Source organism: Haemaphysalis longicornis, unplaced genomic scaffold (genome assembly GCF_048455015.1).
Source record: "Haemaphysalis longicornis isolate Haplotype H1 unplaced genomic scaffold, Haemaphysalis longicornis Haplotype H1 scaffold_5, whole genome shotgun sequence".
Taxonomy (NCBI): Eukaryota; Metazoa; Arthropoda; class Arachnida; order Ixodida; family Ixodidae; genus Haemaphysalis; species Haemaphysalis longicornis.
The window spans coordinates 93799961-93872049 of record NW_027526385.1 but is presented as its reverse complement, the minus strand read 5'-3'; the positions used below and the strand labels follow the sequence as shown (position 1 = coordinate 93872049).

The following is a 72089-nucleotide window of genomic DNA, read 5'->3' as shown; positions in this document are numbered from 1 at the left end:
AATCAGCTGAATTACTACTCGAAAGTTCTCTTTGTTTCCTTGTGCAATTTCTTACTGGAATAAGTTAACTGAACGAACAGTGAACTCGGTATCGTTAGAAGAATTTTCCCCACGTATTGTAAATGTGTGTTCTGGTTGAATCGTCGTGTTTTAAAATAGGAATACATTACGTATGCATATCTTTGTTCGGACCCCCTTTCGTTTGGACCTCTTTGCGTCTATTACATATTTATGTCTTTAACTTATTTGTGTTGGGCGTTTTTAAACTACGCCAACCAATTGTGATGTGTTTTTATGTTCACTCCTGCATGAGCCCGACTACGCCGTAAAATATCGGTAAATAAATAAAAAATCTGCCCATTACTCATGTAGGAAAAGCATTAGTAGCCCATTCTCAGATTTCTGCACATGTTTTTGCCTTTTTAAAGACTCTTTTACGGACATCTTTGATCTATAGATCTCTCGAACCCGAAGGCAAAGCTACGCTCCAAAAAATGAGCATACGAGTGGCTGATAAATAAATTTCTGCCGCACGTACGAACACCAACTGCAGAAAAATCCAATGCCTGCATTACTAAGTGTTTGAAAGATATTAGGTATATTTCTAGTACACTTTCGCCGCTACAAATTTTGTGTCAAAAGGGCAGTATCGGCCTAAGGCATTCAGAAACTTTTATCAGCCGAAAATATCGGTCGATTCCGGAAAATTTGGTGCATACAAGTTTTTAGTGCATGACCCGTTGCTTGTAAGCACATTTTGGGGAACAGTTTCGAAGACGGTAACGCAAATTATCAGAAATTCACATAGATGGAACGATGCGGGTTCAAATGAGAAGGGCGCTTTAGGAGGGGGTTGTAACGGGAAGGGCGTTTTGGGAACGGGCTGAAACAGGAAGCGCCCAAGCGGGAAGGTCGTTTCGGGAACGGGCGCACACGGGACGGGTCAAGCGGGAAGGGCGTTTCGGGAATGGGTTAAAACGGGAAGGGGTCAAACGGGAATGGGCTCTTTCGGGCTACACCCATCAAAACTTAGCAAAGCCAGAAAAAGCTAGGTTGACCTCCAGCTACACTGTTTCTTTAACCTTGCCCCACTTGTGCAAGCAGCGCAATTTTTTTTGCAAAACCTTGGACACTCTATTCTTGGCGCTTTTTGGAGACATGAAGACAGAATACAAGTCTGGTAAAATAGAAAAATTGCTTTGTACCCATAGCAACGATTGTTTTGCCCCAACAACAGCGAAAAGAATTGTGGCAGAACTCAAACAAAAGTTCTAGGAAATAAAGACGAAGGGTGGAAGAGTGGCTACTCTGCAGGCAATTTCTTGCGGCGTCTTTCTGACGTCACCGGAATCTTGTTTTCGCGATTGGCGGCTGCCGTACTGAAGCAACGCCAAGAAACTTGACTTGAAGATCGTAGCCGGGCATATACAGCGTAATCTCCTTTTGTAGGATTCGGCATAATAGGTTTTTCGGCTCACTACGTTTTTTTTGTTCCCGGCCAGCGTCCCATTAAAAAATTGCACCTTTTTGCGTTTAATATGATCACATTTTTGCCAAAAAGTGGATAATACGATCGCGAAATTGCATCTTGGTCGACATTTCTAGAAATCTTACGTTTACTCTTCGTTATACTAGCGCAAACTGCTTTACAAAAGGCACGATCTGTACGTATCGGAGCCGCTGAGGTCGTGGTAGTGCCGGTTTTGCGGCGAAAACGTCACTGCAAGGCGTGGCCGCTCCGTCCATTGATGACGATACACGTCAGGCGATACACTGCGCTATCTTGCGAAACGTATTATAATCGCAACGGATGACATATTCCTTACATACTTCGAGGAAGTTATAGCGGCAGGAGTAAATGCCGAAGGGTCAGTTCTACGCCAAAAAGTGGACATATCCGCGCTCTCCTTCCACACTGAACACTTCCAAGGGGCCGGCGGCTAAATTCTCCTATTTGTGGCAGGAAACGAATTTCCGTACAAAGCTGCGCCCGGAGAAGCGAAAAACACGGACAGCTACCTTTTTGAGTTGCACAAGAAAGTAACCTGGACGTTGCAAAGAAGAATGTGCCGCAAACATTTACCAGCAACATCAAGGTTGCTCAATTAAACTAAGTTGCTGACGTAGTATGCATTATTTCTTCTTGTTTTTAACCTCTCCGGAGAATACGATTTTCGCATACTGCGTTTTATTTTCCGGTTTCCGTAAAAAAACGTATCAGCGATATTTCACTGCAGTCCTTTTAGATTGTATCACTTGAGTGATAACGTGCACTTAAACGCTGCTAACTCTGCTTTCAGTGTGTCTTTCTACTGCACCGCTGCTCACGTAGTATAGCGTACATTCAAACATTTTCCTATACTTGCGTTTTTACCTAAAAAACGCCTTTCCTAGAAAAAATATGGTCGGGAGTTTTTCGAAAGCCAATTTTCATAGTACTCAGGTCGTATTTTGTCTTTATGGCTTCTTTTGGGCAGGAACAGTTGAATATGGTTTCTTGCTGCTTCTATATTTGTCATTCGGGGATTTTGTCAGCCTGCGTAATGAGAGTGGGAAGATACGCACCGATTTGGTAAAACCACGAGTTTGACCCGCCATTACCAACACAGTAGGTGAAGCTGCAAAGTAGCTCAGCAGAAATCGTGACATCGAGTATTTACATGTTATTAGTAGGAGCTGGTGTTTGGTTCAGCTCTTCAGTTTTGGATAATTTCAGTTTTTGAAAACTATCGTTTTAGAAAATTTGGTCATTCGTCTGGCGTTCAGTTTGGATTAAACTGGAAATCCTGCTCAGCGACAAGCTTGCTTTCCCTTTTGTTCCTTATTCAACCGAAAATGAAAGATGCAAATAAACATTTTCATTTGGTTAATGTAGACAAAATATAAATTATGTCAATTTGTCCTAACATGGAATCAAGTTGCCACAATTACAAGACCTTTTAACTGATAGCTTGGCATTGCACTGACGGTATCTCTTCTTTACGTGCGCCTCAAACCGATAAGGCTTGTGGCAGGAATTTTCGAGGTAGGGTGCAAGACAGTGATGTGAAGAAAACCATAACCACTGTCAAGAAATTCAGCTGGCGTCTAGAAATGGGGCAATTTACTGTCGACAAGTTTTTACCAAACAAAAATCTGTTTTTTTCCAGATAACGCCTATAAAAAACTGCCGTGTCAAGAGGTCCGCCTGCTGTCTTAAGTAAGAAAACATAACTCACACACGCTGTTGATAAAACACCTGAATACCGTAAAGGTTTCAGTCTTTTAAGGTATATATTTCGTAGTCATTTTTGCCGCTATAGGTTCCTGAGTGTAATATCTACATTATTTATCTGAGTGCATGTGATAGGTCACCCGCATGTAGTCCTAACATCGCTACCAGCTTCTGTGAAGTTGGTACTTTGTAAGGGGAGTAAGGGGAAGTGCCACAGCGCATTTTAGAGGTTAGAAAGATGATCGTGGGAACTCTCTTGTTCTCGTGTATTATCTTCTTGAGCAAGCCGTTCCTACGCGCATTTGTCTTGCTCTTTGAATTCAACTGTTGTAGCGTTATAACAGGAGAAACGGAAAGTTGGGCACCCTTTCCTCACCAGTGTACGTCCGTATTTGATATTGGACGGATGAATGTTTTGCGGGATCGAGCGCGCGAGCCACGTCGGTGGCAGGATGCGGCAGTCGGGAAATTCCCTGTTGTCGTAGGAGACGTGGCCGACGGCGATGAAGAGGGAAGGCACAAAAATGTCACTGCAAAGGAAGAGCTGACCGTAAGAGACACAAACACGCAGGAGACAGGAAAAAGAGATCGCACATGAATAAGGCGTGCATCACGCATAAGCACACCGAACCAAGCAGGAGACGAGATTCAACTTTGGATTCATTTAAGCGCACTACAGGAAGAGCCTTATATGATTTTAATAAAGTCGGCACGAAAAGGTGGAGCTCACTTGTTCTCATAGAAAGCTATCTTAAATGTCGCAGCGGGTTGCGTTTTTGCGATCCATGTCGGCAAAGAGTGAAGAAGGTTGTTCTGAGAAGAGTGATCACCTAAGCGCACAAACTTCAACTTCACAAAAGAATTCTGAGGCACATTTAGGGTTGCTCACGTGCGGGAATGTGAGCAAAGTAGATACTGTAGGATACCCTGCACATTCTCACGCAGGCGTTGCAATGCTAAGAAGTCAAGAGACAGTACGCCTTTATTTATAAAATTGTTGACACAAAATGTTAGTGGTACTTTTTAACTTGTTTTTTAAGTGCACGCGGTAGAGCTAGTGAGCGGTACCAGAGCGAAACTGAGCACACGGCCCTGAAAGCATGATTTCAAACCCAAATCAGCAGCTAGTGTTTTGGCTAATTCACGGGATCTCTAACGTTGGCAGTTCGGGGTGCGGCACACTGCGAGTCAGTATGTGGAAAGGGTATCCGATCTGAGCTTCGTATTGCGTTTAAAGATTAAAAAAGATTCAAAACGCCTTATAGTGAACCGTTGCTGTTGAGCCTTTCTGAAGATATCTCCACATACAAGTAAAGCTTTTGGCAGTGTTATCTCTGCTTTGAAATTTCCTGTTACTACTCCACAAATGCGAGCTGTGTTTGTCCGCAATCTTCGTTTCTGTGGCTGGAGTCAACCTCTTCTCAGCTTCGCTGTCACTGGCACGTCACGTCACATCCGTTTATTATGACGTCATCGCCACACCCACAAGGCTCTCTTTATCCGCTGCGGGCGCCGTTCTGAGGAACAACAGGGCTAGCGCACTCGGCTGCATTTCCGCAGGCTCCGGTTCGTTCCGCATGCGAACTTCAATGAACGGATTGATAATACAGCAAATACTCCTTCACCAGGACCAAGACAGAGATCGGAGTGTAACAGGACGAATGGTGATATTAGGCTAGTCCTTTTACCTTTCCATTTTGACTTTCTCTGTTCGAGCAGTATTTGTTATTTCTGAAATCGCGGCCCAACAAGCCAGCTACAAGCCCTTACAGCGCACTTATTTTTCATGCACACGATCTTACTGTGCTTGATCTTACTGTTTGCAGTTGTACGTTTTTTTAAAGGGACAGCCATTATTTCGTTTTTTCACACAATGAGGCACGTTACGCTTTCCTATCGATAACAGCCAGAACCAATACACAGGGGGCAAACTCTATAAGTTTAAAAGTTATTCCTCAAACCAACAAACCAGGCTACGCCTTCTTAACCTAATCAGGCGCTAGCCTTGACCCTCAATTCAATGTACAAATACCAAACTCTCCAATGAACGTTTGGGTTAATGAAGTTAAAAAACAAAACCCCCTCGTAGTCAGTGAACTCATGCGTGAAGCAATACGAACTTGAAATCCTTTTAGCAGGCCTTATCAAAGTTTCAAAGGATTAAAAAAACCGTATCACTGGGGTGGGATTGACAAAAGTGTGGGTATCGCGTGGTGACCTCATGTCACCACATCACAAACAAAACGCATTAATTTGACCCAATCTTCGCTACACCGGGTGAGGGCACTTTTTTTTGCTGTTTAGGCAGCAAAACCGCCACGTCGCATACAGAACGCAAAGAATAATAGAAGCCTCTCTCCAGTCATGTACACGAGGTTACTCCTAATTTTCTTCTGCGATCAACAGTGCCTACGCGAAAGTGTTGTCGCCTATTATGTCTTCGAGTTGGGCTCAATATAGGGCCCGGCAGTAAGAGACCCATGATGCATGTATGCACAGCGCTTCAGCTGTTCGAAAAAAGTACGGTCAATGCAGAATGCTGTTTGGCTGAGTCACGTTCGCGACAGCCCGTAAAGAAACAGTGGGACTCGTTTCAGGATGTAAGGCTGATTTAGGTGCTGTGCGGACGCGACTGAAACGCTGTCTATTCTAGTTCACGCATGGTTTCCTTAAACAGCGAGGCTGCAGCTGCAGACTTCTTTCACCATACTTCCCGTTGGGTGTGTCGAACTTCCTCAGACGTCTCAAGAGAAGCGCGCGAAAATATATCTACCACAAAAACCTGAATAATCTCACACCCCGTCTCCCGTGGCCACATCTACCGCTCCCCCCCCCCCCCAACATCGTTGCGTCACGGCGTCCTGCAAGAAAAACGTGAACAGGCTAGCTGATGATGCATCCAAAATTTGGATAACGGCGTCTTATGAACAGGGCTACAATGAAGGATCAACACATGTCCTGTCTTCTTCATTCTATGCGTGTCCATTAGCCGCAGTTGTAGTTGAAAAGGGCACACAAGCTACTTGTGGCCAAAAATGCTCCCAAGTGAATAAAAATAGGTTTTCATGGCATCCGCGCAGATTAATGGCGCATTATTCAAGGGAAAGAATCACGCACAGATGCTTACTTCATTAGCTCCACCAATCGGTACTTAGACGGATCATCGATGGCAGCACCCAGGACAACGTAGAAGAACTGATTTTTATGAAGCTGCAACAACAAAATGTATAATGCCTGAAAAGAAAAAAAACTTTTTTGCGAACGCCAGCAAATGCCCGCTGTGGTCTAGTCTAAAAGGCTGTTTAGAAACAAGGCGGTAAATTTAATTGTAATCAAGGGCCCACCATCGCAGTACGTGTCGTCGTTCGGCATTACGACACGTTAAACAGAAAAGCGTGAGTTGACGTGAGTTTGTACTAGTAGGCCCGAGAAGACAAGATAAACTTTCGAGAATATTCGCAGGAGGCTGTGCTCGTTCAGCAACACCTAAATATGCTTCCTGATTATCAGCTTTAAGATATTGTCACGAACACAAAGATGAGGCAGTCGTCTTAAAGAAAAAGCACGTTTATTGGAGGGAACTTGTGCTCCTCTAACAACAGAAAAATACAGAGGCGGCAAAGAAGCAGTCAACAATTTGACGTTCGTCGGTGAGCGTCAGAAAGTGGAATAGAATGCCGAGGCGTCTGCTCTGCAGGCTTTTATCTTTTGGCGCGAGTGTTTCTCGAACAGTCGATTTAAATCCACAACAAAGAAGATTATTCTAGGCTGCTCCCGTGAGATCGGAGCGCTCTCCCAGAAGAGATAACACATGCGGTAGAAAGAAAATTCCCCCGCATTTCCCCGAGGGGGAGAATGTGAAAGTGCGAATGCACGGTTGTCGGCCCGCTTGCGGCGCTTGCGCTCGGCCCCCGCAGCCCACCGCCTCGCCGCCTTCTCTTCCATCTCTTCCATCGGGTTTGTAGTATCACGTGTACACAACGCAGTTATCAAGCCGCTATAACGCCGCTGAGTCGCCAACGCACGCCGCTGACGACGTAGTTTGAATGCGTTAAAGATATAAGGCGCCTTACTCACACTGATATCAGCGTGGCTTCCGTGGCTTAGTCGGTAGCGCGTCGCGCTGCGGCCGCAAAGTCCTCGGATCGAAACCTGGCGCCGGATGCTGTTTCTTTTTTAAATATAGAGGAGCACTGCGGACGCCGCCGACGCCGCCGCCGCCGCCGCCGCCGCCGGCGGTGGATGGTTTGGGGTCGCTTATAAAGTGCATTCGCACTTAAAAAAATGGAGCACGCGCTTCCCTCGGCACACAGATAACACAGACCAGCACAGCCGTGCGGTGAACATAAAACATAAATAAACAAACCCAATGCACGGTTCATGGCCTTACCCCCACTCTAAGAGTGCATCGACCTGATGCCAGCATAAGCGACGGTCCGAAAAAAAATAAACGTCCGTCATCGTGCGTAGAAACCTTCTAAATGAAACACGTGGACGACTTCGGGTCGCGTGCGTCGTCGGGATGAGCTGGAATCACCATCGGGGATAACTTCGTAGGTAAGTTGTCCAACACGTCGTAGAATCTGGTATGGTCTGAAATGCCGTCGTAGAAGCTTCTGGTTCAGTTCGCGTCGTCGGATGGGAGTCCAAACCCACACACGATTCCCTGAGTGGTACTCGGCGTCTCGGCGTCAGATTTGTAGCGGCTGGTATGCACCATCTGCTGGTCCGTTCTACAAACTCGAGTGAGCTGGTGGGACTCCACCGCACGCTGAAGGTATCCTCGGACGTCGGGGTCGAGGTCGTCGTCTTCTACGTGCGGAAACATGGCGTAGAGAATCGTATTCGGCCGCCTTCCGTATACAAGGTCGAACAGTATCATCGGCGTAGTTTCTTGGATAGCAGTGTTGTACGCAAATGTAATATATGAAAGCACTTCTTCCTACGTTTAATGTTCAACATCGACGTACATGGACAGCATATCCGCAATCATCTTCTTCAAACGTTCCCTTAGTCGGTTCGTTTGGGGGTGGTAGGCCGTTGTTCTTCCGTGATCCGTATCACTGTAGCGTAAGATTCCTTGCATCAGCTCGGCAGTAAAGGCCATTCTGAGGTCTGTGATTAGAACCTGAGGCGCTCTTTGTCGCAGCACAACTTGACTTATAAATAACTTTGCGACTTCTTGGGCAGTCCCCCTCGGAAGAGCGGCGGTCTTTGCGTAGCGCGTCATGTAGTCTGTAGTTACGACAATCCACTTGTTCTCAGATCATGACGTAGGGAACGGGCCCAAAAGGTCCATTCCAATCTGCTGGAAAGGCCTCTATGGGACGGCCATTGGCTGCAGAAGTCCGTCGGGTCTCGTCGGGGGCGTTTTTCGTTGTTTGCAGTCACGGAAGCTCCGGACGTAGTGGTTGACGTCGGATTTAAGGCGGGGCCAGTAGTACTTCGCCTTGATTTTTCCAATTGTGCGAGCTGTGCCGAGATATCCGGAAGAGGGGTCGTCGTGGCACGCTATCAAAATGTCGTCACGAAGATCTGCTGGAATAACAAAAAGGCAATTCTTTCTCGTTCCTAGGGTGAAATTTTTCTTCGTGAGGACGGAGTTTTTGAGGCTGAATGCTGGTAAGTTTTGTCGAAACGCCCTATGCATGGCGACGTTGTGTCCTTAGAGGTAGTCGATCATGACGCAGAAGTCGGGGTCGGAACGCTTGCTGGGCGGCTAGGTCACTCTCCGTAACGCCTCAAAATTTCCGTGCTGGGTGAACGCGGGCGCGGGTCAGGCAGTCGGCGTCGGATTGTTTCCTGCCGGATTTGTAGACGATTGCAACGTCGAATTCCTGCAGGCGCAAGCTCCATCGCCTAAGGCGGCCAGAGGGGTCCTTCAAATTGGCGGACCAACACACCGCATGGTGGTCTGTCTCAACCTTGAACGGTCTACCATAAACGTAAGGTCGAAATTTTGAAATGGCCCATATGATAGCCAGGCACTCCTTCTCACAGGCAGAGTAGTTTTTCTCCTCCTGCGACAGACCACGGCTGGCATAGGCACCGGGCTCTGCAGTTTGCGCGCGACTCCACCGCCGCCTCTTGTCGCTGCTTGGCAACTCTGGGTCGGTGGATGTCGCGACCGGCCGTTAAGCGCACTTAAAAACATACGCGCTTCGTGCGGTTCGACGTTGTGGCAGACGTTTTTTAAGAAATATAGTTATAATTGCAAGTTTCAGGGTCCGAAAGAATCCAAAGGCTGCAGGAAAAGATTAGTGGTAGCGCCGCTACTGCTGCGCGAAGGATAGCCACAATCGCGAAAGGCAGCCTGCCATCGTTCTGTACAGGTTTCTCGCTCGGGCAGCCGTGGGAGAATAAGCGGCGCAAGAAATGATTTTAGCAGTAACAAAATTAAAGGAAGTAAGAAAGTCATGACAGTTTTTGTCAGTGGAAGGAGTAAACTTATGAGTATGATTACTGTTTATGCGCAGCGCAGACACGAAGAGACGCAAAACAAAAACGTTTGCTTTCAGTGTTCATACACATCACGCGCTAGGATGAAGCGCATGCCGCCGTAGTAGTTGCAAAACACTAGGTATTACCGCTTCCGCACTATTGTTTTATCAGCAGTAACCTTTTTTAGCGTAATTCACGGCACCGAATGGATACCAAAAGGCGGCACAAGAATATGCATTCAAAGAACTTGGAGGGTGATTCCAAAAGGAATATCAAGACGGTCAATGCGCATCCCGCTTACTGCCGTACTTTGTTCCCCGAAGTGTACATAGTTTGGCAAGCATTCCAAGCGAGAGCGTGGAGAGCTATCAAAGGCTAGGTTGTATTCACTCGCGATGACTTCTTTAATGCGTTTTGCGTACTCTGAAAGTTGAGGTTATTATTGTATAAGCAGAGGATGTGGAGGAGAATTCTTTAATGCATTTTTGCGTACTCTCAATGTTAAGGTTATTATTGTTAAAGCAGAGGATGGCGAGCAGGAGGAAATAATTTTTTGGAGAATTCCAAACGGCCTGAACAAACTGTATAACAATAAGCCGCTAAGATGACTCTAACATTACTCACAAGATAGAAGTCAACACTAAACGAAATCTTCGTAAAGACATCCGCCACTCCGCAGCAGATTTCGAACTGTGTGGAACTGCGTTTACATTGTCAACAGCTAATAACGTTTGGAATGCGTTGTTAATTAGTGACAACACCAACCGAGCTGAAGAAGGGCAAGCGAAAAAGTAACTGTGGTGTGGTTGCGCGAACAGAGGAAACAACACAAATACGCTTCTGTCATGAAGCGCCGTTTTATACGCTGGCTACTGATCTGAATTGGCTTTGTAAAGAACCTTCCCTTGCTGGGAATAGGACATCGCAACGATGTCTCTCCCGTCAATTTCTTTCATGGCGCACACGCGCGCGGGAACGTACAATCGTCTTTATTAAAAAAAACCTTACAGGCCCCAGAACAGGGCATTGGGTAAGGGGGGAAATGGGGAGAGTACAGGACAGATAACATACAGTTTACAGGCACGGTCAGTGCGCAACAACAAAAAATATGAATGAAGTCACATATATCGTGGTACAGGGTGAGGTAAATCTGAAGATACACCATTTGCTGACTTGAACAATGCGAAAGAGGGATACATTTTCAACAAATAAGAGACAAGGAAAATATAAATCGCCGTAATACGCAATGCCCTAAGAATTCAGGAACATGGTCACATGGTGAAGAGAGTGAGGAGCTGACGGCGAAATGTATCGGGATTAGATATGGAGGCTACGCAATCAGGGAGGTCATTCCAAAGACGAATCTCTGTAACTTCTTGCGCACAGGAGGCCGACAGTCGTAGTTTGCGCCGTAATTGTCCGAAAATCGCACCGAAGCACTGTAGACACGGGGAAACTATTTGCCAAAACAGTTTTCAAGTTCGAGACACCTTTCAAAAACAATTGCAGAATCGCAAAAACAAACCGAGAGGTGCCGAATATATAAGCGCGCGGCCGCCGTCTGCCTCTCACCGATCCAAAGTTACCTCAAGCTTCCGCGCGGCGGCGCTGGGTGTACTTATTCATCGCGCCCTCTGAGCAGTGACCGGTGCCTAAAGGCGATTACCTTTCGGAACCGCTTTGCTTTTGGACGAGGATGGCACCCAAACCTATATCAATGGCGTCCGTGTAAACTTCCGTTTCGGCGTTTTCGTCGAAATGAGGGAGCATGAGCGGGCTTTGCAGGCATTCTTGCAGTTCGCAGCATGCTTTTTCTTTTATGTTTTCCTAGCTAAAAGGCGTGCTATCTTTTGTCAAGCGTGTGAGTGGCACTGTAATGCGGGCGAAGTTTGCGACGCAGCGCTGGTAGTATACGGACAGTACGACAAATCTTCGCACGCCCTTCTTGTCTTTCGGCCTTGGGAAGTTCGCAAAGCCTGAAGTTTTGGCCGGGTCAGGTAAGACTCCCGCGGTGTTGACGACGAGGCCCAAGAACTTCAGTTCCTAATACGCGAAACGGCACTTTTCAGGATTCAGCGTTAACCCCGACGTAAGAATGGTCTCCAGTACAGACTCCAACCTTGCAAGGTGTTCGTCGAAAGTTCGGGCGAATACCACTACGTCGTCAAGGTATACGAGGCAGGTGAGCCACTTCAGGCCAGCTAGCACCATGTCCATGACTCGTTGAAACGTTGCTGGTGCCATGCACAACCCAAACGGCATCACCTTGAACTCGTATAGGCCATCCGGGCTTGTATATGCAGTCTTCTCTTTGTCTCTCTCGTCCACTTCAATTTTCCAGTAGCCGGTCTTCATATCTATCGATGAGAAGTACTTCGCGTGGCAGAGGTGGTCGAGGTGGTCGTCCATTCTGTGGCAGGGGGTGCACGTCCTTTTTGGTGATTTTGTTGAGTCGCCGGTAGCCAACGCAGAACTATATTGTGCCGTCTTTTTTATTTACGAGTACGACCGGCGCAGCCCAGGAGCTTTTCGATGGCTGTATAATGTCGTCGCTGAGCATGTCGTCGACTTGAGTACGGATGGCTTCCTGCTCGTTTAGAGAGGCGCGGTACGGTGACTGTGCGGTAGATCGGGCTCCATCTTCGGTTATATTTCGGTGCTTCGTTAGGGGTGTCTGATGTAATTTTGAGTTTGACGACAGAGAGACAGACAGACAGAACAACTTTATTTGGCCACAGCTGGGGCGATTAGGCCGACGGCGTCTTCTCCGTCGTCCGTCGGGCGGCAGGGCCCCTTTTGGGCAGGGGTCCAGTGCCTTCGGCCAAGCGAGCCAGGTCTTCTTGAATTTGGAGGTTTGGGTCACGCAGGGCGGCTGCCCAGCGTGCCTCGCTGGTGATGGTAAGGAGAATGGGATGGGGTCGGTGCCTGGTTAATGGGATGCTATCACAGGCCCATTAGATATGGGATAACGATGCGTGAGGGACCGAACAATATGAACGTGCGCCTACGTAGGTGTCGGGAAAGATCGCAGACATCATGGCAGGGGTGGGGAAGGAGCGGGTCTGGAGCTGCCGATAGATGACCGCCAAGCATCGGGATAAAGATGGGTGAGGAGGACGAAACATGGCACGCTCCAAGCGCTAATGGGCGAGAATGTCACCATATGTGTGCAGCCTGTCCCGTAGAGTGAATATCTCACTATCATTGGCGGCGCCATCGAGCCCTCGGAAGACCAAAGCTCGAGTAGCTTCGTGGGCCGCTGAGTTTCCAGGTAGCGCGGTATGGGCGGGAGCCCAGACGAGAGTGAAAGAGCGGGATCGAATGTTCTGTGCCTTCAAAAGGACTGATAAAGTTGCTGGGGAAACTCTTGCGTAAAGAAAATTTAGGATGGCTGATTTGGAGTCACTGATAATAGTTGTCTGAAGGTGGGGACTGTGGGTCATAGCCAACGCGATGGCGATGTCTTGTTCCGCCGTGGGGGCTGTCGTAAGTAAGGAGGCGGAAACGAGCTGGACTTGTTTCGAGTCAATCACCGTGGCTACAGCAGCCGCTCTGGTAGGATAGGTTGCTGCATTTCTGTAAAGCGTGGGGGAGCCTGGAGGGTACGCCTTTTCAAGGGCTTTCGCGCGAGCCAGTCTCCGATCTCAATTGTGTACGGGATGCATATTTCGCGGAAGAGGTTTGATTTGGCGCGTCTGCGGATGGAAGGGGGGATGTCTACAAATTGCTGATAGTTGGAGGTGGGTGGTGAAAGGCCTAAGAAAGAAAGCCAGTGCCGACCGGTGTGACTCCTAGTGAGCCTTTCTAATTGGGCAGTGCGTTGAGCCTCAACTATCATTGAAGGGAGTTGTGGACACCCAGTGCAAGGAGGCGGTCATTGGAGGTTTTTGGAGGGCGTCCGAGGGCTACCCTGAAACATTTACGTATTAGGCCGTCAATTTTGATTCGTTCGCTTAGCTTCATGGTTAGAAAGGGGGTCGATTATGCTATTTCATCGACTCCCCCCTGCGACGCCGTTGGCGTGTCGGGACAAGCAAGACCCGGTTCCTCCCGACGACTATGGACGCCGTCACAGTGCAAGGTGAGGACATCTCGCCTACGGACATTACTCCAGAAAAGGGCGGGTTGGAATGCTACCGGCGCCGTGGCAATCGGGCCCTGCAATCCTTTCGTGAATCTGCCCCGTCTAACAACCAGGTCAACACCCCTGCTAGTCGCTCTCTCTCACGCACACTCCCACGCCTTCCTTCTCTTCCCCGAGAGCACATCAAGATTATTTTTCGGCCCCATGGTGGCGTGAACGTTGCCCGAACGTGCTCCGCCGACTTTTGAGACGCCATTCTTACCGCTGCTAATATCTCGGTAGCCGAAGTATCAGCAGACATCTTCAGCCTCAACTCCGAAAAGAACATTCTCGTGCTGAGTACGCGCAGTAAAACCAAGGCAGGCCAATACAATGCTATCACGGCAATTCACATCGACTCGCAGGACTTCCATCTGTCTCCTTATGTCGCCACCCCCGAAGGTCCTTCTAAAGGAGTCATACATGGCATACCCGCCTACGATACGCCGGAATGCGATCACAGCCAGTATGGTCTCCGACGGCTACAAGGTGCCTCCATACATTTATTACTGTGGTGCTGAATGCAGATGCTACATCCATCGTCAGAAGGAGAAGGCATGCCTCGCCTGTGGTAACAAGGGACACCGCGCCGACGTTTGCCCACGTCCCAACCCCACGCGCTGCAGGAGATGTGGGGACCATCTCGTATAAACCTCCTCCCACACGTGTGAACCCAAATGCACCGGCGGCGCACATCCTCTGGCGGCGCACATCCTCTGGCGGCGTTTGGCGGCGCACATCCTCTGGGATATCGTTCGTGCAAGCAATGATTCAAGGCGACCCCTTCCCGTGGAAAGAACACCCGGCTCCGCAAACAATGAGGAGAAGATAGCGCTGCTCTGTCACCACCACCACAAGTCACGACCAAGTCTCCACCTGCTTCCCATGAACAGCACCCACCTACCTCTCAAGAACGACGTGCCTCTGCAGCTTCTGCAGCAGCCACACCACGGGACACCACCCAAGGGAAACAGGCATCGTCCCGACGTTCCAAGTGATTAAACTGGGCAGCAGCGGCGGCCTCCAACTCATCTTCCCCATCAAACGAATTAGTTCAGTTAAAGCAGTTACTTAATCAGGTTCTCGAAGCAAATGAGAAACTCCGAGCCGAGATCAAACAGCTCAAAACATCTTCCCCACCACCCAGTGAATCCGATAACTCAGCAGTCATGGACAGTGATAACCCGCCTCCTTTTCACTCAACCCCTGCTAACCCTCACCAAATTGGTTCTTCTACACCCTACATCACCAAGCAAGATATAGAGCATTGTATTCAAAACATCACAGAAACTATCATCTGCAAGCTCGCTACAGAATATGAACGATTCTTCAACCTTGTCACGAAACTGAACTGCCAGGTAGCTGCATTCAAAGAGTGGTTATTGACAGTACAGTCCCGCCCTACTACAGAAAATGCTTCCAAGCCTTACGACAGGCCGTCCACCTCGCAAATAACTGATCATGGAAAATGCTAGTTATACCCTTTGGCAGTGGAATTGTGGATATCGACGTAAGCACGGCAACCTACAACCAACCATTGATAATCGAATTCTAGGTCCGCCCCGGATGTACTGTGCCTTCAGGAGACAGGTGTAGTGGCCAAACTATCGGGATATAAAGCCTTCCCGACTCACATCCCACTGCTACAGAAACAACTATTTTGGTTCATCGCAATATCCCTGCTGTACAACACACTCTTGAAAGCGCGATAGACCATGTCTTTGTGGAAATCATCCCCCGAAAAAAAGACGCCCTCAGTCTCTTTATACTCAACGTTTACAGCAGCCCTCGCTTTCATAGGCATCGTTTTCACTCTCTCTTCAAAAAGGCTGCTCTTGTTTCACGGAAAAACCCAATCGTCGTAACAGGTGACTTTAATGCGCACCATCCAGCGTGGGGCTACAGAAAGGGCACTATCAAAGGCAGATCATTATGGGAAGCAGCACAACAGGAACAACTTACCCTCCTTACAGATCCCGCATACCCAACCAGGCTGGGCAACAGTGTTAGGGTAGACACTACCCTCGACCTAACCTTCAGCAGATATGTCAATCCCCAAGCCCAGTGGGTAAATACGCAACAGGATCTAGGCAGTGACCACAAAATACTGCATATCACAGTACCCCTGAAGCACAAGTCCCGGCAGGTGAAATCTGCCACCATCTTCGATTGGCACGCCTTTAGACATACCGAACAATCCCCTCGTCTCACTAAGGACACCCTTTCTGAGTGGGAGGACGGTCTGCTCAATCGCGTTAAATCGGCGACACGTGAATTAGTAATCGATGCGGATCTCCCCAACCAGATTCATGCCTCGCTCATATGTGGCAAGGTAAATCTACCATGCAAAAACGCCTCTCCCAACAGAAACACAACCGGAACCTCCGAAGAAGGATCGCTCGACTCAATCGAGAAATAGAAAAAAACTTGTTTAAACTTGTGGCTCAAACCTGGGAGGCCACATGCGAGTCTATTGACGTCTATTTCAATTCGAAAAAAACTTGGAACATCCTCCGCCATTTAATTGATCCCAGTACCACTAAAACAGTTCAATCCCAATCCATACAATAACTAATTTACAACTTTAAAGGATCAGAGCAAGACCTTCTGAAATACATCAATAAGAAGTTTGTCCAGCAGAGTCCACCCATACAACACCACTCATACAGAGGCAACTCAAACGACGAATTGGAAGCCCCCATAACTGAGGCAGAGGTAAATGCGGCCATACAGCGGCTGAACACCAGATCGGCCCCCGGACCAGATTTTATAACAAATATTATGTTACGTAATCTAGATGATTTATCAGTGGAGGATGTCACAGGACTCTTCAACGAATGCTGGGAGTCTGGTTCTATCCCGGAACGGTGGCGTACTGCCAAAACGATCCTAATTCCTAAACCCGCCAAATGACCACATGTATATCACCTTCGCCCCATATCACTGACATCGTGTTTGGGTAAACTCTTCGAACATTTTATCCTTTCCAGATTAACTAGTTTTGCGGAACGGACACATCTCTTTCCGCCCTCCATGTTTGGCTTTCGCCCTAACTTCTCCACCCAGGATGTTATGCTCCAACTCCAGCACCATATTATTGACCCGCTTTTGCTCCTGTACGAACTACCAAGGCTATCCTCCGCTTGGACCTTACACGAGCATTTGACACCATCTCCCATTCGGCAATTCTCGCGGTTATAATGAACTCACATTTGGGAGAGCGTACTTACAACTATATTCGTTCTTTCCTATCGGACAGAACGCTCACTCTGCACCTGGGTCCCATTAAAACGTCCTCGATCTGTTTGGGAAGCACTGGCACTCCCCAGGAGTCGGTGCTATCACCCTTTCTTTCCAATATCGCCATGAAAGACCTTCCTCCTTTACTATCGACAATACCAGACCTCCACCACTCCCTATACGCAGATGATTTCACTCTTTGAATCTCCAAGGGTCGGACGGACACATTCAGGACACCCTTCAAACAGCTACCCAATTGATCGAAACACACATCTAGCCGCGGCCTCTCCTGCTCGCCACAAAAGTTCCAGTTTTTCCTCTTTCGACACAACGCACATGACCCCCCCCAAGATCTCGATTAACACCCAATCAGGCAACATCATGCCTACCATCGACACCATCAGGGTCCTTGGTTTGCGCCTCCATAGCAAGAGACACAACCTGGACACTACCCGAGAACTAGAACGTGGGGTATATAAACTACGAGAATAATATCTCGAATAGCTTCCAAGCATAAGGGTGTCAAGGAGGGCAACCTCATCCAATTTATAAAAACACTCGCTGTAGCGATGCAGAAAATCCAATAATCGGTGCCGATTTTTTTGCGGCAGCGCCGGGTTCACGTAAAAAAGAGGCGGCAGCTGGAAAGCATCTACACGTGCGCGTTCAAAGTTGGCAACCGTGATCACTTGACTTTCTTCTTGCGTTTCATTGAGGGACGCGATTGCAGCGCGCTTGTTTAGATGCTGGTACTCCTTGGTTAAATTGGGGACAAAAACGTGGAACTGGCATTGCTTAAAGCGCGCAATGTCTCTTGCGACGGAGACACCGCGTTTGAGATGCAGCCTTTGGTCACTCTCTACGATAGCCTCGATGTCAAGAGCAGCATCCTCACAGTAAACGACGATCATCACGATTGCGTGGGGTGGTAGGGTGACATGATCGTCAGCGATCCTTACAACAGCATGGTGGCGGGGGTTCGGTTGCGGGGTCATGGAGTGATCGGAATAAGAAGTATAGACTTGGTCTGCAGATAAATTATTGCGCCGTTGTCCTTCAAAACTTCCATTCCGAGAATAACGTGACGGGAGCAGTTAGGCAAAATGAGGAACTCAGCAGGGTACGTGGTGCCGTCCATGGTGACGCGCGATGTGCACGTTCCACTTGGCGTTTCCAGATGGTATCCCGCTGTGCGTATATGCGGACCGTCCCATCTTGTCGTAACGTTCTTCAGCTTGGACGTGAATGACCCGCTCATTACCTAGTAGTCGGCGCCCGTGTCGATGAGGGCGACTACGTCAAAGCCGTCGATAGACAAGTGGACGTCGGACGCCGCCTTCTTCGAGTTCCGGGTGCGTCGGGGCGTCGCATATCGGCTTGTGCGTGTTGACGGTCAGACACTGTGTGTCGTCGTTGTCGTCGTCTTCTCAGCTGCCGTCTCGGTCATGTTGGGTGCGCGTCGCGCCGTGTAGCTGTCATCGTGTTAAGGAGTCTCGTCAGGGTTCCGTCGGGTCGTCGGGATGACGGCATGTCGTGAATCATGGTCTTCGGTGCGCCCTTGTGTCGTTGGAGGGTTTTCATTTTTCAGCCCTTCTGCAACTTCGCCTCCAGAAGTTGCTGCCTTTAGTTTCGCCTACGTGGACTGGGGGACCTCCCGCGTGCGAACTCAGCATTGCTATGGCGCTTCGGAGACTCGTATGGGTAGGGCGACGGTGAACGGTGAAAACGGGATTGGCCATGGCTGGTTTGGGATAGATAGTCGTTGATCTCACGTGGTCGTCGGCCAGGGAGAGGGAGAGGTGCGTCGATGGAGAAACCACGCAGTCAGAGCCTCTTGTATGAGCAAAGAGGGTAGATGTGGTCGGCCTCTCTGCAGTCGTAGCACAGAGGACAATTATCGGCAGTACGCCGTACTTCCGTCTTCCTCGGCGTCTGGTTTCGGACTGCAGGGCTTCAGTTGGGCGACAGTGGGCGGTGGTACGGCTGGGCTTCTTGACGGCGAGTGGGAGCAGGTCGGGGTCGACGAACAGCCACGAAATAGGGCATTGCTTGTGGTTCGCTCGGTGCTCTCGACGGCGTAGAATTCCCCAGTGCCAGTAGGACTTTTTGGATCACGTCAGTCAAGGAGGCGATCGGGGGTTGCGGCGTGGTTGGGAAAATCCTCCTCAGTTCTTCGAGAACGACAGCGCGGATCGTTTCCCGCAATTCTTCCGTCGCCAAACCAGGAGCGTTGACGGAGTTCGCCAAAAAAGCGTTCAGTGGTCGATCGTATTGCCTCGAACACATGTCCAGGGTCCTCTTGATCATCGAAGCCTCGGTCACGAACTCATCGACGGTTCTTGGGGATTGCGTAATATTCCAGCGAAGAGCTCTTGCTTTACACCCCACATAAGAAAACGCAGCTTCTTCTGTTCCGCCATTTCGGGGTCAGCTAATCGGAACAGAATCTTCATCCCCTCAACGAACACTACAACACCTTCGTTGGGGTGCTGGATTCGCGTCTGCAACAATAGCTCAGCTCGTTCATTACGCACCACCGTTGTAAACGTTTTCGAAAATTCTGTTTTGAAGATGCTCCCTGATGTTAGCGAGCTCTCGTGATTTTGAAACCAGACTCGAGCCGAGTCTCTGAAGTAGAAAAACACTTGCCTCAAGATTTTTATTCCTCATCCCAGTGGTTGAAATTTTTTCGCCAGGAGATCTTCAGGAGGTCCTAACCAGGAGATCTTAGGAATGATGGGGGCTGCTGATGTTGTTGCAGAACGACGGGAGGATTGGCTTGGTTGGCCATGGTGTTGGTAGCGATGTCTTCGTTGTTCCCTTTCTCCGGTAGTAGACCATATTTGGGTGGTAAACCTTGTAGGCGGCGGCTGGCTCTTGTTGGACTGGCTTGGCGGCTTCCAGAGGTTGTAGGGAGCATGAAGGGTGCGGACCCAGCACCACCACCAGATGTCACGAAGCCAAAGATGAGGCAGTCGTCTTGAAGGAAAAGCACATTTATTTGAGCGACCTTGTGCTCCCCTAATACGTCAAAAGTACAGTTGCGGCGAAGCAGCAGTCAACAATTTCACGTTCGTTGGCGAGCGTCGGAGAGTGGAATTGAATGCCGTGGCCTCTGCTCTGCAGGCTTTTGTCTTTAGGCGTGCGTACTTCTCGAACCGTCGCTTTACATCCAGAACCTGGAAGATTATTCTAGGTTGCTCACTTTAGTTCGGAACGCTGTCCCAGAAGAGATAACACATGCGGTACGAAGAAAGAATGGATTGCGCGCTTTCTTTGGCACACAGATAAAACATATCGGCGCAGCCGGGCGGTAACAGCAAAACATAAACAAACCCAATGCATGGTTCGCGGCAATATTCACTTCGGCAAGGAAATTTAGGGATCGTGGAAAAGGCAGGTGGGAATGTGTTAAGGTATAAGCGATCCCAACACATATTAATAAATACGTGAAAACTTGTAGTTTGTTTTCTAACCGAGATTCACACCATTACGGATTTGTTAGGAGAAACCCCGAAAAACTGGTTTTTCAGACACTTGTTGGTAAACTACATCAGTGGAAACAAGCGCGATATCTAGGTGGGCTTTTGCGAGAATAAAGAACTTACAAAAATGTTGTACTCTCTTACCCTGTCATTTCCAAAAACCGAACATTAGTATGCTCTTATAGCTTAATGAAAATGTTCACCCGAAAATAAAACCCTACGTGCGGAACTCCCAGCTGAGGGTTGGTATTCCGAGCCAAGCCAAGCCAAGCCAAGTAAATCAGTAGCCAAGCTATTCCACGCCCAGACAGGCTAGGCCAATCGAACCCTGGCAAGTCCAACCCATGTCAGGGTAGCCAGGAAAGTGAGCCAGCTGGCCAGCCACCGAGCCAGCCGCATATCTTAATGAATACAGACAGTACCGATCTTTATATTCTAGTTCAAAAATATTGACAACTACGCACTCTTTATGGCCTTGCGATTGCGAAAGCGTTAGTACCCAATCGCAAAACATGCCCTCTCGTTGTCATACATTGGTGTCCAATAACACGACAGGTTATGTCAGTACCACCATCATCATTCTCATTTTTCGTATTATATCTCTTCGTCCAGTTATTGTGGCTCAGTAATGACCCCCCACCAGCTGCGGGGCCTGAGTGGCTAAGGCGTTGTCCTTCTGAGCCCAAGGATACCATTTGGAATCTAGGTAGCGGCGGCAGCTTTTCTAATCGAGGCCAAAAAGGAAAACGCCTGTATGTTCAAGATATCCGCGCAGGTCGAAGACTTCCCAAGTTGTCAAAATTAATTCGGAGCTGTCCATTCCTTGTGTAGCATCGCGGAGCCTGTCTAGCGGCGGCGCGTTAAACCTTGTAATCAATCAATTAAGAACATGTTTGGCAATGGCCAATCGAAGAAGACAGTAAGCGAGAACGCGCTTTATTATTGCCTGCTCCTATTTTCCTACGCTCAAAATATGCATGTTGGAGCTGGCACGTGTCTGTGACGCAAGTTTCTACGTCGAAGGTCACAAGCCAATACCTGGACCCTCTTTAGTTATATAGTTAGCAAATTGCGGTCATGTTGAAGATCCAAATTCGTCATCCATTCCAAAAACCTACCCCACCACGTTGTACTGCCATCGTCTGCATTAGCTTCACCGTTCCCTTCGCTCCTCGACCAATTTCTGCTTCTCGCCCGTAGGTGATCGGTAAAACCGGTTTCTGGGGTCTCTACGAATCTTCCGCTTGACCCAGGGAAAGGGCTTCTGTACGTTACGAAACACGTCTAGGCGGGAACATGGGCTTTCATCAGCGGTTGATCGTGGTCTCACACAAAATGGCGCATCCAGAACATTGCTGTCGCGGAAAGAAGTATTTTATATAATGTACTAGAAGCATTACCTTGAGTAAGTTGAGAGCCGTTCTAAACCCATCGTCTGTCACGCTGTCCCGGTAAATATTGATCACAGCCATGTTTCTGATGTTTAGAGTGTAAAGATTCTTTACAAATTGTACCGCTTTATCCTCCTTATCCTCCGTGACAGAATCTTCCTGTGTGTGGTTCCTACAGAAGGAAAAGAAATCAGGCGACATTTTTCACAAGTAACTAGTAAGCGCAGTAACAAGGGCATTGCGCATCTGAAGCGCCCACGTAAACAACACTACACGCCACTATATTCTAAAGGGTCCCTCGTCCTCATAATACATGCCTCTTTAACCAGACCTAAATTGTTTCTTTTTCTATAAAATTAGTACAAGAAACATTTGGTGACTGAACAGTTACCTTTCTGCAGTATCAGCTGACTTGTGTCGCCCGTGAGTGAAGACGTTAGAAAAATCGATATAAACGTAGAAAAAGGCGTGCTACAATCTTCTACTTACGTTCGTACCCAAAACCACTTCCACTTTCCGTAAATTGACTTAGAGCATTGCAAGAAACGACCGCCGTTCACTGATGCCGACACAAGTATTCGCGAACTAAAAGAGAAGCACTCCGCTGTGAACATCACTCCATGCTCGACGGCGGAAGCACTATTTCTCGTCTTCGTGGTCCATGAAGGAGGCGATGCCAACTGGTTTTAACAGCGCAGCTGTTCTACGGCTAAGATGACGTCCACCTCGGCTGGCATCGTGTCATGCTCTCGCTGGATCAGGTTTCCCCGTCGCGTAAAAAGCGGATTCACCTGAAGAAAAAACCCTAAAGTAAAAGAAAGGCCCTTGTGCCTTCATATTTTTATATAGCTCACCTTATACTGCATCTGAAAAAGGCCTCCCGGAACTGCATTAGGTAAAGCCATTTGCAAGATATAGATAAAATTTTGTGTTTGTAAGGTGGCATTTCAAAATTGCCGGTACCGCAGTGAAGCATCAACAAAGGCTAAGATTATGGAAAATGGCTCCGACACCCGTGTTTTGGAACGGATCCCGAAGCAAATGAGACGAAAATTGTACCCTTAGACCCTCTAACTTAGCGCACAAGAAACAATTCCAAGCTAGATGCATATTTATAAATTCAACTCACAGCGTCGCAGTATCTGTAGATTTCACACGCGCTAGAACTGGCTGGAATTTTAGAGAAAGCATTTCAGCGAGAGAATTTAAGCACAGAGTGCACGAGCCCGCAGCAATTGAAGAAGGCACACTGACTGACCAATAGAAAATTTCTTGGCAGCATAATGAATAAATACAGAAATGAACGCGATTTATTAGTTGATTTTAGAGATGCTTCAACATCTCTCCGTTCTCTGTCACGAGTTTAACGGGCTCAGCCGAATCCATGCGACTTGTTAGGGACCCGCACGGCCACAAAACTGCGTTTGTCCCACGTTCGTCGCACACTGTAACAATCTTTCTTGCGCTCTAGCCGCCTTAGTGTAACAGTGGCTCCCTTTAGCGCTGCAGTTGTGTGTCTGTTGCTCCCCTTTACCATTATTTCCATTCCTTTCCCCTTTCCACCCTCCAATAGAGATGTACACTTCATTTTACAGCCCCTACAAACCGTGTCCAGTGCCACGGGTCTTACTGAGGAGGGCGTGCTTCGGGAGCGCCGGCAAAGCAGGTGGCAAGCAATGCTCCGATAGGCGCGCACTCCCGCTTTCTCGTTCTGGGTAAACATAATTGTGATATTTTTCCCCACACGGCCATGTACTGGTAACGCGACAAAACTACCCGGCAGTTCGTTTGTGACATTTCGTTTCCTTCCGACGCCACCGATGAATCGGTGGCGGTACTTTCCGAAACTCCTCATAGAAAGAACGCCATCCCGCTAACCACTTTACAACACGGGAAATCCACAATTATCAGCCCCGCACCGACGGCGGAGTACCCGGGATGCGATGCAAACCACGAGTTTCTCATGTATTCCTGCGAAGTCTACAGTCGTAAGGTCGTCGTCGGACAACCCCCAGTCTCCCCTGGAGTAGTTTTTTGTAGACGCTTATTGTAATGCGCCGTTCTTTCAAAGAAATCAATTTTTATTTTTAGTGTGTTTTTTAGTTGCCACTGCGTACGCTGTAAGCACCAACTTTTTTCAAGGTGACTTTTTGCGTTTAGACATGCACATACTCCCGCAGCGCCTCCGTCAAGACACTAACGAAAGAAAGCATTCTCCTAAACGAACAACATACTTACTCTGGATAAAAGGAGACACCAAACGAATGATTTTGGTAAGTTCTTGGCCGTGGCAAAAAAGAGTAAATGTTCTTTTTCACGTGATCTGCAGTACGGTTTCGAATATATTTGCCGAGGGAGTCGAAGAAGGTGACGTCGCACAAGTTCACTGGGAACTTCAAGGTCTCCAGGGAAGGCCCTTCGCCGTTCACTGTGCACACCATGGAGTCGCGTGGTGCAGGCTTCGCCCCTGCGATAAAGAAGGCACAGTCAGTCTCTTTCCTCGAACCGATTCGGTACCACTATTCTCGCGGAGGAGGGCTGGCCAGTTGTGCAGATAATGATCGCGTTGCCACACCCGTTATAAAGACTGCCATTTTTTCTTAATTTAGGCTTATATCGCCAGGTTCGATAAAAAATCAAAGCTCCTGGGTCTCACCACAACGATGGCTGAAACACAAAGCTTTCGTCTGCCGCAAAGCGGTCAAACTCAATTCTTGTGAGGGAGTCGCTCGTTGTGTGTTAGTTTCAACTTCTTTGACGATGATGAGCTTCAAGTGCTGGCACTGCCACGCACCCACTCGAGAGGATTAGTCAGGTATAAAATGTTAATCGTGCACCTGTACTTTATGTACCTTTGTGGAAACCCATTGAAGCAGTTGGCTTTTCTGCAGTGTTTTTTAACACGACGATACGGATGTTGGTCTTTCAGTTTGGACTATAAAACATTTTCTTTCGACGAGAGAAAGCTGCGTTACGAACATGTTTCACTTAATGCACGCTAATCATCGTCGGCAGAGAAAGTTGGCTTCGCTGCGGGGTCGGTATGAAAAGACAAAAATGCTTAACTTTGAAATCTCAATCTCTTCGACCGTGTTGTATTGGAGCAACCGACCGGTGTCAGCTTATGAACGCGAGGAACACAGGTGCGATTCAAACCACGGAAGCGTTTGTTTCTTGAGGCGATTATGTAAAGTTGCCTTTTCTTTGGAGGGTTTCCGTGCGCCAGATGCTATCAGCGAGGCGTGGAAAGTTTCGTGCTAAAGATTCTCACTTCTGGTGCGACCCTTGCAAGAGAAGTGCTGACGATGCCGTCACGAGGACGGCGTTCCGGCGAGAGATACCGTTGCGCTGTCTCATGACTCAACAAGTGGAACCGCGTTAATTATAACTCTGAGGGGATAACTTTTATGTTCAACTTAGACGGAGTTCGAACTAGTGGGGGTCCCATTGATTGGCAGTTCAGAGCACATTACCAGTATTACAAACACGTGCGCGATAAAGTAGACGGTAATGCACATCCTTCTGGGTGCACTTTCAATGATTACGTGCTGCGAAAGAAAAAAAGGTGCAAAAAGAGGCAGCGCGCGCGGGAAAGAAGAGGAGCGAGAGCAAAATGTATTTGAAAATATTAAGAACGGAATGTGAAAAAAGTTATGAGGGAAGTCTTATTTCCACACTAGGGCGGCTAGGGATCCCTGCTTTGCATTCTCTATCAGCACATGGTGTGTGGAATTGCCCGAGCTAGACAATGCTAAATTCCAGGACTTTCAAGATGTTTTGCAGCAGTTCTGTGCCAAAATATAGTGCAGTTTTAGACTGTGTTGAGTAAGTCTGGTATAAATTTGCATGTGTGGCCTTCTTCGTTTTATCTCCCTGGGAACATGTGAGACAGCCCGAATTCGTGTAGGAAAGTATTGGTTTGTAGTTTTCGCAGGTTTCTTGTGTCTCCTAATTATAACGTGTGACGACGTGTGGGTATATTTCTTCCCGCTTGTCTTTGTGCGAACAGCTTTCATTAAGGAAAATGAAGGGAGTGAGGGTGTAAGGGTTGTCCATTGACCTGCGGTTGCTGATTTCCCTTACTAGGGAGTCGGCTTTCGAGTTTCCTTCAACACCTTCGGGCTCCAAACTGTTCGGCGTTTGCCTTTTCGTAGGGCTCGTAGGACATTTCTGTCTTCGGTTGGAATAAAGCCACACAGTTGATTTCCAACGGCGTTTGTGGAGTTCCTGATGATGATGATGTTTTAGTGTTTGCATTGTCCCAACCTTACAGCGAGTAGAACGCTTGCGGTTTCCGCTTCTTGAGGTGTTTGTTTTCTGCTCATGAGAAAGTCCAGAAGTTTTCTATCATCCACAACTACGGCTAATGATATTCCGCGGTGTTTGGTGATGGCGTCCGTGTAAACTGTACCTGGAGGTTTCCCGTATGTACTTCTTATATACCGTATCTACTCGCATAATGATCGCACTCGTGTAATGATCGCCCCCTTGAACTTCGTCACCAAATTCATTTTTTTAATTTGCCCCGCAATGAACTCACCCTCAACTTTTCGCAGAAGTATGTCGTATGGCGTGCCAAGTCTAGCTGATGATGGCCGTGCTTACCTTAGTTTCCTTTGCTTTCATAGAAGGCATAGCTTCGTTATTGCCGCAGCCTTGCCGATATTACCGATATCGGCAAGCATGCGTTCAGTATTGATGAGGAAGAAACTCTCACTAAAAGGCCATAATGTGCTCACAAGACAAAGAAAAAAATGTGTGCAGCTTGCTGCATAGCCCGTCCGCCCCCTCCCCCCACCCCCGCTCCTTGTCTTTTTTTGATGTCCCGCACTGTGGTAGCGGCCGCCAATCATTGCTCTCATGTCACCTCGGTTGTCACCTCGCAGCTAACTCGTTCCGGCGCGTTCGGTAATTTATGAAATCTCTGCACTTTGCGTCACATTGCAAAGGGGCTTGCAGCGCTGCGCGCAGTTTTTATCGTGTTTTTTTATACTTTTTATTATGTTCATGAGACCTATCGTAAAACGTTCGACGCACAACTTGCTTACGTTTTCTGTGCTCAAAAGGTTTTCGCGAAAAACTGACCTAGCGTAATACACGCACCCCGAGATTTCCCCTTAATTTTTCGGGAACAAAGTGCGATGACTAGGCGAGTAAATACGTAGGTATTTCTTGCTTGTCTTCTCCCTTTTCTGTAGAGATTGCTGCTTTTAATAAAAACGGGTGAAATCTCCTGAGTTTGAGGTATTTCCAGTTTCAGTTTTGTTGTTTTGTTGTTCTTTTCTTTTTGTTGTGTAACATCGATATTGTAGCCTACTTTAGGTGTAATAACACATGTTCATAATTGTGTAATGTTATTGTCATATAATAAAGTTCTATGCCATTCCCGGTTATTCTGCTTCACTTTTCCACCAAATCTGATACCAGCATGTTCATAATACCCCGAATAACCAAACTCCTGATGCATTGTTGTTTTCATTCTTTACTCCAATAGACGTTGTATCTACTGATCTGTGTATGTTTGTTTTATTTCGTTCCCCCCTCGCGCAATATTCTTCGGAGCCTAAGAGGTACTGCGAAAAACAAATAAATAAATAAATAAATAAATAAATAAATAAATAAATAAATAAATAAATAAATAAATAAATAAATAAATAAATAAATAAATAAATAAATAAATAGACGGACCGTGCTTCCGCAAGCCCGTGAAGCGAGGCGGCATGGCTTATGCCAGCTGCATCAGTGTAATGGAAGCACGCACGCGGTTACCGGTTTTGGAAGCTGCAGAGGCTAGTGACACATTGAACTTTGGTCTCCGGCTTCAACGTTTAGGGAACTTAGTTTATACAGACGAGCAATATTGTTAGAATTTACCATGTCACGTGTTTTGGGTTCGAATTAGCCAGTCTCCGCATTTCAATGCACGTCACGTTGCCGAGACCAATAGACCGTTTCGAATTATTCGTTGGTTCGAATTATGCAACTTTGATATAACGTTGTTCGAAAGTACGAGCTTCATCTATGATTGACGTCAGACGAGACAGGGGGGTGTGGATGCCCGCACTCAATGTCATGTTTTTCCGGGGGCGTTCCTGAACGCTTTCCCATCCCGAACGGTAGATAATGGCAGAGCCACGGTCGAACACCTAGTCTTTTTACTACTCGCGGCTTATAATCATCATTGCTGTGAAGAGGAAGAGGAATAAACTTTTCCATAGAGTAGTCGACCGTGGGGAAGAGTCCTTCTTGAAGGACCGCTTGAGCTCATCCGGCTTCTTGTACTGCCTTCACAAACCATAGCCACGGCAGCTCGATAGAAAAGAGGACCGCTTTTTCAATGAGCGACCTTGCCAAAGCTCATTCTCCACGTTTGGGTTAGGCGCAGTTCTTTCTGAGTGCTCCAAACAGGGCAAGGGCAGTGCACAAAAGGGTGGGGGGGTTCTTGTCCATCCACCACACAATATTGTAGAGGGTGCCCTGAGCCTTGCAGAAGCCGCTTTGCGATGAGTATAGGGTAAGGGGAGGATGAAGGAACAGGAGAAATGTGCTGTCGGAGTGTGAGCTTCACTGGCCGAGGTTGAGCAGTTTCGCGTGGCTCCTGGAGAGCCGTGCTGCGCATGCGCGAGGAGAGGTAACGTCTTACGGCGCACAGCCCGCGTGCCGGAGCCTCTGCCGCCGCGACTGGATTGAATGCAGAATTTCTTAGTAAGTATACTAGAGATAAAACCGCGCCTCATAAGCCATGTCGTCATGGCGGTTCATGGTAAGACCCCCTTTTTGGCTTGGGCTTGGCATGACAATTGGATTCTTAAGAGTTTTGGGGATTTGCTTTCTTCACTATGCATTAACACGTTCACGAGCTACAAAGAAGCTGAAATCCTCCCCTTTCTGTGGTAGCCATGTTGGCCGTGATCAGTGAAACAGCAGGCAATGCGTGATCGCACCTGACGTTGCTCATGCCGCAGTCAAAGGACGTATGGATGTGCGGGTAATATGCCGCCGCGAAATTTGTAACCGACGAAAAGAAGAAACAAAACGTACTTCGACGAACACATGATACGGCAGATACGGGCGCTTGTATGCGCCCTATCTTGTCCTCGTCCACGAGTGTTTAATGCCATGTTTTCTTTTTTCTTGTTAAACTAGCTGGCGGTCGGTGCACCGGTTCACCACAAAGGCAACGTTTTCATAGGCACGCTACAAAAACTTTCGAAACTCTTCAAACAACTTATGATTTGAAATAATGGTAAACTTAAAAAAGTCACAGTTCTAATGAGTTACCCCCCAAATATTAACATTGTTCATAACTACAACCTTGGCCTGCGGAATAGGAGGCAGAACAGTTCCGGCAAAAATACGCTTTACCTCCGTTTTTCTTAGTTTTAAAACAGCCTGTTTTATTTTCCACTTACATAATTGCAAACTATTCTTCGCGTTTTTGTGGCACTTTGTTTCAATTTGCGGTCACTAAAACGTTTCGATCCAAGCCAATGGTAAAACTAAGGCGAGCGCGATATATAATAGCGGCCCATGACGACACAGACGACCTTGATGTGAGCCGCATAGACGCTAGCGCCAGATTCATCTCCAGTGTATACTGTAAGAAACTCTATGATTGAATGGAATTAGAATAGATTGGGTTGGATTGGATTGGACTGAATTGATTTGAACTGCATTGGATTGGTTGGGATGAAATTGGATTGGAATGGATTCGATTGGATTGGAAATTGTTTTACTAGCAGTAAGCATGATAATTAGCTATTCCGAAACAAACAGGAAACCTAAGAATAACCAGTTAAACCTTAGCTCACGCTACGTATATCCTGGCATAGCGGAGCTAAGCCATTGCTAATTTTTTTGATGCCATGGAGATGGCGTTCTTGTTGCTTAATGAGGCGCTTTGCACAGGGGGATTTATTCCTTGTTGCAGATAGTAATGCTGTGTGGTTTCATGCAAAGACAAAAGAGATCCGACCTGTACTGCTGCGATCAGTGAGAAGATAGTTTCGCCTTCGCGTTGGTGCATGAAGAAATGAATAAAAATAACACCGGTTTTTGCCGATCTAAGCGGAGATGGCGGCACGGCAAGCTGCGTTACATAAGGTGATTAACGAAATATTACGAAGGCAACAAGTTGAATGAAGCTGGATTGCTTTATGCCTGCTCACGAAGGTTCCTGCTACCTCAGCATGACTTGAGCAGTCCAGGGTTTGGAGATTAGGGCTCTAAATTACATGCATAAAATACCCTTCGCAACAGCAAAATCTTTCAATTAGGGGAGATTTGTAAGATGCCGTAAATCTGCAAAATACGCGCGTAATAAGCCATGAAAACACGTGTAATCGTTATAGCAGCGTATGTGTTTACGATCGGAAGGATCAGAGAAGACTTGAGATGAAAGAAAAATACAAAATTAATACGGGCTACACTAAGCCCTCTACACAAATACTTGGGGTCATTTGGGGTCTTTCCTACAATGTCCTGCTTCCTTCACATTCTTCAAGAAGACTGCTCATCATACCCTGAAGTGAATTTCGTTAAGGAAATGCAATATTCTATGGTAATAAAGACGTATTTAAAGAGGCTAGGTGGTGTGTACCCCTCGATAGTTGCCCACGGAATATTTTGGAGCTATTTATTAAACACCTGTTACAAACAAGGCTGCTTAAAATGCGAATGGAAGATCTGCTCCCAGCAGTGCACGTTTGATTAGTTAAGACGGCTCTGAATGCACTAAGTGTATAGTATTTATTTATATTTTATTTGTTAAGTGTTTATTTATTATTTCAATATAAATGCTCACGAACAGCGCTGGGCCTTTCTAAGTGATCTGCTGTGTAAAGAAAGAATATAAGACATACAAACAGACACCATGCAATAGTTGTAGCAAGTGAAAAAATGGATTATGTGAGTTGTAAAATACAAAAGAGGAGGGCCAACAACAAAGACAAAACCCCTATTATGAATAACTGTAGCTCGAAGTTGGTGTAAAGAGTATGCATTATCCGACGCATACAAGCCCAACAGGGTGGGGCTCTTGGACATACCTCGGCAAAGTTGGCGCGGCTCACTTAAACTCACTCACAATTTTTTTTTTCTAATCACCACTCACTCAAACTCGACTCAATGCTGAGCAGCACATCTGCGCTCACTCAAACTCAAACTCACATTGAGCACAAAACTCAGAACTCACTCGGACTCAAAACTCAAAATGTACTCAGAACTCAAAATGTACTCAAACTCAAAATGGACTCAAAACTCATATGTACTCAAACTCAAACTGTACTCAAATCTCAATACCTACTCAAACACAAACTGGACTCAAACTCAAAATGTAATCACCCGCCGCGGTGGCTCTGTGGCTAAGGCGTTGCGCTGCTGAGCACGAGGTCGTGGGTTCGATTCCGAACCGCGGCGGCCGCTTTTCTGATGGAGGCTGGAGGCAGAAAGCAAAAACGCCCGTGTGTACGAGATTTCGGCGCACGATAAAGATCCCCAGGTGGTCCAAATTAATCCGGAGCCCTCCACTACGGCGCGCCTCATCGCCTGCGTTGCGTCGGCGCGTTAAACCCCTCAATCAATCAGTCAATCAAAATCTAATCAGAAATCAAAATGGACTAAACTCAAAATGTACTCAGAACTCAAAATGGACACAAACTCAAAATGCACTCGAACACAAAATGTACTCAAACTCAAAATGGACTGAAAACTCAAAATGTACTCAGAACTCGAATTGGGCTGAGAGCTCAAAATGAATTCAGAACTCAAATGGCCTCACAACTCTCTCGTGCTCGTGCCAGGAATTTACTGTGGCTCAGATAGACTCTGATTTCATTGGCATTCAGTGTTGTCAAATTCACGCGTGGTAAAAATATTACCGGTGCAAATTCGTGAGCTCAAACTCTTGCATTTGGCACGACATAACACCGTAGTTCCTGTGAGGTCAGAAACAATTTTTGTTGCAGATTTAATACAGCTATACCTGCTGCCCATGATGACTAGCGCTGGTTGCAAGCAATTGTACGTATATAATGGATACCAAACTCTTGATGTAGGCTCCGTCTTTTTGTTTATGACAGAGGTGGTCCAGACTCGATGGTGTGCTGGGTCCCTGGGTCGAAACAAGCAAGATTGGGCGAGGGGATGTGCGCTAACTGCTCCGTTCATTTATGTCTAAGCTGTTTAGGGTTACGGTTCCATGCATTCTTGCTCTGCATCATAAAAAAACCGCCTTGCCTCAAAGCGAACTGTCACCGCGAATCTCTGAAGCGCGAGGCGTTCATGGATATGCCTTTGCTTTTTTATGCGTAGCATTCTTTGCTGAGTACCCCCCTCTGCCTACCCCCCCCCCCCCCAGGATCGTGTAATGCCCTGCATTTACACAAAAATGCAGATATCACGGAAGTTCAACCCTTGATAATTATAAAAGCGTAAGTGTAGACAATTGATCAAGCTAAATGTTAAAAAACTAAAAAATAACAAGAAGAAAAATTTAGAAAATGGCGAACCGTGTAACACGGGAGTCATGGATAGTCTCAGATTGGGTTAAAACTCGGAGAGATGTGGCGCTAAAGAATGTGGGGTATCACATTGAGGGTCTCGAGGAGGGAAATCACGTACGACAAACAGAAAAGTGCCTCGTTGTTTGCTGAGGCACTTATATTAGTTTTTATTAGCATTTGCTAGGTGGAATGAGCTCTCGTAGCTCGGGTCAGCACCACGCTATCGTTGTAAGCAATTAACGCCACCGTACCCAGCTGTTAATTTCCAGCATGCACGCGTGTGCGTTGCGAGTGCGGGTGCGAGTGCGAGTGCGAGTGCGTTTGCATGTGTGTGCGCGCGTGCGCGCGTGCGTGCGTGTGTGTGTGTGTGTGCGTGTGTGCGTGTGTGTGTGTCTGTGTGTGTGTGTGTGTGTGTGTGTGTGTGTGTGTGTGTGTGTGTGTGTGTGTGTGTGTGTGTGTGTGTCTGTGTGTGTGTGTGTGCGCGCGCGCGTGTGTTGCATCAGTGATCTGTTCTTTCATTGTGTTTGAGATGTAGTCATTGGAGAACTACAGAGCCCGAGTTAATTCTTTTCCTTTACATTGTCATCATGTGCTAGTTTTGGTATTTTGCGCTGATTTATCATTTTAATAAAATCAGTTCGAACGCACACACAAACTGTGCGTGCTTAGTTTTCTGAAGTGTTTTTCTTCTGTCGCAATGTCTGTGTATATCTTGGTGGCTCTGTGGCCTATCTCCTACACTCTACCAAGGAGTCAATGTCTCACATGCAATTGGCAAATTCTGGATTCGAGTGTACGTTGGTACACTGTGGGAAGGAAATTACGGACACGAAACGCGGCCGCGAGGCTTATTGATAAACAAATGTGAAATTCGCCTTTCTGATGTTTGTTCGGACACGGGAAATTGGAGGAAGTAACGTTTGAATGGCAGCTATTTGCAGAGAGTTTTTGGGTCTGGTGATTTAGGTTAGAGAGTTTGGCATGGCTTTTGTTCTTACCCCATGCCATTCTGCCTTGATGATTCGGCAATTAGACGCCAATATTTTTATTACTATATACTGCATTGATGGACATCTCTGGACAAGCCCTCGCATGTATATAGCACAACTGCTTTATGGGTTTTCAGGACATTTTGGTTAAACCCTACCCAGAAATTAAAGAAAGATACCATTTGCTATATCCTCATAACTATAATCAGAAAGCATTTTTACATTTGTCCCACGTGATCCCCCTCGACGAAACCTTTAATTTGATACCCCACGCACCCTAGCAGGATCATTTGGAATTCATACCAAACTAACCATGACTCTCATGACTGTAACCAGGACGCATTATTTAAATGTCCGACGTGATTCCCCTAACTGAAACCTTCAATTTGACACCCCACATACTTTAGCGGCCTCAGCTTGAATTTAACCCAATCTATGACTCATAATGACTATCTCATGATTAGAACCACGAAGCCTTTTTTTTTGTACCACGTGATTCAATTCGTCAAGTCCATAAACTTAATACCCTACACCCTTATGGTTCACTTCGAATTTTAACCCAATATAATACTCGCTATGACTATCTTATGGTTATAACCGGGAAGCATTTTTATATTTCTCCCACGTGATTCCGCTCATCAAGACCATTAATTTGATACCCATCACATCCTAGAGGAATCAATTTGAATGTTAAACCAATGAATGACTAACCATGACTAGCTCATGATATAACCATACCTCATTTTGTCCCACGTGATTTCCCTCATCGGAAACTTCAATTTGATGCCCCGCACACCCAGTGGTGTCATTGTAAATTTTAACATAATTTATGGCCCACCTTGAGTATGTCATTATAATAACCAGGAAGCACGTGATTACCCACATCGAGATCTTTAATTTGATACGCCACACGCCCTTGCGCAATGAACTGAAATTTTAACCGAATTTATGACTAACCATGGCTACATCATTATATAACCATAACTCATTTTGTCCCGAATGACTCCCCACATCGAGACTTTGAATTTGATTCCCCAGATGCCCTCGCAGCGTCATTTTGAGTTTTAACCCGAACTATCACTCTTTATGACTGCCTGATGACTACAATCAAAAGCATTTTTTTATTTACCCCGCGGGATTCCGTTAATCATGATCATTCATTTGATACCTTACACGACATAGCGTCATCAGTTTGAAATTTCACCCAACCTAATGCGGTCATTATTCTGTTAAAGGGATGTTGCCAAGTCAATTCAGCTAATTCATTTAAAACAGCAGAAGGGACAGCCCCCACCCCCTTTTCCTCCAGCTCTCACCTCTTCCTTTGTGACCCCTACTATATCAAGCCGTCAACAGTAGCAGGCGAACAACAAGCAAGCAGGCGCCGCATTGTGCTTTCCCACCACCCTTTCCCACCCTCTTAGTGGATCCATCAGGAGGAAAAGTTAAGACAACCCTTTTTTATGACCTCAACAGTCAATTATCACTCACGCGCCAGCCGCGAAAACTTGGTATACAGCAAAGGCTTACGGTCATGAAAATTCAACAAGAAAGTAAAAAAAATCAGACACCCCCTCCCTCCCAACCAATCACGCAGATCATGAATGGTGCCGTACACGCAGGTAACCTGAATTTCGAGCCCACAGCGACGCATAAAACTTAACAGCCAACCACAGCTGCCTGCTAGGCTACTCATATGTACTCAAACTCAAACTCCCATGTATGTGTTACCCCATTATAGGTGACGTAGCCGAATGTGAAGGCGGCCGAGAAGTTAGTCGTTTCTCAACAAGGAAGTGAGCAGGCGTAGGTACGTTCCATTCCTCTGGTATTGTAAGGAGGTGGGTTAACGGTCGAGAGTTCACAACACTTTTAACTTCACTTAGAAGAGTTAAGCCCTCAAAAGCAAGTTTGGCTGCCGACGGTATTATTCTAATACTGATTTTGACGGATCTCATTATTTTCTCGCAATATCCGCCCCAAAATGCTGCCCTTTCAAATCAAGTTTCTGTTTGATAGGGCACTCTGAGCGGTGTTTTTGAAACATCCTATCAAACCATATCTTTTTCCAAACCGCAATTTCTTTCGCAGCCTTTCGGAATGTCTGAGTATTGGCTGTGTAATTAAGGGTCCTTATACAGCGCCATGCGGTGAATCCTCGAAATGCTGATAAGAATATCTCTGTTGATAAACCAGCGGTACTGCTAACGAATAAAATTTAAAGCAGAGGTGTAATGCAAAAGCCACAAAACGTGTTTAGTTACTTACGCGAAGACTATGTTTTTCTTCAGGTCTGTGAGCTTCACTTCCACCCAGAAGACATAACAACCGAAACATCGTATACAGACGACTGGACTGGGCGAACAGTCACTGCCCCCTTGCCGCATGCGGGCCTGCTCCCAGGGCAATTCCGTCGATATTCCCCGACGGCCCCAAGTATCTGACCTCACAGCGCAGCGCGCGAGGAGCTCCCGAGGCAAAACGATTGCGCGTGGAGTCAAGCGCACTTCAAAAAGCTCTTCAGCAATCGGCCGAGACATTCCATCATCAAGTTGAAGAGGAACGAATTCAGTCGCTCAAAGACCTGGCGGACTATGTGAGATGCAATTCATCGACTTTCTGTCACGCAATAGAAGCGAACGAACGCCTCATCCCGCTGCACATCGTTGACAAGGATGCCCCGAGCATTAAATATGCCTTCACGATCAAGCCGGATGTGAGCGTAGTCTTTCATTATTTGAAGTCCCCGACTCAGAAGCTCGGACGTAACATCTCGATTCCCGATGTAGCGTAAGGGAACAGAGAAGTTATGGAGGTTCTTCAGGCTATTGAGAAATGGGACCGCGACCTGATTTCGACCGCTGCCACCTCGAAGGCAGATACTGTAAAAATTGTGCGTGCGCTGCTTGCCAAGCTGTGTGAAAAGGAAGAAGAGTGTGATGTCCACACAGTCAATTGTTTGATCGAGCGAATCAACTTTTTGTCCGAGAAAATGTGGGAAGACGCTACTCTCCCGACGTCATCGTGTTCGCCTGCCTGCTTTTTACCATTTCGCCTCACGCTAACCGGTACATCCGCAGCTCCGGACACATCATTTTTCCGCATCTTGTAACCATCCGATAAGTATGCTAGTCATACAAAATCAACCCTCAGCTTGAGCACCAGCCGGCTACCTTTCTGATATACATGGCGAAGAGGATGTCGGACCTGGACGATCGCCAACGCGTTGTTACGCTATTGGTGAACAAAATGCACATGAAGCCTTTTTTCGAGTACAAAGGTGGAAACATCACTGGCATCGCGCACAACTCACCAGAGGCGTGAAACAGCGCTCTTGTTTTTATGGTTCAGAGCCACACGTCAAAATTCTAAGAAGTAGCCTATATAGTGCCTGTCCGCTCTTCAGACGGGAAGTTTGTGCACGAGGTGCTGAAAGAAGTCATTTTTGGTTTGGAGAAGATTGGCTGCAAAGTTGTATGCGTTGTAACCGACAACAACAAAATGAACAGGAAAGCTATGGGGCATTTTGATCTGTCTTCCCCAACTTGCTCGTCTTCGGAGACTCGCTTTGCCTATGAGCATCCGTGTGATCCTGCAAGGCCATTGTATTTTGTGATAGACCCAGTTCATGTTTGGAAGTGCATCCAAAACAACTGGCTCAAGCAAAGTAATGACCAGCGGTGCTTTTTTTCCGAAATGTATTCAGAACACACAACCGAGCGGCGCATGTTGATGGCATCATTTCAAACCATCAGAGATGTGTACAGCGCTGAGGTTGGTCAGCTACTCAGGCATGCTCACACGCTGACTCGGAAAGGGCTCTTTCCGACGGACATTGAAAAACAAAATGTAACACTTGCTCTGCAGATATGCCACAACTCCCTCCCTCCCGCCCTGCGAGCTTTTCAATCGAAGTACAACCTTCAGTTTTTTTAGGAAACCGCTGCTTTCATTGATATTGTGCTGACGTGGTGGAGGATTGTCAATGCCCAGACACCATGCAAGGGGAAAAGGCTGAGGGTTGAGCTCCAAAGCCCGGTGTCTTCTCTAGATGACCCGCAAGTGGACTTTCTATACAACCTTTTGGACTGGCTGGACGAGTGGAAGAATCGAACTGCGCAGTACGATAGCGGCAAGTTGACCAAGGAAACTCACGCTGCTCTCCAGCAAACAACTCATGGACTCGTTGAAATTGCTAGGTAGTGCCTCACCGAGCTCAACATGCTCTACGTACTGTTTGGCAAGATCCAAACAGACAGCCTGGAAGGCCACTTTGGGAAATAGAGGCAACTCGCAGGCTCGCAGTACCACGTGTTCATACGACAAATCTACGAGGGCGAAAACAAGATGCGTTTGCAAAGCACGCTGCCGACTGTCAGTAAACCTTCCCAGCACGAGAGTCACAGAGACGAACAGTGGGACGACCTTGACCGAGACGAGGGGTCAGCATGCGCTAACTACAATGTGGTTTTCACGCAAGACCCCTTGTCTAAGATGACGGACATCATTCCGGTATTGGTGTACGTGGCAGGATACTCTGATTACTCCACCTTGAGGAGGCTGAAATGCGAGATGTGCCGGGACATCTTAATCATTGACAAGGAAGTCACTGTCTCCGTGGAGGATCCCAACTACGACTTTGTGAAGGAGCTTGACCGAGGAGGACTCGTACATCCCTCAATATTTGCTGTCAACGCCGTTGCACACAGCTACGCAGTCGTTGAGGAATTGTCAAGACGAGACGATTTCTTAACCATTCCCAATCGGTGTCAAGTGGCGACAGATCTCACTGTGAATCTACTCACTGACGATGACCCATCTGATTTCGATGGATGTGATGCTTGGCACACGAAGGAGATTGTCCTTAATTACCTTTTATGGTACAGTTCGAAAATTTTGCTGAAAACGTCTGCTCTAGAATGAATGATGACATTCGTGACGCCAGCGAAAAATTGAAGAAAATAAAGCTTCAAACACTGAGCAAAAACTAGATTGGGTTTGGTTTTCTCCCCGGAATAAATCGTACTTGATCATCAAGATGTTGACATCATTCGTCTGATTCTCTCTGTCGCCGTGGCGATAAAGCTAGAACATCAAAACTTTCACAAGCCGGATGCAGTACTTTGTTACTCCATGGATCAATGCTAGGATGCTCAGTAAGATGTTTTGCCCAAATCCTTTATTCCGTCTAATTTAGCCACAGTAACTGCGAATGCGGGAGCGTTGGTCCTGCTAAAACATGCACGAAACACTGGCTTTCCACCGCATTCGCTGGCGTCAAAGGGCCCCCAACCCTCTGACGTCACCGCGGCAGCCTTACGGCCTTGAAATCTAGTCGGTGTTGGGTGACGTCATTCAAGGGTGAGTGCATGCGTCAGGCTATTCACGATCTAGTCTTTGCCGCAAGTGAACCCGAGCACTAGGAAGAAGCCCGCCGAAACGACGAGGAACATTTCATAGCCTCCCCCTTCAGCATGTTTTCTGGTTTACAAATGCTTCGCTGGGCATCCAATTTCGCAGGGCGGGATGGCGGCCATTGTGTTAGAAAGGTGGCAATTCTGGATCCAACGAGTGCAGCCATAAGTTGGAACCGTAGTAAAGGCATGGTCTTCAATGGTGTGATTCTTGACTCTGAGAAAACCAATGTACTGTGAACATGACATTTTTACTCTTCAACTCTCACGTCCGCACGAGCCCCATAAGCGTGTTGCCTAGCGTTGAAAAAAAACTTGGAGCCATACAGATTTGGGATGTTGGTCGAACACAAAGAAACTGTCCATGGCTTTACCTCCAAGCTGGGGCAACTCATTTCGCATATTCTTCGACAGTTTCTCTGAAGCACTTGGTAAACCATCGTTCCAACCAGCTCCTCGTTGCGAAAACTATCGGAAAATAAATGTTACTCCTATCGTGAAAGGAGCAAGCAAACCTAGTGGGTACAATATTCGGGCTACCACTGAACAACATACCTTTTAAAATCGATTTTTATGTCGGAGGGTCCTTGCATAGGCTACGTGGCGACTGTTATCAGGTCCTTCTTTGGATACCAAAGAAGACCAGGAATTTAGAGTTTCCGAAGCGAGGCAGCATACAGGTGCCTCGGAGAGCTTACGTAAGTACTGCCAGTTGGAAGCCAACGTCCTTAACTTCATGCCAGCAGCTTCAATTATGCCATGCACTTCATAAAACAGGTTAACATCTCCTCTGTCCTCTGGCGCTCCAACCTGAAGGTCGTCCACTTAAAATGACTACGACGTTACATTAGCTGTCCTAGCAAGAGGTTCTTTGACTGTCTTCAAATGGTGTTTAAACGTGGCATTGAGAAGGAACGCACTATCCTTGGTGCCGAATGGGACTCTGGTCATTGTATACTCGTATATTTTAGGTTCAGGTTCGTCTTTTTTTCGTAAGCTTCTACACCTGAGGTACCTGAGAACACCCCTGTATTCTTCCCAGACACTGATCTGCAGAAAAGCCTTTTCAATGTCGGCGGTCATAGCTACTCTATACAAGCGGAAACGAATTTGAACCCTGACCAGGTCTGCAACCAACTTCGGCCCCTTTTCCAAATGATCGTTTAAGGGTGTAGCCTCTGGCCCATGAGCAGAAGCGTCCAAAATACCGCGCACCTTTGCTGTGGACGACTACCTACTTTTTACGGCATGATGCGACATCTAGTGAACGTTGTTGGCGTTACTGTCAAGTTTAACCTTTTCTGCATGACCCATGGTAATGTAACTTCTAAACGTAGTGTCATCATCATCATCATCTTCTTCATCATCATAATTTCCAGCCTATCTACGCCTACTGCAGGGCAAAGACTCCCATTATTCTGCCATTACCCTTGTCCTGTGCCAACTGTGACCAATTTATACCCGCAAACTTCTTGATCTTGTCTGTCCATCTAACTTTCTGCCACCCCTTGCAGCCATTGCCTTCTCTAGGGATGCAATCTGTTGCCCTTAATGACGAACGGTTATCGTGCCCTCGCATCACATGCCCTGCCCACGTCCATTTCTACTTCCTTATTTGTACTAATATCTTCATAACACGCATTTGTTCCCTGACCCACTCAGCTCTGTTCTTGTCCCTTAGTGTTATGCCTATCATTTTCCGCTCCATTACCCGCTGAGGCGTTCTCAATTTCAGTTAAACCCTCTTAGTGAGCATCCAAGTTCCTGCCCCGTAGGTGTGTACCAGTAAGATGCAGCTGCCATACACTTTCTTCTTCAGGGACAATGGTAGGCTGCTACTCATAATCTGAAAATGTCTGCCGTTTGTACTCCACCCCATTCTGATCCCTCTGATCATCTCTGCCTCATGGTTGGTATCGGCGTCACAACTTGGCCTAATAGATATATTCGCTTACCACTTCCACTACCTCGCCCCATATCCCAAACTGCTGTGCTGTACAGAGGTTATTGATCATTACTTTGGTTTTCTGCATATTAATTTTCGGGCCCACGGTTAACCTCTGTTCGTCCAGTGGGGAAAGCATGCTTTTCGATTTGTTCCCCTAGTTACTCAGCAAGGCAACGTCATCAGCACATCTGAGGTTACTGAGGTATTCTTCTTTAACCCTTACTCCCACCTGTTTCCAATCCAACGTTCTGAATACTTCTTGAAAACATGATGTGAATAACAATGGAGATTTTGTGTCTCCATATCTCACGCCCTTCCTTGTAGGTATTTTACTGCTCTCCTTATGGAGGATAATGGTAGCTGTGGACCCATTGTAGATATCTTCTGGTATTACATAATGCTCATCTACCCACTGGCTCCGTATTGCCTGAATGACTGCTAGGGTTTCGACCGAGTCAGATACTTTCTCCTTATCTATGAAGGCTATATATGGGGGTTCAGTATACTCAACGCACTTCTCTATGACCTGATTGATCGTGTGAATATGGCCCATTGTTGAATAACCTTTATGGAACCCTGCTTGCTCTTTAGGTTGAATGAAATGAAAGTTTCCAGAAATTCTGTTACCCATTACCTTGGTAAGTACGTTGTAGACGACTGACAGTAAGCTGATCGGCCTGTAATTTTTCAGGTTCTTCATATCACCTTTCTTATGAATTAGGATGATGTTCGCGTTCTTCCAAGATTCCGGTACACTCGCGGTGATTAGGCATTGCGTGTATAGGTTTGCCAGTTTTACGAGTACAATTTCTCCCCCATCCTTTAACATCCTTCAAGAGGTCTGCTGCTATCTGATCCTTACCACGTGCTTTGCCCTTTTCATTTTTTTCAAACACTTTGTTACTTCTTCGGTCGTTACTGGTGGGATGTATATCTCCTCTGAACTACTTTCTTTTTCGTCATTATCCTCGATTTCCTGGCTACTGTACAGATACCTATAAAATTCCTCGGCCACTGTGACTATTTTATCCCTATTTGTGATGACATTGTTTTGCTTATGTTTAGGTGCGTAAATGTTATTTTCCCCACAACAAGACGCCTCTTTACTACTTTCAGGCTACATCCATTCTTTACAGTGTATTCGATCCTCTCGATATTATACTTCCGTATGTCAGCTGTCTTACGCCTATTGATAATTGCTAAAGCTCCACTAGTTCTATTCTGACACCTGGGGTAGAGATTGTCATGGCTTGCCGTTTCCTAATTAGATCTTTCGTCTCCTCGGAAAGTTTACCAGTATCCTGTGTAGCCACTGTGCCCCTCACTTCTACTGCACACGCCGTGATAATTCGTGTAATGTTACCGCTGGCTTTCTGTCTGGTAAGCTCGGCTTCTTCGGTAAGAACTGAATATCGGTTCTGCACCGCGATCCTGAATTCTTCTATTTTACGTCTTACTGTTAGCTCATCAATCGGCTTCTTTTGTACTGGCTTGTTACGGTCCCTCCTAAAATCTAGCCTAATTGGAGATTTACCGTACGGTGGTCACTACACCATACCCTTCCTAGCACTTCCACATCCTTCACGACGCCAAGGTTATTGCATATTATAAGGTCTATTTCATTTTTATGGTCCCCATTCGGCTCCTCCACGTCAACTTCAGGCTCTCCCATTTACAGAAGAAGGTATTCATTACGCGTGGGTTAATCCGTTCTGCAAACTCACCTAGTAGGTCCCCCTGCTATTTCTACCGCCCAGACCATACTTCCCACCTGCCTTGTCTCCAGCCTGATTCTTGCCTACTTTGGCATTGAAGTCCCCCATAACTACGGTATACTGTGTTTTTACTGTAGCCATTGCCGATTCCACATCTTCATAGAATAATTCCACTACCTGGTCGCCGTGGCTGGATTTGGGTGCATAGCCCTGCACCACCTTGAGCTTATACCTCTTACTGAGCCTTATTACAAGACCTGCTGCCCTTTCGTTAATGCTATGGTGTTCTTTTATGTTGCCAGCTATGGTTTTATTGCATAGACGTCACACTCCCAGTTCTATTCTGTCCACTAGACCTCGCTAACATAAGAAGTGTCCATTTTTCGGCACCGTAAGGGCTTCACCTGTCCTCCTAGCCTCGCTAAGCCCTATGACATCCCGTTTAATGCCATTTAATTCCTCGAACAACACCTCTACTAGATAATGTTCTCGTGTTAAACGTGGCTAGGTTCAAATTCCAATTGCGGCCTGTCCGGTTCCAGGTATTCTGAGCCCCCTCTGCTGGGTTTCAGATCTCACCGGCGCCGTGGTCAATTGCTTCGCAGCCACTGGAGACTGAGGGCCGTGGGTTAATTATTGTATTAATGGGAGGTTGTGGCCATTACTACACAAAGATGGCCAATCCTGCTCTGGTAAGGAAGTGCGTTTCGGCAATGGTCGCCCGGATCAGGCCGCACCCCTAGCCCCATTCTGCAATTCCATCAATACGCGATTTTTTTTTAATCCGGCGAGAATTGTCTGGCACCGGGATCCAAACCACGGTCCTTCGTCACGCGAAGTGTATGCTCTTCCTCTACGACACCGCTGCGCACTACGCTACCACTGCGGCTGCGTAGTGTCATACTCCACTGCGAACTTTGGATAACGGACAGCCTTAACCCTAGAGATTTGAATCTCTTGTTTGCATGTGGGAGGTTGACTTCCTGTTGCCCAGTGCTTAATTTTCAAGGTTGAGCCACTTCATAGCAGCCATTCTCGCAGGTCCGGTTGTGGTCGGATTTGCACCTCGTCAGCTTGTCCGTGTATCCGATCAAAAATGCCTACAATTTCAAGGCTCCTAAATCGTTCAGGCTCATCGCCCGCCGGTTTGTACCTGGTGGTCACTCGAAGGACGCAGATATTGGATGTCACACCCAATGAGTTGACACAGGAAAGGGGCCCGGAAACCTCCGACCGAATTGGCAGTTTGCTGGAGCAAGGGCTACTGGCATCCAACTTCCTTGCGCTCTCTGTTCTGTCAGTTTTTTTGCGCCGCCAGGTAGGATCGGAAACCGATGCTGTATGTTGCAGGTCACAGCTTCGGCACTTGACAGTGCGACGACATGTTTTGGAAAAAAGGTCTTTCACAGTACACCGAAAGCATCGTCTGTCAGCTGCCAACTTCTTAATTCGATCCTCATGAGGGAAGGTGCTCTCGCATAGCTGCGTTGAATGCTGATCGGAGTAGCAGAAATGCACCTGGACTCGCCTAAGGCGTTGGAATACAGCACCAGAGCCGTTTGCGCCACGCCCAACTATTCCTTTCCATCTTGTTCTTTAGCCTAGCGTGTTTCTCTTTAAAACAATGCTTTTTACCTCTACTCCCTAAGGGTTCTTCCGCGACCGTTTGTGTCACCAGAAAACGCAAGCGAACAAATAAAAGAATTTACTGGCACAGCTGGGAATCGAACCTGGAACTAATAGACTAACAAAGCGAGAGCCCGTTGTCTTACCGATGTAGCTACGAGCCCACGCCAAGACGGGGAAGACAGGTGGTGTACTCACAAAGCACATCTACGGGTTTACCCCCTGCGTTCACGCTGAATGCTACGTGAAAGCGTCACGTGACCACTCACGCCCGTCTAGCGGCCCTGTGCGCACCTTGCTCATGTGCTAAGAGTTACGAAAATTAAAGGAATTAATACCAATGCATGGCATCTCACTTCTAGTACGCCAAAGTGCTAAAGCCTGTGGCTCCCAGTGTTCACGTAAAAAATCACAGCACCGTCTCGACCGCCCTCACGCCAAATCAAGGAATACATTCAAATATTCCTTGATGGCGAGGCAAACACTCCAAGCCCCAGCATCAAGATCCTGGGCCTACATCTCGAGGCTAACACCAAGAGTGACGTCTCCTTGCAGTGCATCAAAAAGAGCATTAATCAAATCATACACATGATCAGGCGAGTTGCCACCAAGAAGAGAGGCCTAAAGGAATCCAGTATCTTTCGATTAATTGAATCTTTTGTCTTGTGGAGAGTCACTTACGTCAACCCTCTGTCTTCTTCTCAACAAGGAAGACATATACATGCTTTATATAATGATTAGAATGCGGTCAAGCAGGCCATTGGTCTTCTCTTGAGTGCTTCCACACAGAGGCTGCTTAGCTCGGGGATCCACAACACGGTGGAAGAACTGATAGAAGGCCATCTTTCTATCCAAAAGGTCCGACTCAGAACTGCGGTGGGTAACCGCATGCTTTAGCAGATTGGCTGGGCAGCCCAGATTGACACTCCGCTTGACGTACACCCAGACTCTTGGCGACTAAAACTAAATATGCTCCCTTTGCTTAGAAATATGAACCCCTCACTTGACGAGGGTCACCGAAAAGCACGGGCTCAAGCGCTAAACACCACCCTCGGTGGCGATCATGCAGTTATCTACACAGATGCTTACAAACAACGACGGCCGCAATACGCCATCATCGTGGCTACCTCCAGAACCAACCTCCTTGCGAGTACCTCACTTAGGACCCAAGAAATGACGGCAGCAGAAGAGGCAGCCATCACGCTGGCTCTCGCTCAACCAGGGTTCGGAGGGTAGTCACCGATTCCCAGCAAGCCTACTGGAATTACCAGTCCGATTGGGTGGCCTTACCTGCAGTGTGCGTGCTAAAAAACCACTCTCCAAACTGTTCCATTCAGCTCATTTGGACACCCCCTCACGCTTCAGTGGAGGGCAACAAATACGCCCACATAACAAGATTGCGCTTTTACCTCCCGTGCTATGGAGCTGCACGAGGACAGTCACCCGCTTGTCACGTTGGGGGAGATAACCCAGCATTTTCGCCTTCTGAGACAGACCGTACCTTCGCCTTACCCTGACCTTTGCAGAAAACAACAAACCACCCTACGGCTCTTGCAATCCGGGCTTCTTCCCACAGCCTACGCGTCTTCACCTAATGCATCCGAATCGCTACGACGCTGAATGTAAATTTTGCTCAGAAGCAGGAACACTCCGGTCCGTAATCGGGGTGTGCGGCTTTAGCCCTGAGCACCCTCCTCTCCTTCTGTCAACTACCCAACAAGAGCAATGGGAGATGCTGCTGTCCAGGACCTCTCTACCTACCCAGCTTCAGCAGGTGGACAGAACAGAGCATGTGCGGACTGCATATTGGCCCCACATAAGAAGGAATCACTCCCCAGGGCTGCGCTCTAGGCCGTTCAGAAATGTGAACAGAAGTATTTCTTCTTCCTACTCCTCCTTCTCTGCCGCAAATCTCGTCGCCTCCGTACGCGGAGCAGAGACGGAGAAGTCAGATCGTCTAACACCGGGTTGGAGCTTTAATTTTATAAAAAACGTTTCCACTCTTGTGCTACACCAATACAACTCAACCAACCACCGTTCATGAATCATGCATCAATTTAACCTTACCAAGAATATCTTCTTGAAGTAATAGAGGGTGTGGTTAGGTGCATTTCACTTCTTTGGGTTTCACTATTTGTAGAGTGACGTGAGTGAATTTATGTGACGTCCCATGGGTAATCGTTGTGGGTGCCATGTACAGTTTTGCTTTCAAACCACATTCACATGGTGGATTGGCGCTAATTTTTTTTTACGTGGCAATAGTAACAAACCCAATACAAACTAAAAAATGCCCCGGCCGTTAATTGTCGCTGCTTAGGGTTCGATAGTTACAAAATCACAACTTCTCTCACAGGCATCTTTCGCTGATAATCACCTTGTTTTTTTCGTTCTTGTGTACTTCGCTTATGTTATTTATCTCTCAGGCAAGGTGCAACGAGGACTCACGTATAATCTCCCCACCGGTTTTTCTCGGTGTTGGTTTCTCCGCCGTCACATCGCTGACACCTGATTTCGTACGTGGGAGCACCACATCGGTTCCCGGTGGAAAAGGTTTCCCTACCGTTGCAGGTAGTTTCACCGACTCTGGAAGAGATTGGAAGCAGGGTATATATAAATGTGAGGCTACGAGGGCAGTCAAAAGAGGCTTAGAGGCTACGAGGGCAGTCAAAAAGGGAGACTGCCACAGGCTGCGCTACATAAAGATCGACCACAATATACAGGGTGATGAAAACTACGTCCACAGGTGTTTTTTATTAATAAGGTGCTCAGGGTTACGTGAAGACCAGTACCACAGTGGGTTTATACTTCCAAGGGAACACTGAAATGGGTGGCATTTATTGATGCCGGGGCTTAATAAGCTAAAATTGGATAATTACGTTTTAGTGGCGCCAGTAAGCAGGCATGTTTTCATTGAAATGTTAGAGAATCGTGTTTCTAATCTGTTTGATTTGGCTTTATTCTTCAAGTGCGTCCGTAATCCCAGATGTCGAACTGCGACGTTTAATTGCCATTCGCATTATAATGCATACTAGACACTGAAGACGGGCGCAAAGCTCCTCCCTTTTGTTCAGTGTTTTGATAGCGGTTCCGAGTACTGCAGATTGCGATAACGCCAGCCAACACTGGAAGTGTGCCAGTTATCACTTTGATTGGTTGATTTTAGGGTTTAACGCGCCGACGCAGCGCAGGCGATGAGGCGCGCCGTAGTGGAGGGCTCCGGATTAATTTTGACCACCTGGGGATCTTTAACGTGCGCCGAAATCTCGTACACACGGGCGTTTTTGCTTTTTGCCTCCGTCAGAAAAGCGGCCGCCGTGGTCGGGAATCGAACCCGCGACCTCGTGCTCAGCAGCGCAACGCCTTAGCCACTGAACCACCGCGGTGAGTAGTTATCACTTTTCCCTATGCATCCACCACGTTGTCGAACTAAGCGCCACACACATCAGGCACGTCACAAAAGGTAGGATCCTTGCATCGGTCCCAATCGTCTTCCCTGCGTAATCATGTAAATAGCAATTAAACTTCACCTTTCGATATATCGGATAAGGATGCGCTAGATGAATTCTTCCAAATGAAACTGCGTAGAAACACGATTGCGTCTAACTTTTTTGTACAAACATGCCTGCTTAGTCTAGCCACTAAAAAGATAATTATTCATTTTTAGTTATTTCGGCCGCCGAGTTAATTTTTAGGCCCTCATTCTGTGTCTATCAGTGGTTAAAACGGCACTGTAGGGGTGGTATTCACATACACCTAAGCACCTAATTAAAAAAAAGGCAGTCGTCTTTATATGTGCCACCCTGTATTTTGTATTTAGTAAAGAATGAAAGGAGCAAATTTGGCAACAGTAATTTTTATTTCAGTTCATTCATCAATAAAACCAACGTGGACTGGAACAGCCTTCATACGGAATCCTGATACATGCACGCGTTTTGTTTTATGTCGATTAACCCTAATTCATAGTAATATGAAATCCCAAATAACGGTTTCTTCGCGCCTATTGTCTCATAGAAAGTCGCTGGCGTAGCACGACTCACAGGACTTGATTTGGTCACCCCGGTCGGTTCTGATGTAGCCAGAACGCCACAGCGTCGTGCTTCCCTTTATCTCTTTCTTGCCAAACTGCTCACAAGCTGTATTAGATGTAAGATGGTCAAAGAATAGGAAATTGTGGAATTTTAGTTCATGTTGCTAAAACAGTTGTGGCAAAAAAGTTCCCAGAAAATATCGTCCGAGAAACTCTCTTACTGGATGACCTGTGTTTTCTTGGTGATTCGAACTTCGTTTCTGGTGCCGAAAAAATGGCAATGGCGAGAGAAGCAGGATAAACTTTATTCCAGCGCATGTGTGTTCAGAACGTGCTGGCTGCGAGGGGAGCACTCTAGACAAGAATCTATAAGCTTCTTTCGCCACCTTTTTCTGGAACCCAGTGGAAATTGATTCTAAAAGGGGGGATGGGCTGCAAGACCTCTCGTCACTCGCTAAGGAAAAGGATGGTGTATTAGAGGAGGAAATTTGAATGCGTGTGGGTGTAATTGGGTGACATTGCCCGGCTATATCAAGTTTCGAAGAGAACCTAGCTGTTTACATTTTGGGCAGTTCTTGTCGCACAGTAAGCGGGGGTAAAGGAAGGACCCTGATTGTACGTATCGATACGTTACTTGCTGCTTCCGCATGAGCTCTAGGATCGGGCAGAAAATCTCTGCCTATCCACTCGAAAGCACCTGAATATCTCCCTGTACGTAATCACAAGCTGACTTCTAGCCGCCATCCGGGGCTATGCAAGGTACGTTACCCGCGGGCTTTTCTATGGAAAAACTCATCGTAGTTGACTTCTGTACACACCCAAAGTTTTGCGAGAATAGTGGCACAGCAGTGACACCTATTCTGGCTACTCAGCTCTGCACACATCATTCGAATGAAGCTGTCATTTCGTCTATACTTCTACCCCCTCCCCTTACTTACCTCCCCTTATGGTCTTACCACCAATCCCAAAATCTGTACATGTATATGCTGAGGGGAAGGCGAGGGGGACGGCCCAATATTTTTTAGTTATTTCGTCGGATCGTAGGGATGAGCACTCAGGTGGCGACTCCGCTTGTAATGAAGGCCCATGTTTTTTTTCTGGAGGATGGTGGGGGGATGTCGGTGTCTATACCGAGCGATACAGTCAGGGATATTACAATGTTTCTTAAGAATAAATAATCATAAAATCAATTAAAAACGTAGGTGGTGAACTCCTGCTGCAAACAGACATTTACTTTTAATTCATTTTATACCATCTTTATAATGTTTTTTTATTTGGTTTACTTTTCTGGCCTCATGTTCTCTGCGTTTCTGATCCCAGTTACGCCCAGACAGCCCTCCCGGCGCTTCCTATCGCTTAAAGGAAGTAATCTGGACGCCCGCGTCGAGGATATTTTGTATTTTACGGCCCCAATAACATGCTTAAAAGGCTGCTTCGAATCATCGCCTTTCATTATTTTAAATGAGACTGCTCATAATGCACTTCAAAGATGTCTTTCTAGGAGGGCATATGTCTATACATGAGACGATAGGCCACTGTAGATGCCGCTATAGACGAGGGCATACGTCTATACTCAGACATGAGTAGGCTGTTATCATGGTGTTGGTGATGATGTTAGTTGTGCATTTAATATTGTAGAGGTATTTATTGAAAAACCTGTCTCATTCATATTTTGAAAAAAGAATTTTTACATTACCATAAATATGTTTTCCAAACCATGCACCTGTGTAGAGTATTGAAAAAGCATCTAAACACGCGAATACGCTTGGTCTTAAAGAAGTATTGCACAAATTTTCCTCTTACGTTTGCTTCCTGCTTTGAGTGCGTATCAGCACATCAACCACAGAATGACAGATTATAGGGTCGATCGCAGCGTAAATGATTATTACAGCTTCACTCATTCGTGTCAGTATCGGTTTCCGCAAAAGGAAAACCCACAGGACGACGCTCGTGACGTCACCGTTCTTGCGATCGCGTGTGCGCCCAGACCAGCTGTAGTCTGTACCAGCTTCACATACCCGGCGAACGTGATGTCATTCCAAAACCACGATGTGATACCCACGGCGGAGCAGCGCCCCCCCATCCAGACCCAGCCTGTTCGCCTCTTCACGGGCGCGTGGACATCGGTACTTTGCAACCAATGAGCAGACGGCGTTGTGCTATTTCTAATAATAGGCTTTGTAAGTTCTAAGCTTTCTCTTTCGCGCAAAGAATAAGGTGGATTTAAAATACGTTATACTGAACGGTCGCTGTTTAAACGTGCTGTGAAATATATCCGTATACAAAGTAAACTTTTTACTGTTAACTCCGTTTTCCGTTCAGTATCCGTAAAATGTCATCGATGCTATGTATTTCTGTATAGTTGTGAGCCGACTTATGAGGGGCTCAGTGCACACCAAAATCTAAAAACATAATTGCCTCCAGGATTGTTTATTTATTCATGATTGATTGATGGATGGATAGATAGATAGATAGATAGATAGATAGATAGATAGATAGATAGATAGATAGATAGATAGATAGATAGATAGATAGATAGATTGATTGATTATTTGATTGGTTTGATTTGATTAATTAATTAATTAATTGATTGATTGATTGATTGATTGATTGATTGATTGATTGATTGATTGATTGATTGATTGATTGATTGATTGATTGATTGATTGATTGATTGATTGATTGATTGATTGATTGATTGATTGTGAGATTTAACGCGCCGAAAATACACCTCGGCTATAAGGGGGGCTGCAGTGGAAGGCTTCGGGTGAATTTTGACCACCTGGGGATCTCTAACCTGCGCCGAAATCGCGAAAACGTGGGCAGATCTGTTTTTCCCTCCATCATAAAAGCGACTGCCGCGGCCGGGTATGTAACCAGCGACATTGATGTCAGCCGCACAACTGCATAGGCACTGAGCCACCGCAGTGGGTTTAACAATTACTGTTTAATTTTTATATGTTTGCTACTGTGCTTAGGGCATGGCGAATGTCTCTGCGTCAGTCTCTGCTTTGATATGTAGGAGTTTGTATGGAAGACATGAAATTTCTGTGCCATCGTCTGCGTCAACTGTAGCATGTGTGCAAAGAACAGTATTCAGAAAGCAGAAAGAGTTCGCTTCTCGAACGTTACGCGTCTCTAATGCTTCCTTAGGATGAGCAAAAAAAATTCCGAGGAAGCCTACGTACTCCTTTTGAGTTGTGACACCAAATAATCAAAGCACATTTGTTAAGTGAAAAGTGGTTTACACGCTACGCTTTCTCCCACGCAGATCAAGTCACAGTCGAAGTGAATAATCCACTCTTTATCGTCCACGCCGGAAGCTAGCAATCGCAACGACTTTGGCTGTACAACGGCAGATACCGATGTTTGATTACAACCACGAGAAGCGTTTTCAGGCGTTCCATGTGCCTTTGGTAATAATCACCAGCGTTTTCTGAAACGCAACATCTAAGGATGCGTTTTCTGGAGTGGGTGTTCTAGAACGAATAACGCCATCAGTGAGGCACAAAGAGTTTCGCTTTAAAAGCCTTGAAGGTCAATTTTACGCCAACAAGTGAACGCCAGCCGAACGAAGTGCGGTTGGTACTTTATACCCCTTTAATGAGTACAAACTCTTTTTTATCACATCTATGTGCGCTTGCATTCATGTGATTCTCATTCAGCTATACCTACCCGCAGTTGGCCATACCCGGAAATCCTATTGCATTTTTTTTCTCCAGAAATTTTATGGGCGCTCGTGTCAAATGATACAGTAATATTGGAACCAATAAACAAAGGCTAGTGCCAGGTACAAACTAGAAAAACACTAATAATTGCAATGTAGGGAAAAGAATAAATTATAAGATAAGATGAGCGTAACTGCAGAAATCCTCCCCTGTATATTAAACAAGCAAGATCATTGACATGCCAGTGCAAAATTTCTCGCATGTTTAGTTTGAATTGATAAAACATTCAATACTTTCCCCCCACACAGCGCAATCAACCTCTTACCGTACACATTTTCACAAACAGGAAGTTTCAAATTCCCGTTTGAAATTCATACATGCTCGGGAGTTTTAAGAGGACTCGGAATTTTAGTACAAATGATGTCCTGCATTTGAATCGACACCTTTCAGATGCTGTAAGTGATTCAAGCCATGAAAACGCGTGCTGGGTGTGGTTAAAGTTTTAATCTGAATAATGGGTTGAATTTATTTGGGTAACGAATTGATTTATAGGTTGCGTTGGGTTAGCAAAAAGTACTCAGTATTCGTTAAGAAAATAAGTGATCGTATTGATGATGATGATGCAAGTAACGATAATAATAACATAATAATGTTATCAATGTTCCTATAGGTGTCTTCACAGACATTCCAGACGACGTGAGCATGTCACCATCATGGCACTAATGCGGACGAGATGCTTATCACCATGTTCGGCAATCACACTTATCTATAATGAGGAACATAGGCCCTCGCCGTACCTAAAGGAGATGTGAGCTAATCCTTCGCGCGCGAGGGAGTTATTTTATACAACGGCCAAACGGGGCGAGTGCCCACTCCCTGATTTTCGCCACGTGTAAATTTTATATCGCGTTGCCACTTCCTTGTCTGTTTCGGCCACAAGCATCGGTTTTAATCAGTATCGCCTTTGAGCATACTTGCATCGTTTCCTGTTGTGATGTTCCGCCATTTATTTGATCACAAAAACGACCCTTGAACACGCTCGCCCACAATATTACAATGCATCCTCTTTTCAGTTTGTAAAATGACGTGAACCGAATAAATAGGTAAATAATAAATTGCGCCTAACGATATACTCGAACAATTGGGAGGGTACTCAATCAGGTACTCACCCGTAGCAGAAACCTAAACGAAAGAAGGGAGCTTCGGGTTCAAAATTGATTCTCCTGGTTCAATAGTTACATAATCACAACTTCCTTCACCGATCTATTTTGCTGAAAACAGACTACATTTATTGTTTAGTTTTCGTTCTTGCTTACTTCTCTCATGTTACTTGCCGCTCGAATTATGTCCAATGAGAACTTACGTGTTTTCTTCCCTGTGGACGTTCTCGCTGCGGTTGCCGGCGTCGTTACATGACGCCCCCGAGGTGTTTTCTTTGGGAGGGCCTCCTCAATTGGTATGACAATATCATCGGTGGATTGCGCACCATCGCCCTTAGCGGTAGTTTCGGTCTTCGTTATGTCTCTCGAGTCTGGGGAGGATTAGAAGCACAACTATATTTGGTGTTTACGATACAAGACCAATATCAGAGTAAAAGTGGAATCCCAATGTATTTCGAATTTTGTAAAGAGCAATATTCCGGATGTTGGGCCAAACTAATCTTTATTTTGCTTCATTCATCCTGAAAACCAGTGTCCACTGGGACAGCAATCTCGTTGTCATCGTTGCTGCAATCGAATCTGAACAGTTCGAGTCAGCAAACTCCATGAAATTATAGTTTCTTCGACTTTTATTTTACCCATTACCTCTCAAAGGGTGAAAGTACATCTTCACTTGTGAAAAGAGTCTCGCGCCGCGCGCTCAGAAGCGCTGCCACTTTTTCAATGCCGCACTACTGGGAGCGCGCGCGACCAAAAGCGACGGCGGCGGCACAGAGAACAGGTTATAAGTACTCTTTGACGTGGGAAGAGGGTAAGAACGGATCTGTGCCTCCGCGCTGGCGATCTTTCCGGGGAGAGGACTGACCTCGCAGAACACGTGAACCCGGCACTGATTGGCTCGTAGAGTTTGTCGCAAAGCGCCTTGCCGCAAAGAGGGGTCACAGAGACATGCTTGCGCGGTAGAGTAATCTTGCCGCGAAAGGGCGTTTTGCGGCGTGCGTTTTTGCGTGCGTTGCCCCGCAAGTGAGGACGTATCTGTACGTCAGAATTGCCCTCATAGTAAAATAAATGGAATAAAACAACACATCTCCTGTCTCATTGTTGCATCCAAAGAAGCCTCACTTTCGCGCTTTCCTGCTTGGCCTTATTCTGGTGAATTATTATATGCACCAAAATGGGATACCTTTGTTTGGACTTTTACTTTTTGGCAAAACTTATACCCCTAACACGTCATCAGCGGTGGTTCTTTACGCATATGCACAAAAAGGCTGTTTTGAACCAGGCGTGCGGCAGTGTTAAACCCCCATATTGCGAATACCCATACAAATAAGCGTACAAAAAAGTTCAAATGCTCTCCTCGTCGGTGAAGGTGGATTCGGTGAAAAGGTTAAGGGTGTAGGCTGGGACGGCACAATAGATGAAACCTGCGCTGACGAATTCGGAGATGTGCAGTGGAAAAGTTTTAGAGGAGGTGTAACTGCGGAACATCTGTGTTTTCTCTAAGCAATTCATATTGTGCCTCAGTGTTCTTACCCCCGAATCTTCCAGGCCATCGAGAAGATAGGCTTCTGTTTCATCGCGTAAACATTCCACCAAAAGATCCTCCACAACAAAGCTGCGGACCTTTTTTCAATTTTTCAGTCCTAAATGATTAACCTTCAATCCATTTCTGATCCGTTTTTATACCATGTGCTTTTCCCTTCAAACATCATTACTTTGTCGCTTCACAACCAAACGAATGTTACTCCGTTTTCCCCTGCGGAAGCTCACCACTTGATTCTGTTGTTACTATTGTTGATTTTGTTTTTCCTTTATTATTCTTATACTAATTATTTTAAACGAAAATGAGTTGGACCATTGCTGATAATGGTGTTTTCTTTTTTGCTGTTTGTTTACCCTGTTGATCAGGCTGTTTTGTTTTATCGATGTATGAATATCTTTTTGATTTCTAGTGTGTCCACCACACCTTGCTGAATACTCGCCACACTACTTTTTAGAAGCCGGAGCTAGTTAGGCTGCATATCAGTATCTTTCGAGTTTTAGATTTTCCAGTGCTTTTCAGTTTTTTCTCCCGGCCTCCCTCTTCTTCGTCATAAAGTAAAGGCAATAATATTTTTAATATCTGACGACAGATTTACAAGCCTAAGAGTGGTGGGGAACGACGTAACCATCCAGATCGGCCACGTGGCCATTACTGAGGTGGTTCGTGGCTCGTTGTTGGTTAATAATTAAACCGTTGTCAGGTTTTTAGAAGTTTATGCTTTACCGATGATGCCTTCGAGAAATGTGGAAATTGTGGACCAAGGGGTTTTTGTTTCAACAAATTCTTAGGCTTAGGAAACGTCAAGGTAGGCATTGGAGGAAACTACACTTCTATGCGGCCCCTTTTGAAGAACCGATCATATTTAGAACGGAGGATTGATTTGTTGATAAAAAAATCAAATTGGTTAGGGGGTATGACGTCCGGTGAGGTCACGCCGATGGTAAGCGTGGTTACGGAAGTCCTCACCTCGGAGCCAACCCAAGACACCTGTCCGCAGGACGTTGGCTAAGGATCCAATAGCCGCCATTCTCTGTTTCTGACCCGTCACCTTTAAACATGTTGCCATGGTCGAAATCCAGTCGGAAACACGCAATTTCAAATGCCCGGATACCATCATCCAATTGTTTTGTTCTTTGGTGAGATCGCATTTGAAATTTGTTTCCGTTGTTTGGAACCAGCTCGCAAAAACGTATTCCCACCTAATAGAATCAGTCCAGAAGCGCCTGTTTAGAGTTATCTATGACAGATATTTTGAGCGTAAAGATTATTATGAATACCATTCTCTTTTAAATATAATGGGCGTCACCGACGTAGAAAGTCGCCGATGTTATCGTGACGCCATGTTTTTCTAAGGATACAAAATGGTCATTTTGACGCTCCCGATTTACTTCACAGCGTCAATTCACATGTCCCTTAGCGATTCACACGCCATTCTACATTATTTGCCCCGAGTATGCCACATAGCCAATCAGCTGCTGAACGCCTGCAAATTTTGTGCAATCGTATGTCAACAGACATTGATTTCTTCATGCCTCAAAGTGTTTTTACTCGTACCTTAACAAATCTGTTTCTAATGCCATGACTTGCGGTTTTGTCTTCCATGCATGATTATTTTACTGATAAATCTCTGCTCGGGATATCGGCACTTGCTTGTAGCTATAATAAATTGGTGATGTTTTTAATTTTCACTTTATCCCATTTTACTAACTGACTTGTGCACCAATCACGCAATAACACATAGCTGAATGAATAGTTCAGCACAGCTCATGAGCGGGGTGCTGGAAAAATGTTAGCACAACTCACCGTCGTCAAGGTTGATCAAGGTAGCCCAAGAGCTTTGAGAGAGTTTCAGCAGGCTAGTTCTTTCACATGAAAGAACGATGTGGCCGTAGTGGCACCTTTAGGGCCAATCCAGATATGGAAAGATTGGGGCACGTTCGCATAACGATCACGAATTATGTGGAATGGCATTGCTATGTGGCTCAAAAAGAATTCAGGAGAAAAAAGTCTGCATAATTTTTGCTACATCCACAAATCTAAAAAACGTTTGGCGTTGAAGTGGCACGTAAGGGATGACACAAAGTGATAATCAGGGCAGCATGTCGTAAACAGTAAGCCGTATAGATAAATGTCCGGCTGGAATGTAGTCAAGCGGTGGTTATGTACTAAGCCACGCCACACACATGCAGCCAAAGTTCGTAACTGGCATATACAAGGACTGGCTAAAAAGTGCTCCTGGAGTCTGCCCGCTTTGCTGCAAACGCCTTCGAGAGACGACCGTCTTCTACCACCCTTTCCACGCTACTGCATCTGCCATCTCAAACGCGCCTCTTACATGCTTCCCCTCCTGCGTCGGCCCGCCCATTTGAGGTGACCGCTGTTAGATTTTGCTTCGTTCGCACTACTGCGCCATGTGTTGGCACTATTGAGACATAGCGTTCGATACACGACGGCGAGGCTCCGACGCCTGCCTTGATGCATTCCTTGGTGAAAACACTTTTCAACGAGTTTTTCTTTAATTTGCGGTCGCAGGAATTGAGCACACATTACTCATTATTTAAAACGCTGTTATAATATGCCCTTCTACTTAAAACAATCCCAATATTATAGTTTTGCTTAATATGTGTTACAAATACGAAGCATCTTTCTGGGGACATTAGGTTGAATATGTTTTGCCTAAATAAACGACTCGCTCGAGAATTCATTTTTACTTTGGTGCGGGCTGCTGAATCGACGGACAGACGGACAGACAGACAGACAGACAGACAGACAGACATTTTCGCGTTTGAGTAGCCCAAGAAACACTGTCGTATTTTAATATTTTCTCGCTTTAGGCCGCTGAATGTTCCGAGTGCTGCTCTTAACTGGCGTGGAAAGACCAGCATATGTACATAGTCTCCTCACCTATCCCAACCAGGAACAAGGCGACAGTAGCGGCGACGAACAGGCCGAAACACAGGAATACGACCAAGGTGGCGCATTGGTTCCGGTCCTGCGGCCTGCAATTCAACAGTACACTTCGTTGCCACAGGGGTCTTTGGATATACAGAAAAGCCAATGGGCAGTGCTAAAGGAGTGAGCAAGTATTGGATTATGTGTTTCCAACGAAGCGCCTCTATGTGATGCGACCAAACCTCGGAAGAGCGCGGCCGAAGCTCGGTCTACGTAAAATATCCCAGAGTTATATGATTCCAACAAAGAGTCGGTGCGCAGCGACAAAAAAGTGCTTGGCTTTATAAATTGTGGTTATTCCCACAGGCGCCTCGATGCTTAACCTCGTGTGGCATGCTCGCTAGGCAGGTGGACATCATCCAAGCCCCTCCGTTTTACTCGCTGGAGATTACGGGAATACTGATAGCCAAGGTTGTTCTATATTTTACCTGAAATGTATCTTAGCGGACCCCCCGCGGGTTTCGGCACCTATTTTAAAGCTAAAGCTTCTTTATTGAAAACATGGTTTCCTGTAAAAAAACATGTATTTTTCAGAGATCGCTTGCTCTATTTCAATTCTGATACCTCTGGAAACATGGTGCGCGCAAGTATATCAGGCTTGCCTTGTGTCGAAATAAGTACTTCAAAACCTTGAAAAACAAACTGTACGAGATAACAAAATATCCAACATGAAGAAAGAGCAAAAAGTATGCTACATTCATTGCAAAACCACGCTTGGGTGAATGCTAAGATATTTGGTAGATGTCTTAACCCAATGTGGGGAAACGCTTCGCATGAGTTCGTTCTTTTTTCAATAAGAATTACGTATGGGAATGTTTGACGATCAATCGGATTTTCTTTCAGCGAAGGTTGAACGCAAATTTGCTGGTTTTGGCGCACTTATTGCTGAGCGTTGATGCCAGAAAACGTTCTGTCTTCTCTCAAGTTCTTTTACGAAAGGAAGTCAACATTTATTTGGATCAATGCTTTCGCATTCCTTTCTTTAGGTCACTTTGACCTCCAGACAGACCATATAATATTTGAATAACCTGTATTTTCTTAATAAAAATCATAGGTATTTATAAGTAAAAGCTTTTTTGAACCAGTAGCAAGCATTGCATTCCTCGTTCTTGTCAATCCACATTTCTTTGCAGGGAAGAAAAGCCATTCGCATTGGTGTGGCAACGCATACGTGCGTCAGACAGATACACAACCACTTTACTTTGAAGAGTGAAGTCCGAGTGTCCAAGTGAATCCTGAAATTAGGAAGATCCAACCGTCGTGTCCTATCCGTGGCCTTCGGGCTTTGGAAGGCTGATGCGTGGCAGAATCTCTATGTATGCGAGACTGGGCGGCCTTTCGTTTCTTCCCCACCCTTCACTGTTTTTGTGCCTGCTGAGACCTATCTGGACCTGCCCACATATAGAGAAGTCTCGCTTACAATACTAAATGGCAACCGTGTCTTGCCGCACCAGTAAAAATACGGTCATAAAAAAGGGAACACCGTAGGAAACCGGCGTAGTACATCCGCGAGATCCCGATTGTTCACAGCCTGCCCTGTTCTCGCAGAAGTGTCCCCCTTAACAATAGCTGTTCTTCAAGTTTCTGACGCCTTTAGTAGAAGAAATTTCTGAAATACGTCTCGTTGCAAGGGGTGTGCTTCCAAATTCAGACAGCATGGGGAACACAGGCAAAGCAAATTCTAAGCAAGCGTGATACTTTCCGTAAACTGCTAAAAATACTGCGCTTTGCGGGAAAGTTAGTAGGAAACGTTTTCTGATTTATTAGAGGACTGAAACGGAGTACATTGGGGCTGCCTGCAAGCATTCAGGAGAAGTACACAAATTGTAGAGGACATGACTGAGGTGGCTGGGGTGGGTGGCGTAACTTTTTTGTGTTCAGTATTATGCGCCATGTTGTGGAAAAATTATTCTTCCTTACCTAAGACTTCTGCTCTCAAAGACTGGCGGGCACCGAAGAAATTGGTGTCATTGATGGACTCCCGTTATACTTCTTAACTTCCCAGCCACTACTGCGCCGAACCTGCGGTTTATTGCATGGCTACATTCACCGGTTGCTTCCGAATTCACAATATTTGACAAGGGCGAAAACTTTGGGCGCTGTTCGCTCATGGCTGCTCTGACACGGTTAGAAAACAATGGTAGGGCTTCGCATGCGAGGCTTCTTAACTAAGGAGAAAGTCACGATACCTTATAAGGTCACCATTTTCGCAGGTAGGTCTTTAAGGTAAGCATTACACTGGCAGAGTTTTCTTGTTTAATTGGAAGCTTTTTCGAAGCAAACATACCAGAATCAATACATCTCTAAAACAAATATACAAAGACATAAAGCAGTTTTATTGGTAAGGAAAAAAGCGGGAACTCCCCAAATGTCCGGAATTTTGGTAAAAGAACATCTCAGCTGCTTAAAATAGGTTCCTAATCCATCACCACATCATCTGCGCACTTTTCATCTTTTATGAAGAATACCCCGAAATCAGAAGCTAAATAAGCGAAATTCTTAGAACTGCCCAACATTCGTTTTAGCTCATGTGGCCTCAATACCTGCCCGGAACTCGTGTGCCGTAATCACAGTTTTTCCTTTAGTCCCACGGCAGGCACTGGGGTAAGCACTCACTGGCATGGCAACTAAAAGCAGTTTGTGTAATCTCCAGGCTGTCATTTTTAGGTCCTTTTTTTTAGCAGTTCTTACTCTGATCACATATGCTGATACCGATTCTACATACAAAATATGTTTAATTACTGAAATAATATATAAAACTAGCACAAAATTACGCTCACCAACTTTTACCAGAAGTACTGACTGAAACTGTTCTTGCTGCGAATAACTTGGCTTCGCCATATGCCCCCTCTCTATCCCTCCCCCTCCATATGCCGTGCAGTCCCGCCGGGTCGGCTTCATGTAACTCGGCTCCCTACTCACTCGGTTTCCGACCCCTGTTTTAATACAGTATACTGAAGTAGCTTTGCTTGAGTCAAATAATTATCAGCGTTCCACTGCTGGCACGCCATCCACAGGAATCTTTCTCCACTGTAGGACTGATAAAAATGATGACAGGTGTGCAAGTACTGCGTGCAGGGGAGTTTTGCATTTTAGGTTCAAAAACGTTTTCAAGGGGTACTTTTATTTGCCATGACAAAAATCAAGCAAAGAATTGTTTTCGCTAATTATACCAGTGCAAATACTAATTATGCCTTTATGTCTTAGTCAAATATATCAAATACTTTCTTTCGGAACAACGTTGTTGACATATATGGACATTGCCACTGGATTTCGGAATTTGGAAATCCTATGCTTATATAAATATATAGACGCCTCGTTCAAGAATTCTAAAAGGGTCATGGTTTGGGACTATTGGTGATGAATAAGTCGAACTGAAAGCGCAAATGAGACGAAGACAAAGAAAGGAGACAACAGGACGAGCACTAATCGAAGCGCTCGTCCTGTCGTCTCCGTTTTTGTCTGTCTCATTTGCGCTTTCAGCTCCCAATATTCAAGACTTCTGTTACTTTTTGGCAAGGCAGCTGAATCGAGGGGCAGACAGACAGAAATACATACACCGAGACAAAAATGTTTCCGTTTACGAACGACAATCGTTATTTAAAATCAATCTCAGATGTGTAACCTAATTCTCTGTTGAAGCTGACTGCTCCTGAAATAAAAGTGTCGGCTGGAGAAGGAGGGACGAGTCTATTGTATTGGGGGTGCGGAAAATGCCGTTGTCTTTTTTGTTTCCAGCAGTGTTCTTAGCGCATGGAGCGCAAAAAGAGCTCCGCTCTGCACCTGTCCCAAGTTGGCCATGGTGTTCCATTCAGAAGGTGTGCACGCGTGCTGCTTGTGTGCTTAATTCGTAAAAAACAAATTGCGGCTTCTCCGCATCTATGTATTCTTGCTTTCATTTCCCTGCTTATGTTTGTGTTAATCAAATCGTTTCTGCTTGGTTTTCATAACGAAGTGTTGATGTAAGACTAAGCGACGTCTTTTAACAGCTGGTTTGATGTCCGAGCAAGGGACTGATGAATGCCCCCATTAGTAGGTGTAGCGTCAGCTGCTTGTTTTTCAGCAAGCTGACTCCGACGTATTTCGAAATGGCCGGGAACCAAGAAGACTATAATTTAAAGTTCAACAGAGTATGCTAGAGCTGTACACAGTACTGTATGCTGACGTGATAAAGTGTTTAGGAGAGAGGTGAATACGGAATTGTTAAGAGTACATGCGTAAGCTAGAGTCATCAATGCACCCATACAAATTGCGTATATAACAGAGTGAAGTTTTTCTAGCATATTTTGCGTCCTTCACCCATCGCAATACCATTTGCTTCACTTGTAAAAATGCTCGTGGGGTGAAAGAGTGTTTGTGAAAAAGAGATATTAGATCCCTTAACAAAACTATATACCGCGTAGCTTGTTTAGAGCTGCGTTTTCTAATATTTTGTTGAGTGATACTTTTGTCGAATACCTAAGTATATTAGGAATTGGGGAACCAGTCTGGTGTTATTTGCTTAAAATAACTAATGACATGTCGCATGGCACTGTAACATTGTTGGCGGGCTCATAACGTCCCCATAGTGTTGAGATATCTTTGGAATAAATTTGCATGTAAACGTATGTGGTTACGGATATTCCACAATGCTTCGGTAGCAAGGACCATTTATGGACGTGCCTAGGATGAATTTGTCACATATCATTTCTTTCGGTGGTTGTCTTAATATTAAAATTGTATTTACGGCATTTAACTGGGCTGCGTATGCACACTCTCTTTTGCAGTTCAACAGAAAACTAATTTGTTAGAGCGCTTAGCAAGGTCATGCTTACTCGTCATCGATGGTTTCTGAAAGGGCGTAGAGAAGGCGAGGTTACTATTTACACATTCAGGCGAAATGTCCGAACAGTTAGACTAAGTTTCTACAAAACAGTTTTACAAAAATTGCAAGTTGTTCAGTTCGTGTCATGCATCAATTGCGAGAAGTTCTAGCAACATTTTTCCACAGCAATAGCATGTATGAGTAGTCGCGGTTAGACAGTGAAATTCATTGATATTTTGTTTTTGCTGGTACTTTTACAAACCATGCTTAAGGAGTGCGTTTCTGACTAATAGGATTCGGCCACCCCAAATCGGAAAATTTTTTAAAGATTTACAAGACCAGCAGGATGCTGAGGAGGCGCTTGACGTTGTTTGGGGAAGTAAACCCGGTTGCATTTATTGGCATTGTCGGTAATGTGGTATCAGTTGCTGAAGTGATAATTAAAGCGGCCACGGCTCCTCGGGCGTGTACATTAGGAAAACTGGAAAGCGTATTACACATCAGCAGAAGATTTGGCAAAGAGGGACCAACAGTTCTTATGGGGAAATATTGTCGCCTTGCCTGCGACTCCAACGAGTAGCCGTTCCCTTTCGTACACTTAGCAAACCCGCACGAAGGACCTGGCCTCCATGAGGAATAAAAAAACAAAAGCACTTATGTTCTGCACATGTTTTACCCCTCAAGGCCGGCTTGTGGCACGTCTTTGGTCCACCCTGGCAATGGAAGAGTCCCAGGCGGCAGAGAAAGTGTGTCCCAAGACCGGCCCTTCCATGGCCACTTTCTGGCATGTCTGGTCAGCATCCAGGTTCTGGTAGCCACTAATCATACGATGAGCGGCCAACATTCGGCATCGGCCGTATCGGTATTACTCCAGATGCCCGTGTTCAGACACACAACTGCAGCTACCCGGCTATCAGATATTCAGTTCACTTTTGGCTGCCGATGTTGAGAAACAGAACCGCCGAAGTACCGCTTTACAGCTTCCATTTTTCCTTCGGGAAGCGGTTTTTACCCGAAGCACGGCAAGCGACCGGCCAATGAATATCCGTATTCTTGTGGCAGTTCGTGTTCAAAAGAAGACGAGCAGGAGCGCGGCTGCCTGGCATTCGATCTTTCAACGCTGAACCATGCATCCGTTGGCAGAATATTCGTTTTCTTTGGGCAACCAGTGTTATACGGGAGACCGGCCGACGCACAGCCCAAGAATGGACATTTTTTATTCTGTTAGCCGTCTCTCGGTCGAATTATGGCAAGTGAATGGCCGGATAACTTTTCGCAACCGGTGTTCAAGAGGTGAGCAACCTACGTAAGGTCTCAGTTTATACGTGATTCTTTCGGTAAGCCGTGTACAGCCGAACAACAGAACGGGTCTGGGCTAAGGGAATTCATGCACAGACATGTTTGGAAGGAGACCCGCCGGTGTAGGGCTAGTTTTTCTTTTGGTCAAGAAAGATCAATCGGGAGGCCGAAAAACGCAGAGGTGTTTTTTATCCGCTGAGTGTTTCTACGTTTTAAAAGAACGAACCTTGATGTCAAAGAGTAATGACTGTTCTAGGTGAACGGGCAAGGTGCAAGGACTCACTGCACATTACCAGGAAACCTTTTAGGTCATAAAAATGTAATTTATTGCCGCAAGAAGACTGTGCCACGTCGACGGGTGAGCTAACCCTCGCCAGTCGTAGCCGCTACCATGCCTCACCCGCCGGCTTCGTCGACGCATCAGCTCGAGGCTATTCGCCCCCTCAAGAAATCGAGAATATTGGAGACATCGACCCGGGAGATATGTTCTAACCGAGGTGACGCTGGTTCACCAAAATAAGTGGCCTCAAAGGGCGTCGAGCAAGCGGCCACAACCGGTGCCATGTGAAGGACTCCCCACAAAAGAAAGGCAATGGCGCGCAAAAGCGAAAGTTTGCGGCGATTCTTCTTACAATAATACTGGGAAAAACAATCTTGCACTATTTTGTTGGTGATAAATGTATAAGAGGCTATGCTCGTGCACTGGTAGGCTAAACTTCGTGCCATGCACTGCTACTTCATGGGGTTTTATCATTGCCTATTTAGAAACAATTATTTTTTTGAATTTGCCATAACAACAGAGCCTTGTGAATGATGAAGCCTGGTTTTTAATTTCGTTGCGGTGTTTGAAGGTGAGCTTAGCGACACTCCGGAAATTATCGACTCATTTGTTTAAACCTAATGGCCAGAATCCTAGCAAACACATATTTTGTCGGTTTTTTTCTTGTTTAACGCAGCTGCAGCTTTGGTGTTCACGCACGATTTTGCTCTAACAATAGATAAGCTTAAAGTAGTTGACTGTATTTTGTTGTAGTGCCAAAAAAGCATATGGAGGTGTTTCATATCACCTTCTTGTTAGTACATTGCGGGCTATAAAATTAATGAATCAGTTATTGCATGGATTGCCGAGTATATTTCTCTAAGAGCAGTCGGTCGCTCTCAATGGTTGTTCGTCCGGATATGTTACCGTGACTACAGGAAACCCCCAAGGGTCAGGTACGGGCCCTTTTTTGTTTCTGTTATATATAAATATTGTTACTATTGGCCTCAAACCTTTCTTCAAAATGTTCGAGAATGACTGTGTAGTTTACAGGACTACAGCAAATGAACGTGATTCCGAATGCCTGCAGCATGATTTTATTTTAATAACATCCTGGTGTGCTGATTGAGAAAAGTCATTGAATGTTGAAAAGTGTGTTAACGTCACCTTTACAAGAAAACGTTCATTCCAATTGAATACGAATACCGTAAATTACACTGCTTTAGAAACGGGCGGAGAATATAAATACTAGGAGTTTATTTAACGAGTGGTTAGAGGTTAAATATGCACGTTCACAACACAAAAGTTACGGCTGCAAGTATTTTTGGCTTTCTCAGATAAAATTTCTGTGAACCTCAATCCATCTTAAAAAAACAACTGTATTTTACTCATGTGCGCTCAATGTTGGAGCACACATGTGTTTTCTGGGATCCCTTCGCAAAAGAGCTGGTTTATACGCTCGAAAACATAGAGAATATGGCAGTGCGATTCGTATTAGGTAATCGGCAATGTCAATTTGGAATGAGGGAAAGTAAAAGTAAACTTGAGTGGTAAGACGGGAAATATCAGAGATGCAACCTCAGGTTGAAATTTTTTCTTTTCATAATATCTATCATCTCAATACTGGAATAGAAGGGAGAAGTATATCCAAGCGCCATTGTACCTATCCCGAAGTGGGACCGCGAGCTTAAACCAAATCAATAACTTTCCTTTAAAGGTGACGCCTTGCACGATTCATTTTATCTTAGATTAAAACGAGAGTGTAAATATTTTCCACGTATGATTGTACCAACTGTTTATAATGACAGTTTTACAGCGTTTTGTGATATTCTTTTATTTGGTCTTAGATTTGATGCTTAGTGTTATGTATCTCCCTGCTGTAATGCAGGCAAAAGCAAGCAGGTATCAAATAAAAAAATAAAAATAATAAATAGCCGCACGTTCGCCTCCGACGAGTTGAGAACCTTACGCATTCAAACTTGACCAATACAATATTTGATGGTGATGATCGGATGTTTATGGCGATAGGCCAACTGGGGCAAAGTGCGCCAAAACAATACTCATATATGAGGGGTGAAACCTTAAACACTCAGTAAAGTCAGCAAAAACAAATGTAAAATCACAAAACGACAATAAGCATGGCTGGCGTATAGGGCCTGATTTCTTATTTCTGATAGGAAATGAGGTTTAAAAACTTGACGTGTGACAAATACTCAAACACACGTTTCACGGAACCATTACATTACATTACCATTACAATATTTATTGTTTTATTCGTTGCAGTATGCAAGGTTTGCTGTATGATTGCTACCATTGCTATGTTATTAGTTTTAAACAAAATATGGAACTCTTGTCTCACGCCTTTCCCTTTGTGAACACAGAGGGATGCAACTGAAGCCACCGGAAGCAAGGCGTCTTTCGCAAGGCGTCTAGAATTTTGTTACCGCCCTACGGCATTAGAGGAAAGTTTGTTTGGGCTACTCAGTGGTGTGCACGCAACTCATGAAAACAACACAAAAATAGATTCAAAAAGAAAGCACTTGTTCGATCTTTCCTGTGATCAGCCCTGTGAAAGATCATCAGAAAAGTTGATCGAGTAGAAAATTTCTTTGCAAGAAAAATGGGCAAATTCTGGACATACTTATTGTGTGAAGGAAATATTGTTTAATGCTCCTCAATTTTTGTGGAGTACCAAAGCGCTTTGTAAAGGCATTCGCGCCGGTTTTATATACAAGAAAACTGGTCAAGCAAGTGTTGTAAAAGTAGTTGATTTAGTCAGAGCATGAAAGTACTCACGAAGGTTGTCCTAAATAAAAGTGACTAAAAGCGGCACTTTCATCTTTGTGAAATTCAACAACCTCCGCCCTCGCCCGCTCTCTCTCCTCCCCCGTTTATTACAGGTAAGCTGCCCCACAGAAGATATCAGGACCTGGACAATATATCTATTACAGCTTTACAAAAACTGTAGATTTTATAAATTCGACAGTGAAAGAGGCACAGCAACAAAAGGAACCACGATTTGTGAGCACTGCTAAATAAATGAATTTAGGTGTCAACTGACGCTGATATTAAGCAAGGCTGCCGTGAAGGCAGGACGGCTGGTGGTTGAGCGCGGGCGCACTTTGATGTGGTTGCATTGGACCCAAAATGCTGCGTATGTGCTGCTGCACAGCGCGACTGAGTCATCTAGTTGTGCGGAATGCAGTGTACGGTCTCAGTACAATTAACGTACTGAAGCTGAAGTCCAATGCCCGTAGCACGGCCATATTTCCAGCAGCTATACTCCTGATGGAGTCCGACGACCGCATCTTGGCTGTCCTGATGTGGCCGTACTTCGGCCGTGCACGGGTGGCTTTGGCATGGCCGGAGCCCTAAGGCTGGAATCTCGCCGTATGAACATAAGCCGGTCGACTGCCGATGAACACTGGCCGTTGGACGCCCGTAGGAGTAGGGCCGTATACGGCCAAAATGCCCAAATTTGGCACGGGCCGAATATGGCTACCGCAAAAAGGACGGACAGAAAATCACCGGCCAAAATACAGCGGCTTGATTTAGGCCGAACAGTCCTGTACTGACCGGAGTGTCTTCCCAGCAATGCATGCGCGTGCAGCAGGGAAGTCGCTTTAAATGTGGCTCACAGTGTGAAGTCCAACTTAGGCATTTATTCGACAATTTCTACTGTAGTGTTTTTAAATTATTTCTGTTATTTTAATGTAACTATGTGTTCAATTATTCATTGTTTTGCGTATTTTTTTTTATTTTCACACGGCTGTTTTATGCCGGGATCCACCAAGATCTGACTGACGTCATATTCATGGCGTAAACAAAATCGCCAGAAAAACGCGCCGGCACCAGGTTTCCAGCCGGGTGCTCGGTTCTTGCAATGGGAGGTGCCAGGCGTTTAACAGACACCTCTACGAGCTGAAGTGCAGACAGCCGTAGGAACGCGCCATGTATATTTTCTATAACCTCCTTTTTTCGATAGCGTTGCAGCCAAGTCAAGGTACATCGGAGTAGCGCATCACGATGCTAATGAGCGCCGAAAGTCGGTGCCAGGTGAGCTTGTCGCAACGCAACCGTCTGCCGTACACTCCAGGAAAAAGGAATGCAGTGGTCGCATAATTGCGAAAGGAACGCACCGGAAGGTTCTCGCTCGTCAAGCACAACCAAGAGACAGCCCCGCCAATCAGGCTCCTTTCTTTGCAGCGGACCGTGAGTCCATGAAACGATTCGCTGCAACCAGTTCGGTTCCTTTTCCAGGGTTTGTGAGCGCGTGTGGTTTATTTCGGGTGTACGTAGTGCTCCGGCGCGTATATCTAGTGTGTAATGTTGATAAGACGTATGACCAAGTTAATAGCGATGTGCAAGTTCATATCGGTGCAGAATACACATTCAAATGATTCTGTGAAGGCACATCTCACTTTCGCATTTTACCGATTCCTATGAAAGAAGGACCAACCACATTTTGTCTGTCTGTCTGTCTATCTGTCTGTCTGTCTGTCTGTCTGTCTGTCTGTCTGTCTGTCTGTCTGTCTGTCTGTCTGTCTGTCTGTCTGTCTGTCTGTCTGTCTGTCTGTCTGTCGGTCTGTCTGTCTGTCTGTCTGCGTAGTCATCTTTCATTTCTCGAGTCAATTTCATCCAGGCTTCCGAAAGTGAGTGGCCTTACATGAGGGGACGGGATCCAAATGATCCGTCAACGCAAAGAACAGCGTACGAAAAAAGAAAGAAAGCAATAAAATGGAAGAAGAAATTCAAAGAACGAAAAAAAAACATGGACAGACAGAGAAACCATGCCGTTGAATTCTTCACACATCGGCAAACAAAAAATGGGGTTACGCTGACAATTTACGCACATCAGGAGTAAGGGTAATTACGCCATAGGCAATGGGGTCCGTTAGCAATGGGGGCTTTGGATTTGAGCATCAAATTCAGTTTGGGATGTTTGCTCCGATTGCTTCAAGTTGAAGCACATAAGTTGTATATGTACTTACCAGTAGACTCGGGGACATCCACTTCGAAGGTCCCTAATAAAAGAAGGTGAGTTATTTGGACGACTGATAGAGGCTATAAAGATACGTTGTATCGAATGAAAAGACGCTTCAATTTGCACTGAATATTACCTCTCCTTTTCCTAACCCCTTGTTGCCGACGATGCTAACCCAAATTATTTTGTTCTGCTTCTTCCATTAAAATATCATCCTATTCAGTTGTGCCTCTCCGCTCTCCGAGCATCGCGCCGCAGTTGGAGGACCCAGAGTTCTAGCACTGATGGTTAAAAAAATATCGCCAATACTGGATGAGAAAAAATCCCGGTTACCTTACAACACGTTTTCTACTAATCCTGTCAATGCCGACGATTTTTTTCTGAGTGTGAGCTTGAATTGAACCATCAGGCAACATAGAGAATTTGAGCTGAGTAAGGCTTCAAAACGACCTTTGTAATATGCAGCATGTACCGGAGGTTCGGATTGCTTTTGACTGGGCTTGAATGGCTCAACGGGGAAGAGGTCGGTTAAGCGGGCTTGTAAAAGGCCGGGTTCTTACTTTTAACTTCGAATTCTTGCCACAGAACAGCGGAGCCTGTTGGAGCAGATATTGTACTATGGTCGCATCAAAATACGACTGCCGACCACAGTGCTTACTTGTTTTTACAGCGAAGCTGTCAGCTTCTCACTGTTGTCTGTATTCCAAGCAAAACGCACTGCAGGAAATCCTTCTTTCTCTGACGATGATGACGCTCGTGGGCGAAGGGAAGAACAATTAAAACGATTCCGGTAATTAGAATCGAACTTAGGGCCTTCGCGGTATGAAGCTGACCACTGCCTCGTTAAGCCATTAGAGCCAAGTGAAAAGCAATTAGAATTTAAAGAGAGTTCATGGACGTGCAAAAATACGCAGAAAAAATCATGCACCCCTCGGCACAACGACGACGATGGCTGAAGGCTAGGGAAAGATACTGAAATATATATTATATACCTAATGTATGTGGTGAGGTGGTATAGTGGGATATCGCTCGCATTTGGGTTGGTTCGTTTGGTGCTGGAATTTATATAGAAAAACTTCACGTTAACCATTCGTTGGCGTTCCGACAGAGGGGTACTGTATTTCTTTGAAGATTCTTCATAGTGTCAGCTTCCGCACCTGAAAGAAAGTATGGGGTGTTCTGCGACTCTTTGTACATTAATTATATTTCGTGTGAGCTTTTTCGTCGCTTTCAAAGGGGAGACAAAATTTGTCGCAATAACCCACAGCCATGTGCTCCGTTGTTGAGATATAATATTAGTGCCGCCATAGGAAGAAAAGTACAAACTGCCCTTATGTGGCCTGGGTACCGGAGGGCGTACTGAGATAAAGTCAAAGAACCCAGCGACATTTTTAGCAGCAAAACTGTTTAGGCTCAGCTTCGCTCGTCCGTTGCACAAAAAAAACCTCGAAGCCTCGAAAAACAAATGGGGTTAGGCGGGTCCCAGGAATCGAGCCCCTAACCCATAGTCCGTAAAAACGGCAACGTAATCATTGCGCTACCCCAAAGGCCTGAAGGGTACGCAGTTGGAAAAAACGTGCTTCCCATGGTTGGTTTGGAAGAAGTGCCCCTCCTCTTATTGAACCAGTGTCTTGCCGTTTGAGCTACAATAGCATTACTGGCGCAAAGCGACTACTTTGAGTTCATAGCGTGGCAGTTGGCTTTGTACTTGGCCGCGTGTTTTAGCACGTTCTTTTGGGGAGATGTGAAGGGCCACCGACGAAACGTTCCGTGCTTACCAGTCATAGAGAACATATTGCGGCAAGATCGAAAACAAATGTTCAGTGCAGCATCTGTGTCTCCGACGAGTGGATCGGGGCCGCCAACCGTGCTATTTCTACAAGCTTTCACCCCTAGTCGAAGCATCTACATTTTTTACTCGATGTTGCTGTTTTTCTGAGCTCTGTCATGCAGGTTTCACCCCAAGCTACCATGGAAGTCACGCAAAGCGAAGGCCAGTCCCCTCCGAATTTATTTGGCTGAGGGTTTAGGCGTCGCATGCCTCTTTTCCTGCAGTGAACAGTTCCAAGTGAAGTTTACACGACCGGCTAGCTCTTCCGGCATTCTGAAGTGATTGCGAATATATTGATGCGAAATTTCTAACACAACGTATGACGGTTTGAAGGTACATTCCCATGTTTGTGAAAAAGGGACGCATCAGTTTATAGGCGCGAGAGCGTCACTAGCATTAGTGGACGATTTTTTGCGGGCGCTAGCCGTCCTCCGAAGACATGCCTACTAGCTTCATCAAGCGGCTTAGGAAAGCAACACAGCAGCCAGTGGCGAACGTACGGGTGAAGCTGGGTACAGCGACAGCAGGAATGTAAATAGGAGGAGGCATGCCTATGAACAATCGTTTTGCGTCACCTCTGATGACCGAAGTGGGGGCCTTCCCACCGCTAACATGAAACAGGCTGGCGTTCGTGGCCGCTGACAAAACGCTCAGTCCTCAGACAGCCAATATGCGGCATTGAAAATCCCACTAAAAGGTGGCCCTTCGCGAACGCCCCGTCACGATTAACCGAATTATAAAGAATATTTATTTATTTATTTATTTATTTATTTATTTATTTATTTATTTATTTATTTATTGGTTTAGCGTACCGACGCAACGCAGGCGATGAGTCAAGCCCTAGCTGAGGGCCCCGTATGAAATTTGAATAAATTAAAATCTCCAATGCACGGGTGTTTTTGTTTTTCGCCTTTATTAGAAAATCGGCCGCTGCGGCCGGGATTGAAACCCGCGACATTGTGCTCGAACCCGCGGTCGAAAGAACCACTGACTGGGTTTTCGTTAAGTGGGTGTGTGCTTTTGAAGAAGGCACCTAAACGATAACCTCATCTCGCTAGCACTGAGAAATGTATGGCGGAAGCACCACCTCCGTCCCAAAACTACCCTTAGACGAAAAAAATAGAGCTGTCGAGTCTCGCGTTTTCATACGCAAACGCAGATATCCTCTACCACTTTTTGGGTATCCCTAGGGTGACTGCAAATCATTCGTTAGGACGAATTTTAAAGTCGATGCTGTACAAAGCAGACTTTACACAAGCATCGGTTAGCGGGATAGCATAGGGGGCCACAAATGCTTATAGTTTTTACATTTTGTTTCCCATCAGACGGCGGAATGCAATCCGGCGATTCGCTTCGCACAGCTCAAGCCGCAATTACCAACCATGTAGGTAAGACAATCGAGGTGCGCTGTTGAGCTGTTCACAAAATGGGACCAAAGAAACCTGCTTACCCGATGGCGTGGGCGCATAAAAAT

At 46.0% G+C, this 72089-nt stretch overlaps 1 pseudogene; it reads left to right on the top strand.

Moving 5' to 3' along the window:
- The first annotated feature begins 36727 nt into the window (after window positions 1-36727).
- On the top strand, window positions 36728-38376 carry LOC144139822 (uncharacterized; annotated as a pseudogene).
- Window positions 38377-72089: the final 33713 nt, after the last annotated feature.